At 39.5% G+C, this 72,089-nt stretch overlaps 1 pseudogene; it reads left to right on the top strand.

The window, feature by feature from the left end:
• Positions 1-23,258: 23,258 nt before the first annotated feature.
• Positions 23,259-50,428, top strand: LOC143410699 (transcription factor E2F3-like; annotated as a pseudogene).
• Positions 50,429-72,089: the final 21,661 nt, after the last annotated feature.

Below are 72,089 nucleotides of genomic sequence, written 5' to 3'. Positions count from 1 at the left end.
ACCAGAGTCAAGCTGCTAGGAAAAGGCACGATTCCAGTGCCCACGACTAGGGTGGCATGGAAGGCTGAGTCTCCACATTCTAGGACTTTATGTCACAGTACATTTACTCAGCTGCCAGGGCCGTCTCCTATTGTGGTGGAAACAAGAAATAGCGACCTTCCCCTACCTTCTCTCTCAGCTCCCAAATAGAAAACAGCACTCGAACACCCCCCAGAGATACATCAGTACAAGGAGATATCTGACCACAGAAGAGAAGAAGGAAGGAGTGCTGATTCTTATGGACCTGTGGCCATTATTACTTAAGGAGAGAGCTCAAGATGCCACTCTCTGCTGATGGACAGACAGAGGCATGAAGGCCACACCTTGAAACATGGGGCCTTCTCATAAATTCCGATTTTTACAAATAAAGAAGTTGAAGTGCAAGGAAACAAAACAACTTGCTCTAAATCCTATGGTGACTGAACTGAGCTAGATCCCCCCCGACATCTGAACTCCTGAGAGGCAGCTCAGTAAGGTAAACAGAGACCTTGGAGATACACATGCTACCACCAGATGCTGCTGCACCTCCTGCACAGCAGTATTTCCATCTTGTTCTGATTTCCACTCTCTCCCTGGGGTTCAGGGAAACATCACCCCTACCTCAACTTTCAGGAGTAAATCCCAAAATCCCAATGGGCATTAAGCCAGTGATAGTACCCCTTTTCTCCTTGTCTGAAAATAGCCTGCCCAAGCTCATGGACAAGGATGATTTGAAGGGGATGCCATCTGTGCAAACCACACAGGATCCTAATCTTGAAAGCTCTCCATCGCTTGTCTTGGTGCTCTGCTGTCTTCTAGAAATTCTTAATAATGAATGAACAAGAGATATCACATTATGATTTTGCACTGAGCGCTGCAAATTGCTTAGCTGGTCCTGAGCATGTGATACAATTCTGATGAATATGACATTGGGGAACTTTATTGCAAATTCTAAAAAATATTTTTGTTGGTGACAGAAAAAACATACAGAGAGAGAGAGAGAGAGAGAGAGAGAGAGAGAGAGCGAAAACACACACACACAAATGCTCCTCTTCTACCTGTGATGGCTGGAACACCCTTGAAGGGTGTTCCAAGACCCCTAGGAAGTTGGTCTTCCTTTTTTTGCACCCTTGAGGGTAGCTAATATTTCAAACTAAGTTTAAAAGAGCACGCAGACACTGAGAACAACATAGATTGCATATTTCCATCTCAATGATGCCAAGAACTACTGAATAAATGATCCTTGGAGTTTCTTGTCATATGATATAAAATAAATGCATTTATTTTTTTTCCATTTGTGATGGGGCTTTCCTTTAAAGATTTCATTGACAAGTAGTAACTAGATGACTTTCAGCAAGTTATTTGACTTCTGTGGATGCATCTTCTTAATTTTAAAATAAGGGCAGTGCCACTTCACAAGTTATGAGAAATAAATAGTTGTCATATAGCAGGGAATAATCCGATGATGATAGTGATGGTAGCTGTCATTGTTATTACTAGTCCAGGGCAACTGTTTACTATAACCTACAACCTCCCACCCATTCCCACCCCATTTTAGATGTATTCAATTCACCTCCCAATAGTTCCTTAAAACATTTATTCAGTGACAAAGAAAATTTAAGCAACTTAATACAATCCACGTGGGTCGCGTGAATGTCAGATTATGAGGGCTGTTGAGTGTGCATCTGTATATATGCTAATAAACCAGCTCATTGATCCTATGCCTGAACCAGCAGCCATCAAAAGTAAATTAGTAGTTGGGTGCAGTGGTGGATACCTGGAATCCCAGGAACTCAGGAGGCTGAGGCAGGAAGATCGAGGGTTCAAAGCCAGCCTCAGCAACTTAGCCAGGTGTAAGCAACTCAGTGGGACCCTCTCTAAATAAAAATACAAAAAACAGTTGAGGCTGTTCAGTGGTTAAGTGCTCCTGCAAAAAGGGGGTTGGGGATGTTCAGCGGTTAAGTGCTCTGAGTTCAATTCTTGGCACCAAAAAAAAAAAAAAAAGAAAGAAAGAAAGAAAGTGAGTTAGTACCTAAATCTTCACATGCCAACGCAGACATCTCTCAAAACCATAATACTAAATGAGATAAAAATATTGAAGTCTGTTCTGATTACATGCTGCATGTCACCCTTGACATGACTGTAAAATAATAACAGTAACTTCCAGAGACACAAACAAAGGTTTATTTAGGTAAGCCAGAGTCACTTTGAGGGAGAACACAAGCCATCCCCAGAGGGAGAGATGGCAAACCCTAGGTGATGGGCCTTCATTTTTAGAGAGAGATGATTGACAGGGGTGGAGCCAGGGTGGAGCTACACAATGTCACAGCAGCTTTCCCTGAACTTGCATGTGGCCCTCATGTTCCTTTTTACAGGTAAAGAAATGGATAGCTTTCACTTTGGGAAGATGAAGTAAGTATATTTTCCCCCTTTTCTTTATATTAAGTAAAACTAAAATCCCTGGATGTTATATATATATACAAAGAACACACAAAAAGTCTTTGAAAAGTGATAAGAAGACCAACTGCCTAGTTGTCTTGGAACTGGAAAAATGACACAGTGGCAAGTCCCCCTAGTCTTTCATATATCATCCAGATTAGGAACTCTATATAGACACCACGAAACAACAACAACAGCAAAATCCCTCATCAAAAGTCTGCCCGGTTTAGTCAAAGGACAAGGAAAGGGGCAGCCTCTCAAGAGAGAAAATATTTTGACATAATCCCCTCTACTCCAGCCAAACAACATGGAAAATATCATATCTCCCCGTCACCATCAACAAACAGTGGGAAGGGAACCTAGACTCTGCCGATCCTGTGAGACTTTATAAGGTACCTCAGTATTCCCACCATCTCCTTCCCCTGGGTTGTCAGAGAAAACCAGGTAAGGACCTGGGACTTCTATCCCCATTGAGTAGTAATGAGATCTCAGTGTCTGTGGAGACCACCTGGAGCTGGACCTGGACTTCCTTCTCCACCCAACAGTGATCTCCATCCTTCCCCATAAACGTGCACTCTGTGCCACTCTCCATGGCTGAAGGCAGCCCAAAAGCCCTCTAACTCCTTCCTGCTGATATTTGAGAGTGAGCACCTCACTATCCTTTATGAGCTTGTTAGAACATCATTACTCTAAGAAATATAAATCAAGATGAGATTACCAGATCCACATTCAAGTTTTTGAATCATACCCTAGCTGCCTTCTCCTTTGAGTCAGTCAAACTGGTACCCCCAACATTCCTCTTACATAAAAATTCCAGAGGTCTCCATCAACGTCAAGGCTAGAAGTACATCCGAGAGGAGCATCAAAGTGATAAATGGAGAGATCTGAGTTTGAAGGTTCCATTGTGAACCTTTGAATCTGCAGGTCACCTGAACTCTCTGATCTGCTGTTCATTATATTTTCTTTCTTTATGAATGGGTGGGGATGGGCAAACTAAAAAATCAGAAGCCTCTTCCTATTGGAATAGCCTATGCTTTCATTATCTGTAAATCAGATTACCCTTTATTATGAAGGCAAGGCTCATGTGCAGAAAAGATCCTAACCACGCCTGGTGGATAATTATGACAGGAATATTTTCTAATCTAACTCTAATTCTGTTTAGGAATTTGAATGGTTTTAGCTTTGTGCTTGCGGCTTATAATGTCACCAGAAACCTGTCACACAACCATAACCTTGTAACTCACTTACCTGTTGATGCTCAAAGATATACATATATAATTTTAACAGTGCCCAGTACACAGAGACTGCTATTATAACACTATTTCCACTTGGTCATAACTTCATGAAAAAAAATTCCCCTATTGGCTAAAATTTTCCAGGTCTAATCATATTCTTGAGGCAAACTTTTTCAATTAAACTCCACTTAAGCCAATTTTGAGCTCTTTGAGTGAAGGAAAAATATATGTGCCAGACTCTTAAAAATAACTGTCAAGGCAGGTTCCTTTTTATGAAAATGTTTATTTAACACACTGACATTCACACTTCACAAAGGGGCTGACCCGCCTTGCATCTTAAATTTTCCCAAGTGCCGGGCACAAGTGCATCTCTGCCTGCTCCTCCCCAAGAATTCTCCATTATCTCCTCTGCTGTGGAAAGTTACCAAGCCTGTAGGGTGGTAAGCTTGTGGAGCTACTTAGCATCTATGAGACAGATTTCAGTGAATACACATTAACTCTCCCCTTTACAATCACGGCAAAGTTTTCCATTTGGGGACTAATGAGAAGAAAGTCATTTGGATTATTGATCCAGTGTGAGTCACATAGAATGGGGGAAGAATGGGCAATTACCCACTATTTTGAATCACCTCCATTTATTGTTTCTAAACTTCATTCTGGAACTTACAGCCTTTGTTGATTATATTATTTCTGCAAAGGAAAACACACTTTGATTTCTCTCTCAAGCAACTGGAAAGGCAAGGCTTCTGGCTCTGGGGTCCTCTCTCAGACTCTCAGTTTTCCTTTTCTAGCAAATTCCCTCTATTCAATCTGTACATCTTCATCTGGTTGATTGGGAGCAGGAAGTCTGCCAGGACACACAGACACAGCCATCCTCTGTGGCACAGCCAGCCAAGGACAGGACAAGAATGGATTTTTTTTTTTTTTTTTTTTTTTTTTGCTGGATTCCTCATATCTGGGCCTCTGTGCTGGAGACTTGCTTCTTGATTCCAAAGAGGTTTCCTCAGCACAGAAAACATGTGCAAGAAACCTTGCAGAATGGAATCTCCTTTCTCCCAGCAAAAGCTTCCACAGGCTGCACGAGAAGCTCCAGCTAGGTAGAAATGGTCTTCCACAGGAGGTCAAAATACCTTGACCTGCTGACATCTTCTTTTTTGCCAAACCTCTGCTTCACCCCCTCCTTTGCAGGGAAGTCTTCTTGACCTTCTTTTGGGAGGGTTGGTTGGTCTCTATGCAGCAGTTATAGTGACCTTTTAGGCTGAGAATGTACCCCTGCCTCAGGACCTGTGCACATGCTCTTCTCATTGCCTGGCACACTCTAGCCACCCCTCTTCCTCTGCTGAACTCCTACTCATTACCCGGATTTTAGTTGACATTTCTTCAGAGAAGCCACACTCATCTTCCCAAATAGGTCAACCTCTGAGAACACTTGCTCTCATACCACCATATACTTCCCTTTCAGGTTACATACCACTGTCATAATCTCACATTTATTTGTGTGATTGGCCTTGGACGACTAATTCTGTCTGTACTAGTTCCATGAATGCCCAGACCCCGTCTTATGCCCAATGCCTGACATAGGGCTTATGTAGGGGCCCAGCACTTATTTCTTAGGTAAACATAATGTAGGAATGAATGCACTTTAGAAATTTGGAAGGGGAAATGAAAGTCACAGAGCCCGGGCCAGCTCTTGCCAAATGCCTTGGCATCAGAAGAATTTGCCTGGTCTGTTTTACGATGTTATTCTAACCTTAATATGTAAGGCCTGGGAAAAGAGCAAGTGGACAGGAGAGGAAATGGTGGAGAAGAGGACCTGGACAGAACCTTAGTCGAGGTCTATGTGAAATGCTATCTGAGCCAGAATCTTGTAACCTAGAAATGGACCTTGGAGATCCTTCCCGGATTTTACAGAGGAAGAAAATGAGGCCCAAGATTCCATGGGAGTTATTGACAGACTCACCCCTCCCTTCATGACTCCTCCTCCCGGCCTGGCCTGCTGCTCCCTACAAGGAGACAGATGAAAAACCAAACAGAAAGCAGAAATAAACAGGAGGTGAAGCCTGTACTGAGAAGACCACAAGAGAGGAGCGTCTGGCTTCACTAGGAAGTCCCTAAGGGCACTGTGGCCACTTTTTTTTTTTTGGTAATTCCCCATAAACTCTTTTGTTCACTAGCCTGTAAAGATAAAGGAGGGGAGATAGAAGAACCTACCCCAAATACCAGTCATTCTGTTAATATAGCCATGTGGCTTAGGGTATGGGTCCTGTGACCAGACTCCTGATGGCATCCTACCAATGCCATTTGTAAGTTGTCTGGCCAATTTGCTTAACTTCCCTGCCTTGGTTTTCTTATCTATAATATGGGAGTAGCTGAAGTCATCTCAGGGTTATCATGAGGACGAACTGGTAATGTGATTTACAAAGTACCTGTGCATAACCCATAGGAGATGCTGGGTAGAAAATGACATTATTCAACATGCATGTATTGAGTGCTTACTGTATACCCATATGGGACTAGGCTAGATCTTGGGAGGTGGTTACTATATAACAGGAGAAGGCAGACAAATTTAAGAAATAGAAGAAGTATATGTAAGTGATGTAAAGAGACCTGAAGGACTGGGATTACAGCTTAGTGGCAGATGCTTGCCTTGCTTGAACGAGGGCCTGGGTGCTATCCCCAGCACTGTCCCCCAACCCCCTACACACATGCAAAAGAAAACATCACCAAGAAACTGGAATGGAAGTGGGGGGGCTTTGATACTTTTAGACAGGTTCAATCAGGGCATGTCCTCTTTGAGGACAGGACATATGAACTGAAGGACCCAGCCAGATTGAGAGTTGAGAAAAATGTATGTTCCAACCCGGGACAAACTAGAAACAGAAAGTACAAGGAGCTGAGTGGGACTGTTCTTATTCTCCATGCAGTGAAAATTCTGTGGATGTTTACAAGCAGCCAGGAGATAAGATCTGAGTGATTTTTTTAAAAAGATCTCTCTGGCTATGGTTTGAAGAATGGGTTACCCTTCCAAAAAAAAAAAAAAGTAATTGGCATTTTGAGGGGATCTTACTTTATTACAACAGTTCATGAAGCCAGGGGACAATCCAATGTCACTTTCATAGAAGCTTTCTATTTTTAACATAAATGCAAAGGAAAGAACACTAGATGGGTATCTTAGAGAACACATCAGTTCCAACTGAAGCACTCAAAGTCACCTGCTCTCTTTGGGCTTTGGTTGGTTTACCTGGGGGGGTGGGGAATAGGGAATTGGACTCCATGTCCTTTCCAGAATTAATGGCCCATCAAATATTGGCCAGGGTGAGACAAACTTTTTCACACTAATCAGGGTGATAATCATTCGTGCATTTGCATTTCCTGCTCTTTGGTTTCCCAGATGCTCAACTTAACTCCCTGCAATTCAGCCCCATTGCTTTGATAGCCTGTCAGCTCCGGAGCTTCTTGCGTAAACTCTTCTAAGTTGGCAAGGAATCTTGGAGAAAAGAAGCATTCTTTGTGTGTAAGAATCAACCCTCTGCATAAACCTTGTCTGGAGGCCACATGTCTTGAAAGGGAGTCCTTTTCTTCCAAGAGCCCCCCCACCCCTCACCCCCAAGTTACAAGTCGTTCCAGTTTTCATTCATTTTTGGGTGGCTGCCTTACATGACTGAACAACAGGGGAACCCCCACAAGGGGATTTTACATGTGTAAAGCAGTGGTAATCAACCTTATCAACTTGCTCTGTGACACATGTGCGGCTTTGATTTTAAACCAAGGCAAAAAATGCATAGATACAAAATGATGAGCAATGATACAGGAATAAGGCAAGATGCTGACCTACAAGAACTGCAGGTTTGGAGCAAGGATCTCAGCTCTGCCACTCACCAGCTGTGTGTCCTGGTGCAATTCATTCTGCCAGACTCAGTCTCCTCATCTGCCAAAAGCGGGGTTTGAATCATCATCATCTCCATGGTCTCTTCCAGCTTGGAGATTCCATGAGCAGTTGTGGAGCCGTATGGTTATCTATGGGTAGAGGACAAAGGATGACTTCCCTTGGCCTAGTTATTGGACTGGTACTTCTTCCTCATCCCATCACAGGGAAAAGTCAAGCAAGGAGCTAAGGAGCAGGGGACCAGGGATTGTGGAGACTCTAACGAAGGATTTCACCTTTCCCTGAAGGTTTCCCCAGGGTCTTTGAATTGGAGCCAGGACAGGTGGCAGCCACAGGGTAATGACGATTAGTAAAGCATGATGAGGTGGAACCTGCAGGGTGAGGTATTGACATTGGCCTCCTTTAGAGTAGGAGAATGAACAGATGGAGTCTTACACTTCCACACATGTTTTTTTTTAACTTAACCTTGAATGTGCAGAGAGGCAGAAGCCTAAACTCTCATAATTAGAAATATCATTTGTTATTGATTCTCTTCTTTAAAAAAAAAAAAAAAAGTAAATCCAAACAAAGATTAATCTCGGAGCATTTCTCTGCGTTGAAAATCTTCATAGTCTCAAAATATTCAACTAGATCTGGAAAATAAGATTCAGAGAGGAGACTTTTCTTTTAGGGTTTTTAAAAATGAAAATGACCAATATTTGTTGAATGCAAAAACATTTCTTCTCGGAAATTCATAATGAATTGATCATTATGATTTCAGTTATTCTTTTGCCAGCAGTTCTCAGTGCCCTGGAAATGTTCCAAGCAGAAGGAGATGATAGCTCCCTAGGGTTATCATAGGACCTAAACCATTGAATACCTGTTCCTTTTTCAATTCTATTTTTTTCATTCACTTATTCAACAAATACCAGTTGAATATGAATTATGTAATATGCTCTCTGCTGTGCACTAGGGAAAAATAGGGGATTGGACTTGATAAATAAGATATCAGAGAAGTCTGCAGCTTTCTCCTATATTTTATTTAAGTTTGAGTTCCTTTCCTGTTTTCTAAATTCTTCTATAATGTTCCCCTTCATCTATAAACACATACAATATCCCTCTACTCATCCTGGTAAATGTTCTAGTCCATTCTGCCATTTTCCTCCACACATCTACACACACCCTCACCAGAACACACACATAGATGGGGTTCACCTCCCTGTCTCTTCATTTTCTCATGTCCACCTAGGCTCCCCATAACTCTTATTCCATTCACTTCTTTAAGTCCCACCCAAGAGATCAAAACAAATACTCATTTTCTGGGAAATGCAGGAGTCCAACCTGAGGCCTCTTTTCCCTAATTGTACATACCCTAGACCACACATCTAATCAATAATTTTTCTCGTGCTCATTTCTCTTTATGTGTCCTGAATTGATCATCACATATCCGTTCTATATACAGTCCAAAGAAAGGCAAATCATATTTTATGTCTTCAGTAATCCCACAATATTTGCTCAATGCTAGTCTCCAGGGAAGTTTTTCAGTACTTGCTTGGTTAAACATTTTATCAATAATCAAGATAAGCTAACATGGTGATGGCAGAGCTTCAACCACATGGCAGATGTTTAGAACATACATTAATGAATACAACATGCTTTAATCTGATACATTTCTTTGAGCCTTACACCAAACTTTCCCTTAACTCTACAACTCCTAAAATCATACAACATCAAAGGTCATAATATACTTTAAAATGACATGCCTAAAATAACTAAATACAGCTTACTACCTTTCTAAGTTCAATTATTATATGTAATTTAATTTTAGGTATTAATTTAAAGTCTCCTCTATTGCTCTGTACTGTCATATTCATCTTAAATCAAGTGGCCATATATATGTATCTACCTGGATCTGCCCTTATACTATCAGATAATAATTATTTTGCTTTCATAATCCATCTTTTTTTTTTAATGAGAGAGAGAGAGGGGGAGAGAGAGAGAGAGAATTTTTTAATATTTATTTTTTAGTTCTCAGCGGACACAACATCTTTGTTTGTATGTGGTGCTGAGGATCGAACCTGGGCCGCACACATGCCAGGCGAGCGCGCTACAGCTTGAGCCACATCCCCAGCCCTTATAATCCATCTTGATACCTAATAGCACACAATTCCTACAAGGTTTTTCATTAAAGATGTCTTGATTATTTTCAGCCTTATGCATTTCTTAATTAATTTAGAGATCGAGTTTTCAATTTCTACCACAAAAAACTGCTGGGGTTTCAGTTAGGACTGCACAAAATGTACAGATAAAATTAACTGACATTTTTAATCATATTCAGTCTTATCTTATGTGATATATCACATTATGAAAAATATAATAACCAAATTGGGAGGGATAAAATATGATCCTGACCCTCACACCACACACAAAATCAACTCCAGGTAAATTGAAGTCTAAATGTGAAATATAAACCAAGAAACTACTATAAAATAACATAAAAGTACATTTTCGAGGTCACAGTTTAGGGAAGGACTTCTCAAAAGGGACAAAAAGGTAATTATAAAAGAAATAATAACTTGGTCTTCACTGAAATTGAAATTAAACATACGGAAAAGACATAATGTATGTTGATTCTTACATACAAAGATGCATGCTACACAATGAGAAAGACACTGTAGATAGCAAAAGAGTTGTACCCAAAAGATATAAAAAACTCTTACAAGACAACAAGAAAATAAAGAAAGCCCAAAGGAAAAATGGGATATAAACTTGAAGAGGAATTTCACAAAGAAAATTCAAATAGCCCACACATATAAGTAAAGGTACTCAATGCAATTTTGCATTAAAACTACAGTGAGATACCATGTCACAATCAGCAAAAAGACTAATATTGTCAAGTTCCGGCAATAAAATGAAGCAAGCAAAAACTTCTATACATAGCTGTACCAAAGACACATGCACCAAAATATATACATGAGAATAACAGCAATCAAGAATAGTCAAAATAAAAATTACCCTAATCCATTCAATTTCAACGCTGATCTAAATGAATAAATTATAGTGTGCTCATTCATTATGAAACTACGCAACAGTGAAAATAAACAGTCCATTTCTACATGCAAGAATATTGATGAACTTCAAAATAATGCGAAGTCAAAGAATCCAGTCAAAACTAAATGTGTCCCGAGTGATTCCACTTCTATAAGGTTCAAAAGCAGACTGAATTAATCGATAGTGGAGAAGAGAAAATAGACAGTGATTGGGGAGAGGATGCCAGGACTTACACAGTGCTGATAATCGTATTCTGAGTGGGGATCACACATGTGTGCTCACTTTGTGGTAATGAATGCATCATGCTGCACAATTGTAAGTGCACTTTTCTGTATGCATATTATGTTTAAATAAAGGTATTCTAAAATCAGAGGAGAAAATTCACCAGTATTTCTAAAGTAGAGTATAAAATATGGACTCAAAATTAATTGGTGAAGGAATTAGAAATACACCACTCAGCATATTGACTATTTAATCTAGAAGCATTTGAAAAACATCAAGTACAAAAATATCTCTCTGACTTCCAAGCCATTTCTTAAAAGTAGAAGATGAAATATCCCTGTGAAAAAATGTTCTCCCTGTAACTAGGGAAAAAAATGGCATTCTTATCATTAAGGACTAGACAGTTGAGGTCAAAGAAATTCTGTACAAACAAATCTTATTAAGCTAATCTTTACCTACGCGGTCACTTCCCTGGCCAATTATGCCCTCCCCAGCCCCTCTTGCCTTATCACTTTTCACAACTTACTATTCTTTTTTTTTTAAATTTTTTAGTTGTTGACAGAAATGTATTTTATTTTTTTATTTATATGTGGTGCTGAGGATTGAACCCAGTGACTCACACATGTTAGGCAAGTGCTCTACCAGTGAGCCACAACCCCAGCCCCACAACTTACTGTTCTTTATCTCATTCTGTATGTAAGCAACTAACTGCTTCTTTGCATGTTAATTCCCATTTGAAGACTCCAGTGCCATGAACAATTTTTATTAAATAAATTTGCATGCTTTTCTCTTGTTCATCTGTTTTCTGTCAATTGTCTTCTCAGTTTCATCCAGGACCCTAAGAGGATAGAAATAAAGTTTTGCTGCCCCTGATCTATTAGTCAGTTTGCTGCTACTATAACAAATATCTGAGATAATTAACTTGTAAAGAGGAACAGTTTGTTTTTTGCTCATGGTTTTAGGGTTTTTAGTCCATGATTAATTGGCCCCTTTGCTTTGGGGTCTGTGGTTAGGTAGCACTTCATAGAGTAGGAGCACTTGATGGAGCAAAGACACATTTTGGCCTGGATGTAAAAGAGAGGAAAAGGGAGGGGTGGGGTTCCATGTTCCCTTCAAGGGCACACTCTCCCAATGACAGAAGACCTCCTATTTGGTTTCCCACTTTTTAGAGTCTCCACCACCTCCCCATAGCTGGAGAAGGAGCCTTTATTCAACACATGGGCCTTTGAGAGAGATTCCAGATCTAAACTATAGCATCACTTAATTTTCAGAAAATCTGAAGCAATATGGAAAAGATGTGTAGCACCTAGGGCTAGATTGGTCTCCCTTCTAATTAATGCCCCATTGGTTCTCAACTTTTGGTTACTTAATGTAACCTGTCTTTTCCATCCATTGGCTGTTCTGGATCTATTAACACCCAGGCAGTGAGCTGAGGACATACCACTTGGCTGTTTTACCCAAGTTCACCTTGACTTCTGCAGTTTTCCTATTCTGGCTAAAGATCACTCAAGGTCACCACCACATGGTCTCAGGAGTGCCAATTTTCAGAAAGGAAATTCCTTTCACATCCTATTTTCCCTCTCAACCTGCAAAATGATTACTTTCCTGGTTAGAAACAGGAAAGGGTTCTTGAAAACCCTGGGCTGCTGTTATTCATCCATGTAACTGCTTTGACTTTTCACCTTTCTACCTCTCAAAAACTGTAGTTTTTCTCTTCCCAGACACAACAGGAAGAAGGAAACATTTTTTTTTTCAGATTTTCCCTAAAATCTGCTACTACTTCAATTCTTCAATTCAGTAGACTATAGCAGAAGTTTCAGATGAGGTAGTTATACCTTTAAGTCAAAGTTCCTAACTTTTATTTCATAATATGGAAAGAATAATTTTCCCTTCTATCTTTAGAAAAAAAATATAATACATGTATTATATATATATACATATATAATATTATACATATTATATATTATATTACATATATAATACACATATATTTTATATGTAATACACACATATACATAAAGTACATATATATTTCATTTTGAAATTACAGATATAAAATTTAAAGATTCAATAGTTCTCAGTTATCTCCTTTAGCAATGGAAACTGTGGAATTTCTAACAAAGCTCTTTTTATTATTCTTTTCATAAAAATTTCAAATACAAATTAGAACTTTGTAAAAGCAATTTACCAAGTTTTAATGGATCTACTAAACAGTTAGATACACATTGGCTTCTATATCAAAAAAACACAATTATCTAACAATCCTTTATAAATGTGATCACTAATTCTAAAAAGTCATTATCTTAAAATAATTAACTAATAAACTATATATATAGTTTTCTTAGTAAAGTTTCTAAGCAAGATTCAGTATGTTTTCACTTTATATAGGTACCCAATTCTGGTGAATGTGTTTTGTTTTTGTTTTGTTGTTTTTTATAACTATTTTAAAATCAGTTTTAAGTCCACAAGCAAAGTCCACTGATGGAAGGTACAGAGATATCCTATATGCTCCCTACCGCTGGGCATGGATAATGTCTCCTATTATTAGTACCCTTATCAGAGTGGTACATTTGTTATAATTGATGAATTTACTCTGACTTGAATACCATCCCTCAAAGCTCGTGGTTTACATTAGAGTTCACTCCTGATGTTATATATTCTATGGAACAGGACAAATGAATGACATGGATCTACTATTACAGTATCCTACAGACCATTTACTTCTTTTTTTATAGGGCCCAAGTCATATTTTATAAATCAAAATTTACATACCAAATTCATTAATGGCACTTATATCACAGACCAACCTCTTCTTCAATGCTTGGACTTTTCTGTTGCATTCATTAGTTTATCCATCCATAAAACAGTACCACACTCTTTTAATTACTGTAATATAAAACAAATCTTTATATCTGCAGATGCCTCTTTCTTCCTATACTCACCCCTACCCTACTGGTGGAACCCAACCTTACCTGGTTCTTCTCTCTTTGTAGGAGTAGGATTGATAACCAGTACCTTCTTATTGAATGGGGCCATATGAATGATTTTGACTTGTAAGCACAGTGATGTGTGTGATTTTCAGGCCAGAGTATTTAAAAATCAATTTCATACCTTCTAGATATCTCTTTTATGTGTCACAATGCCTGAGATGGAGGCTGCTACTTCAACTTGACTCTCATTGTAAGGAAACAAAAAGAAGTCAACCAGGAGAGGACACACAGCATTAGAAATAAAGCTGTATTATCTTAAGGCACTGAGATGCAAGGCCAGGAAGTGGTATTCTTACTGTATTTCAGTCCAGTTTATTCTCACTAAACATACTCCAAAATCAGTGATATTTTCAAAAACTGCCTGCAATTTCTTTTCTCATTCCAGTATTGTTTGCAAATGCATTAAATCTGAAGATTTATGTTGGAAAAAGTGATATCTTTACAATTAACCTTCCTGTCCAAAGGTATAGTGTGACTCTTCACTTACTTGTGTCTTCATTATTTGGAAAAATTTTGTCTATATTTCATGAAAATATACAGAGACTAAGAGCTAGGCAAGTATTGCTATTTCCTAATTATTCACATTTCCCCCCACTTTTTTGTGAGATTTTAATTATTTTGCAATTTGCCATCCTGGTGAGTTTATTAAATAAGTTCTAAATTGCTTTGAATTGAGGTTCTTAAGTTTCCTAGTTCAAAAATGAATATTGTTACAAAATGCTATTTTTTCTATGCCTTACTAATACCTATTTCCATTTCGTATCTTGTGTTGGATTGTAATTCCGGAATAAAACTGACAGTGTCTATGAATGTGTTTTTTTTTCTCTTGTTCTATATAAGAGATTGGCAAGCTAATTCTGCAAAGATCCATGTAGTAAATAAATTTGGGAGGGGGGGAGGGGGTAACTCTTATATAGAAAATTTGTTATTTTTTTGGTTTTGTTTTTTGAAAATTTTCCCCACATTTTTAATTGAAATATAATTAAAAGGAATAGTTGCATTGTTCTGCAGTATTTCCCCTTCCCCAGATAGTGGTTACTTTTAGATATGTAAGCTATACCATCTCTGTCACAACTTTTCAACTCTGCCATTGTAGTATGAAAGCAGAAACGATGATTTATTTAAAAAAAAAAAAAGTGAGCATAGCTGGATTTGGTCCATAGACCATGATTTACTGACATATTTAATGATAGGACTTTTATAATGTTTCACTGCTACTATAATTTTGGTTATTGGTTTCTTTGGTTATTGGTTTCTTTGTTACTTTATTCTACAATACTAAAGGTCTTTTCAATTTTTTCTCTTTCTTTCTCTTTCCCTTTTTCTTTCTTTCTTTCTTTCTTTTTTTTTGTTTTTAAGAAAATTGCTTTTTGACATCTACCAAGATCATCACATTAAAAAAAAAAATCTTTCATATTTTAATTGTATAAATATATTTTAAATATCTCTAGAATGTTCTACAGTGTTCTATACTTCTGTAATATTGAACCAATCTTACATCCCTATTATGAATTTTACTTAGTAAAAGTGAAATATTTTCCGTTTATTCTTGAACCTTATTAAATACATATTATCTGAATACCGACAACCGTCAGCCTCTCTTCTAGAAGGAATGCAGTAGTCAATTAAACAGACAAGAGTCCCTGTTCTCATGGAGAATCTAGGGGGAAGGCACAGATAATAGCAAAGACACTTATTTTGTTAGGAGAAGGATAATAAAGCAGAGATACAGAGTGACAGGGTACCATAGTAGAAATATGGGGTTCAGGAATGACCTCTTCAATCAAGTGAAGTTTGAGCAGAGACTTTAAGGAAGTGAGGGCATGTGTGAGTCAGCTAAATAAGAAAAGTATCTGGATAGGGAGTAGGTAGGGTGTTGCAGGAGCACAACCCAGGAACCCCACATGGGCCACTTGCAGAGGAGTAGGCTAAACAATGTTGTGGGGAAAAGCAGCATTTAATCTGACACTTAAAGAAATGCTAAATAAATGTAATGATGACTCTCATGTGCAAACTGGACTAGGCCACAGAGTGCCCAGACAGTGTTCAAACATTCCCCTAAGTCTATCTTTAAGGGTGTTTCTGGATAAGATTAACACTGAAATCAGAAGTACTACAGATTTTCCTCCTTAATGTGTGCGTAGGCCTCATCCTGTCAATCAAATAAAAAATCTGAATGGAACAAAAACTGGTGAGTAAAAGGAAGCTACTCTCCAGACACATACTGAAACATGGCGTCTTTCTAGGTCTTAAGTCTGACAGCCTTCAAATTGGAGCTTACACCATCTGCTCTCCTGTTGCTCAGACTTTCAGGCTCAAACCAGAACTACATCATTGGCTCTCCTGGGTCTCCACCAGCTGCAGATCCCAGGACTTGTCAGCTCCAGGATCATGTGAGTCAATTTTTTTATTACAAATATAGATATCAATAAAGATAGGAACATTCATCCTCTTGGTTGCTCTGAACAATCCCTAATACAATAAATAAGAAAGAAAAAATGTATTCCATAACAATATGACTCATGGTTCCAAAATTAGAGGGAAAAGACAGTTTCAAGCAAATGAAAGAAACTCAGTTTGATTGAGACATGGAACATGAGAAGAGGTGAGGGTCAGGGCTGACTGGATGGAAAGGATCTGGATTTTTGCATGGTTCTGAAAACCCTGCTGGATATACACCATATCCTGCAGGTATAGAAAGCCATTGTAAGTTTTCTGTAGCAGAGTAAAATGACTAGTGAGGCCACCAGGTTTAATAGACCCAGGGGTCATCATTCCAAACCTAACTACTAGTAGAACACATGGGCTGGCACCAGAGGAAATGGGCAATGTTGGGACATTGAACTGGATTTTGTCATAAATTGGGTTACAGAGAAAATTTACATGAATTTTATGCAGAAATTGTTCAGGCTACATTCTTTGGTCAAAGCAAATCAAATTAAAATGTAATAAAAGAGTAGCTAAAAAATATAACCACAAAGGGAAAAATTGTAAATACTCTTTTAAGCTTATACTTGAAAATGGCATTTAGAAACTACTTAGAAATTAAAAACAAATTTCAGATTTATGCAGGATATTTTCTTATTCTGTTTTGTGTTTCTACAACAAAAGACCTGAGACTGGGTACAGAAGAGAGGTATATTTTCTGATGTTTCTAGGGGCTGGAAAGTCTAAACAACATGGTGCTGGTGATTGACGGAAACTTCCTGGCTGTATTACAGTATGGCAGACAAGCAGAAAAGGGAATGGCTGCCTGCAGAAAGGAGCAAGCACCTGGGGTGGCCTTGTTTCATAGCAATCCACTCTTGCAAGGACTAACCTAGTCTTGTGAGAATTACTATTCATCCCATCCCAGGGTGGTTCCCCCCATGATCTACTCATGTGTCCCAAGGTTCTACCATTTAAAATTTCCACCAGCTCAATAATGTTACATCAAAAAATTATGCTTCAACTTGAGCTTCATCAAGGACAAACCACACTGAGACCATCCTTCCCCTGACAAGGTCTTTTCAACTTATATTACTATCTCTATCCTCCGGCTGGAATACAAGTTTCCTGAGAGCAGGGACATTGTTTGTCCCCTAATGAATCCCCTACTTCTTGAGGCGTGCCTGTACTAGGGCTCCATGTGGCAGTCTCTCTGACTAAATTTTATTAATTTTACAATGTTTCACTGGACTTTTAAAATAATGAATATTTTTTGAGATATAAAACATACATATGTAATTATTAAACAAAATATAATTATTAAATTAAATCTAATGTTAAATTATTTATTTCACTATATCATCCTTTTGCATCTAATTGATCAATTGGATTCTGAAAGTCTCACTTTATTAAAGGATAATATGAAGATTATATCAACTTCAAATTTTCCAGATAATTGTGCTTTCTATGTCTCAATACTGAATCTTTGGGGGACATAAAATTTCAGGACTCTTAATTTTTCTTGTTTATAATTTCTCATTTATACCACATAATCCTTTATCCCTTATAACACATTTAGTCTTTAATTCCATTTTGAGTGATACTAATATTAAACTAAGTGTTTATTTTTGTTTCATTTTCCTGGAGATGCATTTGCCATCCCATTATTTTTAACTTCTGTGTCATTCGGTTTTAGGTGTCTCTCCTGTGAACAGTATATAACTGAAATTTGCCTTTTCACCCAATCTGAGGACTCTATCCTCTCATCCATAGTTTCAAATTTCTAGAAACATTCTTAATAGGGCCACAAGTAAATCTGGTCATATTTTCACCTCTGTATTATATATTTCTTATTTTGTGAATGTCTTAGTCTACTACGGCTGCTATAACAAAATGACATAGATTGAGTGGCTTAACCAATAGATATTTATGTCTCACAGTTCTGGAGGCCAAAATTCCCAGATGAGGGTGGCCTTCAGCATGCTTGGTTCTGGTGATGGCCTTCTTTCTGGGCTCCAGAAGGCTGCCTTCTCATTGTGTTCTCACATGGCAGAAAGACGAAGATCTGGTGACTCTTCCTCTTCTTATAACAGCCCTAATTCCATGATGAGGGCCTCCTCTAAACATAATTAGTTTCCAAAGATTCTATCTCCAAATACCATCACATTGAGAGTTAAAAGCATCAACACATGAATTTGGAGGTGGGGAGGTGACACATTCAGTCCCTATATGTCTTTGTACCAGGGCCATGTTTCTAAATCATCTTGTGCCTTCTACCCAGTCTCTCTGTTTTTCTCCTTTATGGATGCCAAAATATCTGGCTTTCAGAGAAAGAGCCATGCAGCTAACAGCCTGTGTCAGGAGGATAGGGTCTGTCTCAGCAGCTTCTTCCTGTTGACTTGTTGGGGCACCTCCCAGTACCAATGCTCCCTAGATGGTGTAGATCCTGACATTTGCCCAGATCCAGGGACCCAGCATCTTCTCTTCATGGCCTCTAATTCCTGCTGCCCACCCTCACACCACATACCCCGTTCAGGGGCTTATCCCAAGCCACCACTTACACCAACTCCCCGTGACAGTAATAGAGCCGACCTGCAGGCTTGTGAGAGCTGAATCTGTGCATCCCTTCCCCATTCCCCTTCAGTAACTTGAAATAGGCCATGGGGGTAGCACTATACCACATATCAAGTGCTCTAAATCAGGGCTTTATTTTTCCAGGCAACCAGTTTACCAGTTCACCATTGCCAGCACCTGCATTTTCTAAAAAAAGACAAATTATAGCCATATTCTCTGTCACCTTCTCTGTGTGGTCTCGGAAATTCTTTAAACTTTGTAGCACTTCAGCGGAACCCTTTCCTCATTTCTGGTGCCAAGTCTGTATTTTCCTCATCTTTCCATCCTCTTGCTAAATTAATTGGGTTTCTGAATGTGGGTTGGGGATATACAATGAGATCATGTTATCATCTTTTTCAAAAGTCCTTCTGGTAAGTCTTGATTCCATTATCCATGCAAAACATGGACAGGATAAACCAGGTCCTTGTTTGTTCCCTTAATTATCTCCACTCAGCCAAATAGCACTTGCTCTGCCACTAATGATTCTAATCCAAACTGGGAATTGATGTTGACAAAACACAAGCTGTTTCATTTTTGCAAAGGCTGATCAAATCTACAAAAAAAAAAAAAAGACTTTGCTAGATATTCATAATCAAAGCCCCAATTATTGGAGAAAGTTCTAATTGATAGGCAGGGGAGTAGAAAAGCAAAACCATTGGAAAAGTAAGAGGGTATTTGCAAAATCGTGAAAGTATAACTATAGTCCTATCACAGAGATAAGATCTGAGCCAAGTTCTCAGTTTGTCCCTCATGAAAATAAGACAAAATGATCACTTAACATACATGCCCTGTGGAAGCTCTCTATGGTTCATTGTTAAAATAACACCTCGTTCAGGGTAGCTCGCCAAGGGAGCTGTGTGTGTGTTTTAGAGCTTAGAAAAGAATCCAGTTGGCATCTGAAGCAAAACTGGGGAGATTATGGCGATTTTGTAAATCAAGAAGAATTTATAGTGGGAAATAGGGAGCCATTGAAGAGCTTAAAGCAGGAAAACAATGCCATAAAAGTTGTAATCAAGCAAGATTAGTCTGGCAGTATTAGGGCAAGATCTATCTTAAGTGCCTTACGTGGAAACAGAGATAGAATTAGCAATGAGTTAAAAAACCAGAAGAAGAAGAAAAAAAATCCTATCTCTTCTACTTTTAGTAGGTAGTTAAGGTAGCACATAGACTGGGAAGTCCTCAAGGAGTCTTGCAAAGCTTTCTCAGTTCATTAAGTTAAATTACCTATTTGCTCTCATTCGATATTCATGAGTGTTAAAACAAGTCCTGCAGCCCAGGGAGTCTCCAAGCAGCCCAGGGACCTCTTGAACATTTCTTTTCCTACCGTTCCATGGTTGCAGTAAATGAGCACTATCAACCAACAGCCCAGATACCAGTTTGAACCTCCTGTTGTCCCCCTTTTCTGGAACAATGGAAATCTCTTTCATTCTTATGGGAATAAAAGAATAGGAGCTCATGTCTGCTAACTCTCATTCAAAAGTCATTAGACAGCAGTAAAAAAGGCAGCCAAGGAAACCAAGATGAGGAGGAGCTCATGCAGGCTTGACACATGAAGGAAATTTACTAAATGTAATGGTCAGAGTTCATCCGTGGGATAGATCGGATCTAAAAACTTCCAGCCAAATCGTGTTTGTCAAGCAGCAGGCGTTCTCACCCGGAACACCTGTCCTGCTTGTCTACATTATCTATGGCTTACCCAAGATCCAGCTCACATCTCCACTCATTGGTGAATCCTTCTGATCTCATATCCTCACAGCAATCTTTGACCTTTTCCACTGTAATAGTTGTTGCCTGCACCACAAAATAGCATCTAGCTTGTGTTTCTTGAATGTTTATGTTTTCCTGGGTGAATTCTTTGTCCGACCAGACTATCAGGTTCTTCCAAACAAGATCTGTGTTTTAGATGTCATTCACGCTCAGGAGCATATGAAAAACAGAAGAATGTTGAGTTTAAATTCATTCTCAATAACCCTTGATTCCAAAGTATGCCCATCATGGTGAAGGTCATTTCATGTCTCCCAAGCCCCAGACCCAACCATTGGTCACTCACTCTCAGCAGATGCTCAGCAATTGCTCCTTTCAGGAGCAGTCACATGAATTAAGTGACCACAACTTCCTTCCTCTCTACTTTACAATCCTTATCTTTCCTTCCCCGCTTTCTTAGAAGAAAGTTTGTTCCGGATTGGGAAATCAGACCGCTTCCTTTTGAAATTTCCTTCAAGAGTAACCCTGTCTTTTACCTCAACATCTTCAATCCATCCTTCTGCTTCAAACATCACAAGTTTCCCCTGAACCCACCATTTCCTAGTGTTAGTGCTCTCACTGTTTCCCAAAAAAATATTTCCCCCCAAATATATTTTTACAAATAGTATGACTCCTCTGTCCTCTCATAGAAGAACTTTGACTTTGGTTTAATCTTGGGTTTTTCTAATATCAATTATTTGAAGCTAAAGGAATAGGAGCTCATGTCTGCTAACTCTCATTCAAAAGTCATTAGACAGCAGTAAAAAGGCAGCCAAGGATACCAAGATGAGTTAGGGGCTCATGCAGGCTTAACACGTGAAGGAAATAGATCTGCCAAATGTCAGGGTCAGAGTTCATTCATTCTTTTAAGATTTCCAGTTCAAGCTCAGGAGTTCTATGATTCATGCCACTGGAGGGGACTTGCTGTTCAGACACAGAGAAAGAACTGATTGTCATTGTCACTGGAGCTTCTTCTCAAGGTACACTGTTCCCTGAGCAGAGAAAGTATAGAATAAATGTTTGAGTAGGCATTTGAAACTAGGGTTTCACGTTCTTGTAAGGTAGGTCAGTATTGTTAACGTTGAGATGAGTTATCTGCAGGTAAGCAATCGTGTAAGTTCAACAGTTAGGAAAAAAACAAGAAGAAAAAAGGACTGGTGACATAATGTTGGGAAATGACAATATGAAAGGGAAAAAATTGAGGAGGGTAGTGAAAGATGGAGAACAAAATAACATTGGGCTGGGGATGTGGCTCAAGTGGTAGCGCGCTTGCCTGACATGCGTGTGGCCTGGGTTCAATCCTCAGCACCACATACAAACAAAGATGTTGTGTCCGCCGATAACTAAAAAATAAATATTAAAAATTCTCTCTCTCTCCTCTCTCTCTCTCTCTCTCTCTCTCTCTCTCTCTCTCTCTCTTAAAAAAATAACACAAGGAAAAGGAGATGGAAAAAGAGTCGAGAATCAAGCATATAAAATGTTCCAGAAATATTTTTAAAAAAATGAGACTTATGAGAAAAAAATAAAAGTTTGGGTGCTTATGTTATGGGTTTTTGTTGTTGTTGTTGTTGTTGTTTAGTGCTAGGGATTGAATTCAGGGCCTTGGTCATGCCAAGTACACATGCTACCACTGAACTATATCCAGAAATGATGCTTCTTAAATCATAAAAAGATTATTATTCATTGTAAAAAAATTAAAAATTACAAATAATCAAAAGAAATAAAAACCAATAGTCTATAATCTCATCATTCAAAGGTTAAGTTAAATTACAAATAAAAAAGGAATACTTCACTCATACTTATCTTCTCTAACTTTATCCATTTACCTGCCAAATGCCATGATTTTATTCTCTTTTATTGCTGAGTAATATTCCATTGTGTATATATGCCACATTTTTTTATCCATTCATCTATTGAAGGGCATCTAGGTTGGTTCCACAGTTTAGCTATTGGGAATTGTGCTGCTATAAACATTGATGTGGCTGTGTCCCTGTAGTATGCTGTTTTTAAGTCTCAAATAACCAAATGACAAATGTTTTCTTTGATATAAGGAGGCTGATTCATAGGGGGATAGGGAGAGGAAACCTGGGAGGAGTAGACAAACTCTAGATAGGGCAGAGGGGTTGGAGGGGAAGGGAGGGGGCATGGAGTTATTAATGATGGTGGAACGTGATGATCATTACTATCCAAAGTACATGTATGAAGACACGAATTGGTGTGAACATACTATGCATACAACCAGAGATATGAAAAATTGTGCTCTATATGTGTAAAAATCATTATAATGCATTCTGCTGTCATATATAAAGAAAAATAAATAAAGTTATAAAAAAGGAATGCTTCTAAAATATGAGTATACCCCAAAAGTTACACAGGGCATACTTATAAGAATCATAATTAAAACCCTATCTGAAAGTCAAATTAAAGTGGACATCTTGCATTTATTTGGCAACCTCAGTTAGAGTTCTGGGACTCTAACTGAGGCAGAGTCTGAAGAAGCTTACAGAGCTGCTACCTACCCACAACACAAGGTCCTCACTTGGTTCCCCCAACCTCACCAGACACCTTGGTGCTGAAAGCAGACTGCCGCCATCTTGGCTCAACATTCTCGTCATATTAGGTGGAGGCAGTGCCCAGATTGGATCTCCAGGGCCCATGGCATTTTTGCAGAAATCACCAGCACTTCGACCACCCACACAGAAATCAGAGCCTCTGGGCTTGAGTAAGTCTCTGGACTCTGGACCCAAGCCCATAGTTTTAGCTCATGCATGGCTCACAAAGGACCTAGCAGAATCACCTATAGTACCTCTGCAGAACTCGAGATTGCGTTCTGCTCCCATGCAGGTCACTCAGTTGCTACCTACCCACAGCACAAGGCCATCGTCCAGCACCCCCCACTTCACCAGACACCTCAGTACTGGAAGCAGACCAACTCCACCTTGGAAAACCTTCCTCACCATTTTGTGGTGGGTGTGGCTATCAGATCAGATCGCCATCTGAGCAGGTACCTGATTTCCAATCCTCCTCCGCCCCCCCCACTGACGTTAACTCAGTACAGTGGCCACCCAACACAAGATCAGCTGTCAGTTGGACAGGAGTGCAGTGCAAACAGGATGCCACCCACCTGGTGTGAGCCTGGGGGTGAGAGGTCCTGCAGTTGGGGGCCTGATAAATAAGAGAGAAGAGACGACTAAAGTCTAGAGCATAATAGAGGGATTAGGATTTAGGAAATCTCCATGCAAGAGAGGGAGACGATACCAGGGGCTTGGGTCAGATGAGTGGTCACAAAAAAAGACCCACAAGGCGCTATTTCTCTGCTGGGACTGGTGGGCGGCACTCCCCACTTCCAGATGCTCCACACCAGGTCCAGTCTTCACACCCTGGTTACCTACACCCTCCTGAGGGCAGAGACACCTACTGGATGAGACAACCCCACCTACTGGATGAGAAGAAAAGAAACGGATCTTTAAGAGCATTATTTTTTCTCTCTCTGTCTCTCTTTTATCTTCTGTTCTACCCTTCTATCCTCTGGCTCTCACATCCCCAACAAATGTAAAACCAACAACTTTGCATGAAATAGGACTTTGAGGACTATGTCACCTGAATAATATAATTTAGAGGAATTGCATAAGCCCCCCTTTTTTTCTCTTATTTTTTTCTTTTTCCTCTCTCTTTTTTCTTTCTTTCCATTTTTTCTTTCTTCTTCCTTCACCCTCCAAATTATACTATTTTAACATCCTGTATTTTTCTAAAAACACATATGTGTATGTTTTATGTACTCTACTGTCTTCCCACGTAATTGTCTTCCCACATAATTATCTACCCCAAATTTTCTCCTATCTATTCTCCTGCTACTAACCCTCTTCACTAGATATCTCATTCACATTTCCTAACATATATTAACCCTATACCCTCACATCTTCTCCCTTCAACATTTCATTCTACGCCTGACCCCCAGTTCATTGTCCACCACCAGAAACTGTAAAGCTTTTTATGAAATTACTGATTATATTTTAAATAATAATTGAATCCAACATTTCTGGACATTAAGGCTAAACTGTAAATGTCTTAATAACAACAATATGTTCATAGGTGATGTATTGTTGATATTGGGATCTGTTAACATTATACTTCCCCACAAAGGAGAGATCTTGGAACCCTACAAAAGCACTACAAATCTATAGGGTAAAAACAATAACACACCAGATCCACAGAGCTGGAAAGGAAGACACATGAGCAACATGAAAAGACAAGGGAAGAATGTACCACAACAAATCAAGACAACACATCATTAGAAAAATTAACAACCATAGCAGAAAAAAATTACAGAGAAAGATTTCAGTATATACATAGTAAAATGTTTTGGGATGTCAAAGAAGACATAAGAGAACAATTACAGGCAGTGAAAGATCACTTCCATAATGAGCTACATAAACAAATCCAAGAAGCAAAAGAGCGCCTCAACAGGGAGATGGAGGTTCTACAAAAAAAACAAAAAAAAAAAAAAAAAAAACATACAGAAATCCTTGAAATGAAAGAAATAATAAACCAAATTAAAAATTCAAATGAAAGCATCACCATCAGAGTAGAACACTTAGAAGACATGAGACAATGAAGATCAAATAAATCATCTTGAAAAGAACATAGACCACACAGTGAAAAATGATAAGAAACCATGTGTAGAACATTCAAGAAATGTGGGTTAGCATAAAAAGACCAAATTTAAGAGTTATTGGGATAGAGAAAGGCATAGAGGTTCAAACCAAAGGAATGAACAATCTATTCAATGAGATAATATCAGAAAACTTTCCAAACAGGAAGAATGAATTGGAAATCAAAATTCAAGAAGCCTACAGGAAGCTGAATGTACAAAATCCCAACAGACCCACACCAAAGGCACATTATAATGAAAATGCCCAACATACAGAATAAGGAGAGAATTTTAAAAGCACAAGAGAAAGGAATCAGATTACATATAGGGGAAAACCAATTAGGATAGTGGCAGATTTTTCAACACAGACCCTGAAAGCTAAAAGATCCTGGAACAACATATACCAAGTCCTTAAAGATAATGGGTGCCAACCAAGAATCATGTATCCAGTAAAATTAAGCTTTAGATTTGAAGATGAAATAAAAACCTTCCATGATGAACAAAAGTTAAAAGAATTTATAGCTAGGAAACTGGCACTACAAAACATCCTTGGCAAAATATTTCATGAAGAGGAAATAAAAAACAGCAATGAATATCAGCAGAGGGAGGTAACACCTTAAAGGAAAAACTAATCAAAGGACAAAACTAATTCAAGTAAAATAACAAAAATAAACAAATATGGCTGAAATTACAAACCATATCTCAATAATAACCCTAAATGTTTATGGCTTAAACTCACCAATCAAAAGACATAGGCTAGCAGATTGGATTTAAAAAAAGACCCAACAATATGCTGCCTCTAGGAGACTCATCTGTTAGGAAAAGACATACACAAACTGAAGGTAAAAGGTTGGGAAAAATCATACCACTCACATGGACTGTGGAAGCAAACAGGGGTTTCAATACTCATCAAATAAAGTAGACTTCAAGCCAAGGTTAATCAGAAGGGAGAAAGATGGACATTACATACTGCTCAAGGGAACCATACACCAACAAGACATAACAATCATAAATATATAGGCCCCAAACAATGGTGCAGCTATGTTCATCAAACAAACTCTTCTCAAGTTCAAGAGTCAAACTGACCATAACACAATAAACTTGGGTGACTTTAAAACACCTCTCTCACCATTGGATAGATCTTCCAAACAAAAGTTGAATAAAGAAAATATAGAGCTCAATAACACAATCAATAACTTAGACTTAACTGACATATATAGAATATTTCAACCAGTATCAAGCGGATACACTTTCTTCTCAGCAACACATGGATCCTTCTCTAAAAGATACCATATACTATGCCACAAAGCAACTCAATAAAATTCTGGCAAATCAAATACAAAAACATATCAAAAAGATTGTGCACTATGATCAAGTTGGATTAATCCCAGGGATGCAAGTTTGGTTCAAAATACAGAAATCAATAAATGTAATTTATCACATCAATCGACATAAAGATAAGATATGATCATCTCAATAGATACAGAAAAGGCATTTGACAAAATACAGCATTCCTTTATGTTCAAAACACTAAAAAACCTAGGGACAACAGGAACATATCTCAACATAGTAAAGGCTATCTACGCTAAGCCTGAGGCCAACATCATTCTAAATGGAGAAAAATTGAAGGCATTCCTTCTAAAAACTGGAACAAGACAGGGATGCTCTCTTTCACCATTTCTATTCAACATAGTTCTAGAAACACTGGCCAGAGCAATTAGAGGAAAGAAATCAAAGGAATATGTATAGGAAAAAAAGAAATTAGCACTATTCGCTGATGATATGATTCTATACCTAGAAGACCAAAAAAACTCCACCAGAAAACTTCTAGAACTAGTAAATAAACTCAGCAAAGTAGCAGGATATAAAATCAACACCCATAAATCAAAGGCATTCCTGTATATCAGTGACAAATCCTATGGAAAGGAAATGAGGAAAACTACCCCATTTACAATATCCTCAAAAAAAAAATACTTTTGAATCAACTGGAAAGATCTATAGAATGAAAACTATAGATTCCTAAAGAGAGAAATCAAAGAAGACCTTAGAAAATGGAAAGATCTACCTTGCTCTTTGATAGGCAGAATTACTATTTTCAAAATGACCATACTATCAAAAGCACTATACAGATTTAATGCAATTCCAATCAAAATCCCAATGGCATTCCTCATAGAAATAGAAAATCAATCATGAAATTTATCTGGAAAAGTAAGAGACCCAGAATAGCTAAAACAATCATAAGCAGGAAGAGTGAAGCAGGTGGCATCACTATACCAGACCTTAAACTATACTACAGAGCAATAGTTTAAAAAAAAATCATGTATTGGCACCAAAATAGACTGGTAGACCAATGGTACAGAATAGAGGACACAGAGATTAACCCACAAAATTACAATTATCTTATATTAGACAAAGGTGCCAAAATATGCACTGGAGAAAAGATAGCCTCTTCAACAAACGGTGCTGGGAAAACTGAAAATCCATATGCAACAAAATGAAATTAAACCCCTATCTCTCATCATGCACAAAACTTAACTCAAAGTGGATCAGGTACCTAGGAATTAAATCAGAGGCTCTGTGTCTAGTAGAAGAAAAAGTAGCCTCTAATCTTTATCATGTGGGATTAGTCCCCAACTTCCTTAATAAGACTCCCATAGTGCAAGAATTTAAAACCAAGAATCAATAAATGGGACGGAATCAAACTAAAAAGTTTTTATCTCAGTAAAAGAAATAATCTGTAAGGTGAATAGAGAGCCCACATCCTGGGAGCAAGTCTTTACCCCTCACACATCAGATAGAGCACTAATCTCTAGGGTATATAAAGAACTCAAAAAGCTAAACACTGAAAAAAAAAACCCAAATCAACAAATGGGTCAAAGACCTGAACAGACACTTCTCAGAAGAGGATATATAATCAATCAACAAATATATGAAAAAAATGCTCATCATCTCTAGCAATCAGAGAAATGCAAATCAAAACTACTCAAAGATATCATCTCACTCCAGTCAGAATGGCAGCTATAATGAAGACAAACAACAGTAAGGGTCGGCGAGGATGTCGGGGAAAAGGTACACTCATACTTTGCTGGTGGGACTGCAAATTGGTGCAGCCAATATGGAAAGCAGTATGGAGATTCCTTGGAAATCTTGGAATGGAACCACCATTTGACCCAGCTATCCCTCTCCATGGACTATATCCAAAGGACTTAAAAACAGCATACTACAGGAACACAGCCACATCAATGTTTATATCAGCACAATTCACAATAGCTAAACTGTGGAGCCAACCTAGATGCCCTTCAGTGGATGAATGGATTTTTAAAAAATGTGGCATATGTACACAATGGAATTTTACTCAGCAATAAAAGCGAATCAAATCATGGCATTTGCAGGTAAATGGATGGCATGGGAGAAGATAATGCTAAGTGAAGTTAGCTAATCCCAAAAAGACAAATGCCAAATGTTTTATCTGATATAAGGAGGCTGACTCATGGTGGGGTAAGGAGGGGGAAACATGTGAGGAATAGATGAATTCTAGGTAGGAAAGAGGGGAGGGAGGGGGAGGAAAGGAAAGGGAGGAGGCAGGGGATTAGCAAGGATGGTGGAATGTGATGGACATCATTATCCAAAGTACATGTAGGAAGACACGAATTGGGTGTCAACCTACTTTATATATAAACAGATATGTGAAAAATTGGGGTCTGTACGTGTAATAAGAATTGTAATGCATTCATCACATCTATTCTTTTAGTTACTAAGCCATATTTGCAAATTCATTCAGTCACTCATACATTCAGTGAATGAAGGGTTTGATAAAGTAACAGCATCTAGCCTCAACGATATATGGGAATTGCCCAGGAAGCCTCAAAAGTTGCTAATGCTTGGGGCTGGCATTGGAAAAGTGCTTTCCTAGCACATGCAAGACACTGAGTTCAACAGTAAGCACCACATAAAAATAAATTAGTGAAATAAAGGTTTTGTGCCCAACTATAACTAAAAAATAAATATTTTTTAAAAATGCTAATGTTTGCAGCCAGGTTTGAGGTGCACCAGTAGAGCACTCGTCTAGCACGCAGGAGATCCTGGGTTCCTGGGTTCGATCCTCAGCACCACATAAAAAATAAAGGAGTGAAATAAAGGTATTGTGTCCAACTACAACTGAAAAATAAATATTTAAAAAATTTTTAAAAAATAAAAATGCTGATGCTTGTTTTCCACCTTCAGAGATTCTAATGTAATTGATCTGGGGTCCTATCAGGGAATTAAGAGTTAACATTTCCACAGGTGATTTATGATGTACAGACAGGGTTTAGCCACTGTCTAACAGAAAAAGAGTAGGGCTTAATTACTGATTGCATGAAGAAGGAGAGAGAAAAAAAAACAAGCTTTCAAAAACATTTATTTACTTCCTTTTGATACCATCTGAATTCAATATTTATATTATGAATGGCAGTAACAGAACTTTCTTAGTGTAGTCACCTCCTCATCAAACTCAACTCATCTTTTTACCGTTTGCAGGATATATGGAGAGATATTGATGTTTCTCAGCTTATAATAAGTTTATTTCCCAATAAACTCATCATAACTGAAAACATTTCAAGTCAAAAATGGATTTAATGCACCTAATCTACTGAACACCATAGCTTAGTAACACACTTACACTGTAAAGTGCCGTTGTTTACCATCATGATTGTGTGGCTGACTGAGAGCTGTGACTCACTGCCACTTCATAACATCATAAAAAAAGAATTATATAAGGCATAACGCTAGCTCAGAATATATTCAAATTCAAAATCTAGAGTATAGTTTCTACTGACTACATATTACTTTCACACCATAGTAGAGTGTGAAATATCATAAGTTAAACCATATTAAGTCAGGGACCATCTAGTCATACAGTCATGTAGACACTCCTGTTTTCCAACACAGTCTTCCGACTGTTTGCACACATCAATTAATAGAGCTTTCCATTACTCCTGAGACACTATTCCAACCTGAGTTTGCCTTTGCCTTTACTATTGCTTCCAACTTGGATCTCCTTCACTTCAATCATTCTCTATTCCACCAGTCCTTTATCTGTTTGATGGAGAACCAGCGATGACAGCAAGTACCTCTGGACCCCCAGTAGTAATTCCTCACTGTCTTAAACTCCAAAGCACCCGACTGTACTTCACAAAGTCTGTCTATGAAAAAGTTGTGAAAATACACACCATATGCTTCCAATTAGATTTTAAGCTCCCTGGGGGGAGAAGCTAAAAATTCCATCAATTCTATATAGTGGAAATAAAGGGGTTCAGTGTGAAGGCTCCAGAGTCATCTTGTCTGAGTTTATACTCAAACTCTGCCACTCACACACAGCGTGTGTGACTTATAGGCAGGCAATTGACCTTCTGAGCCTCAGTTTCTCTTCCTGTGAAAGCTAATAACAAGATCTTTCAAGATTTCTAGGAAAGCAAAATGGTAAATATATACAAAATGCTTAGCAAGATTGCTCCAAATGGCATCAGAAGTGATGGGGATCAGCATTTGAGGGACTAAAATATATCAAGAAAGACATTCAGAGATGAGGTTGACAGCATTTCTGTGTATAAACACTCTTGGATTTGGAAAATATTTATTATATTTTCTAATGTTACACCCTAGGACAATTCAAGTTATTACTGGGGTTTTCAATTATTCCAGACAGCTAGTCTTGCTTCCTGATAGTATGTAAATTTCCCAGCTTGGTGCCATCTCTCAGATTCTAAATTTCATTTTTGCCATGACGGCTTTTTTGAAAACTCGGATGCTCCAAGACCCCTGTGTGCTAAATGCTGTTTCTTTGTGGAATGCAACAGTTTTAATCAGGTGAAACAGTGATGGAGAGCATGTCAGATATGCATACAGGCCATGCTCATTTATGAAACATGAAATCCCGCTGTTCAGACGCCAATGAGCCAAGAGAACAACAAGCTATTTCTAGTGAGCTGATAACATTACAGTCTCCGGACCTAAAATGAGATCTATTTTAAATTTAATTCATTTTCTGAAGGATGAATAACAAGAGCCCCTTCTGTCTGCAACTGCATCTGAAGACCATATGTTGTGCAGACAGCTAAGTAAGCAAGGACGAGAACTTAGAGGGCAGGTTTCTTGGGGACTCCATGTCCCATGGCCACCATTTCTCTCAGTACAATGATCATGCTGTGTTTGAAGCCCACTTGAAGTACCAGAGACTTAACAGAGTGAATCTGTGTGGTGAGACTACAAACAAGTGCATCATCTGACCTTACGATGTATCTGCAATTTCTTTTCTTTCTTTTATCCTCATCCTCAATCTCCCTGTAGAATCCATTCATCAGCATTGAAGTGTGTCCATAACCCTCACAGCATTTTAAATTAAAAATTCCTCCTTGATACATACCTCATCCAACTGCCAGTGCACTTCCTACCTCATCTTCTGAACAACCTTGAAAAGCCTGTCTGCACTGTTTCTACTGGCTGTGTTACATGCACTCCTCAAACCATCTCAACATGGCTTCCGAATCCTCATTGTTTTAGTGCCGTGACCAAAAGACCTGCCAAGAGCAATTAGAGGAGGAAAAGTTTGTTTGGGGGCTCATGGTTTCAAAGGTCTCAGTCCATAGATGACTGACCGACTCCATTCCTTAGGGCTCAAGGTAAGGCTGAATATCATGGTAGAAGAATGTAGTGGAGGGAAGCAGGTCAAGACATCATCCCAGGAATCAGAGAGAGAGAGCCCTGCTCACCAAGGACAAAATATATACCCCAAATGCACACCCTCAAGGACCAACCTCCTCCAGGTATCCCCTACCTGCTTACAGTTACCACCCAGTTTATCCCTATCAATGTATTAATGCACTCATTAAGTTAAGGTTCCTATAACCCAATCATTTTACCTTCTTGTATTGTCTCACGCAGGAGCTTTTGGGGGACACATAATACCCTAACAATGACACTCCCCTCTAACTTTATCAGAACCACTCTTCTGAGGTCAATAGTGATTTCCAGGTAGCAAAATCCATTTCTGAGCTTCTGTGACACAACTTACCATTTTTTTCTTCTAAAAACATTGTGTTTTCAGATTTTATGATTCCTCATTTTCTAGGCTTTCCCCTGCTTACTTGACCTCTCCTTCTCCATATCCTGTTCAATGGATTTGCTTTCCTATATCAAGGCTGAACCTTGGGCCTTCTTTGATTTATAATCTTTCTTCCCAAGAAATATCAACAACATCCAAAAAGTTAATGATTAAGGACAGCTGACTAGTTCTTCACCACCAAGAGCTCCCCTCCCAGGAGCACATAGCCACGTGTCTGCTCTGCATCTTCTATCTGCATTCTCAAGACTACAGATGTCCCTTGACTTACCACAGGGTTCCATCACAATAAACCCATCATAAGTTGAAAATGCATAAAATAAAATAATTTTTAAAATGCACGTCATACACTTAATACTACCAAGCATACTAGCTTAGCCTCACTATCCAAAATATGCTCCCAACACTTACATTAAACTGTGGATAGAAAAGATAATCTAACACAGATCCTATTAGATAATTAAGTGTTGTATATCTCATTTAATTTATTAAATATGGGGCTGGGGTTGTGGCTCAGTGGTAGAACACTCGCCTAGCATGTGTGAGGCCCTGGGTTCAATCCTTAGCACCACATAAAAATAAATAAAATAAAGGTATTGTGTTGATCTTCAACTAAAAAATAAATATTAAAAAAATATTAAATATTATGCTGAAAGTGGAAAATGATATGCTTGCCTGGATATACTTTTTGCCCCATCATAAAATCAAAAAACCCTAAGCCAAAGTCAGAGATCATGTGCATTCTAAATTAACTGTCCCCTCCTTTATTTAAATGATCACTCCAGAAACCCAAGAAATACCTTTAACCTTTGCCTTGATTCTGGTCCACCCTAACATTTGCAGGTTCTCAAGCTCATATGCATACATGTAGCTTTTATGTGTATGTAAAGAAACAGTACCATGTTAGGTCTAGCTCAGTGTAATATGAGTGGTATATTATAGCAAAGTATTCTTTAGCTTATACACACAATACTGTAACGAACATACTAACTTTTGGAATTCCAGCAAAAGAGGAAATGCACAAGGTGGATGCTGAACACGTTGACAAATTGCACTTTGCTATGAGAATATATCTCATTCATATCATAGACTAGGCAAAGATTTGGATAAGGTGGTAAATTCTTCTTTTATTTCACTTATGCATTTCCTTTGCCCAATTCTTCCTCACACTGGAAAGCAGTATTAGCCATTGCAAGCATCAAAATTGACACAGCATTTAGGTACTTTCATTTGCAGGAGCTGGAATGAATTGATGGAGAGAAGCCCCTCCTTGGTGCCTGGGCAGCCTTAGTCCTAAAGAATGATGGTTAGGGTTATGGTCAAGAGATTTGCCTAGGCTGACAGAGACCTATTTGTTTCAGAACACCTTCATTTTTTTGTGAATATTTGTGGTAAGAGAAGACTTCTAAAGCAGGGTCGGCACATTTATCCTGTAAAAAAATCAAACAGTAACTATTCACTATTGTGAGTCAGACAGTGTCTATTACAACCTCTCAACTCTGCTGTTAAAAAGTAAAATAGCCCGAAATAAAAGATCTTCTCTGTGTTTCAATAAAAATTTATTTAAAAAAAAAACTCAGAACAGGGAACAAATTTAATCCCCAGGCTGAAATTTGCTAATTCTTCATCTTTTTAAAAGTACAAAAGCTCCTCACCTTGCAATAGGGCCATGTTCTGAAAAACCCATCAAAAGTTGAGTTGTAAGCCAAAAAATACATTTAATACCCTTAACCTATGAAATATCGTAGCTTAACCACGATGTGCACAGTAGAGTAGCAGTTTTTTTCCACTCTTGAAGACATGGCTGAAAGTGAGTTCCAGATGACTGCTGATGCCCAGCATTATGAGAGAGTATCATATTGTATATTACCTGCCCAGGAAAATGTCAAAATTTAAATTTTAATATATGTTTCCATTAAATGCATGACTCCCAGATTACCATAATGTCAAAAAAATCATAAATCAAACCATCATAAGTCAGGGACCATCAGAATGAGGGCAAAGTAGAGACACCTTTGCCCAAAGATAAGGGTGGTATTGCCCTCACCATCTATTTCTCATAAATAATCCTGTTCTGTTGTATACCTTATTCTATTATATATGTATACCTATCCTGTTTTGTACCTTAAAGCCTATTTCAAATCCACTTCTGAACTTTTTACCATCACCAACCTGGCCAAAACTGCATTTATTTTCCACATTTTGAAATAAACGTATAACTGACTTCTCATTTCATTATTGCTCATGTAATCTCTGCCCCCCTCCCCACCTTTGCAGCTAAGGAGATCTGATCACATTGCTTCCCTATGTTAAACTTTTATACATTCCCTGGTAACAAGTTGATGGTGGGTGACCTGTTGGCACCCAACCAGCCTCAACAAAAGCTTCCCCTCTCCTGATACCAATCCTCAAGCTCTCTTTCATGTCTTGCAATGCTCCTGTGTCCTTCCTTCATGAATGCCACCTCTTCTCCTCTCCTGACTGTGGCTCTTCTTCAGCCAGTAAATACTTGGGTCTTCCCCACTAAGAGAATTTCCTGGTCTTCCCTAACAAGTCTTGGCCTGACCCCATGCTCTCACCAAAGCCTGCATCATTTTAGTTTCTAATCACAGTGATAAGAACATAAGACAAAGAAAATCACTCAACTCATGACCAGGAAAGAGAAAGAGAGAGAGAGAGAGAGAGAGAGAGAGAGAGAGAGAGAGAGAGAGAGAGAGAGAGCACAAGAGCGCAAGGGACTGGGTCCCACAGTCACCTTTGAAGGCATACCTCCCACTGTCTTCTAAAGATCCACAGCGCCTCTCAGTATGTCACCCTCGGCACAATTCCTTTAACTCATGGACCTTTGGGGGACTCTTATCTAAACCATATCTCTACCTAAGGTTCTGGCTGCCTTCAAGAATAGGTTGGTTTTCTGGTTCAATTTCTTTGATTGTTGCTGTTGTTTTATGCACGGCTTGCCCTCTGCTTAGCTTAAGAACAGAAACAGAAAACAGTTCAAGCTCCTAGAGGTTTCTCCTTTAACCCCCCAAATCACATTCTTTGTTGTGGGTTGAGTTGTATTCATCCAAAGATAAGATATATTGAAGTCCTAATCCCCAGGACTCTGTACCTCGGAATGTGATACTGCGTGGAGATCCAGACTTTATGGAGGTAATTAAATTAAAATGGGGTCATTAGAGTGTGTCCTGATCCAATATGACAGCTGTCTTTATAAAAGAGGTAAATTTGGACACAGAGAGACACAAAGACACATATGGAGAGAAAATTATGTGTGGATGGGGGTTGAGAATGGAATACAAGGACTGTCTGAGGCCACCAGAGGCCAGGAGACATTCCAGAGCAGATTCACCTTCAGAGTCTTCAGAAGGAACCAATCTTGAAGTTATAGGCTGAATTGGGCACCCACCCCCCAAAATCCGTATGTTGAAGTCTTAATTCCTAGGACCTCAGGATGTGAGTGTTATGGTTGAAATATGAGGCATTCCCTAAAAGCTCACACGTGACATAATGCAAGACTTTTCAGAGGTGAAATGATTAGATTGAGATGTATAACTTAATCAGAGGATGAATCTACTGGTATGAATTCACTGGGGAGTAACTGTGGGCAGGTGGGGTGTACTTAGAGGAAGTAGATCCCTGGGAATGTGCTTTTGGGGTTTATTTTTTGTCAGCTTCCTGGCCATAATTCCCTGGGCTGCTTCCCTCGGCCACGCCTTCCACCATAATGTTCTGCCTTACCTTGAACTCAGAGCAATGGAATTGGTGACCGTGAACTGAAACTCTGGAACATGAGCCAAGATAAACTTTCCCTCCTATATACTGTTCTTGTCAGGTGTTTTTGTTGTGGTAACAAATAAAACACTGACTGAATTTGGAAATAAAGCCTTTAAAGAGGGAATTAAATTAAAATATGTTCACTATGGTAGGTCTTAATCGAATCATACTGGAGTCCTTACAAGGAAAGTAAGACACATGAGAGGCACTAAGTGTTCAGAATAAGTGTCCTGTGAAGACACAGGGAGAAGGCGGCCATCTGCAAGCCAAGGAGAGACACCAAACCTGCCAATACCTTAATCTCAGACTCCAATTTCCAGAATGTGAGAAATAAATTTCTCTGTTGTTTAAGGCCCCCAGACTGTGGTATTTTAGTATGATAACTTCAGGACACGAATACATTTTCCCTCAGCTCGATTTTTGCATATATTGCTTAATAATTGTATTAAACATGCATATTCCTGTAAACGATATGTAACACTGCTTTGCATGAAGCAAGAAAGGGGTTGCCCCATGTTGGAGTTTTATAATAGCAGAGACTGGAAATGTGTGTAGTCAACTAAGTAGAGAACAGTTCACTAATAAGTCTATAAAGAAGTCTAGGATGGGAGGTGGGTACTGCTTAATAATAGAGCACACATTTAGCATGTATGAGACCCTGCACTGAATCCCCAGCATAGAAGAAGAAGGAGGAGGAGGAGGAGGAGGAGGAGGAGGAGGAGGAGGAGGAGAAGGAGAAGGAGGAGAAGAAGAAAAAGTAGTGGGAGGAGATAGTTGAAAGGTAAGTGAAGCAAGATTCAGATGTGTGGGGAGTTTGAACTTGGTCCTGTAGCAAAAGGACTGTTGAAGTTTACCTGTAAGGTAGCATACCTACCTCTGGAAAGTGTCTGAGGAGAGGACAGTTACTGTATTTAGGGAATGACAAAAAGCCCATTTCTATAATAGGATGAGGTTGAACTACATCCTTTCTGAGACCTCATGCTCTGCATAAACAGGCCATCTTTAAAAGGCATGAGTGTATTAAGAGGAATGAAGGAAAGGCACAGTGGATAGTGTTGGAACATAAAAGTTCCAGACTTGAGCTCAACCCCTATCCATGCCATGTACTGTGTCATTTTCTCAGCCTCAGCTGAGAAACTGTAAAACAGGGAGGGTTACTATAAAGACACATGTTGTCTTTAGCAGCCTTAGGTGGAGTCTCTGTGCATTGCTGCTCTGTGATGAATATTCATCAATTTTATAGTCATTGAAAGGTCAGAAGCAGCAGTTTAGTGAAGATGATCTGACAAGACTTTTGATGAGACATCTAACACCAGCCATCTATATAGTGCTTTGATTCCAAAGTGCTTCCAATTTGACATCCGGTTTAATTTAGTGTTTAATACCATGAGTTAGGAATGCTTCTAGAACTTTAAGTTCATCAGAAATAGACAAACTTAACCAGACAGGGTGGTGCACGCCTGTAATCCCAGCAATGCCAGAGATTGTGGCACGAGGACTGTAAATTTGAGGCCAGCCTAAACAACTTAGTGAGACCTTGTCTCAAAATAAAAATAAAAAAGGCTGCGGATGTAGCTCAGTGGTAGAGTGTTCCTGGGTTCGATTTCCAGTACTGGAAAAAAAGAAAAAAGAAAAGAAAGAAATAGACTCATTGGTGAGGAAAGAATAGTGCACCATTAAAATTCTTCAAAGACCAAGCCATTTTGGATTGCTTTGTTCCTGAAGATCCTTCATAGCTGGCAAGGCAGACCATAAACCAAGTTGTCCAATACACTACATTTGTCATCCTGCTCCAGGAGAAAAATCCCCAGGAGGTGATGCGTAGTCCTGGCCCTTCCCATCACTGGACAAACTGCTTTTCCACATCTGGAAACACAGAAAGAATCAAGCCCTCAAAACTCACTAGAATGAGTTGCACAAATGAAAACTATTGTAGTCAGCTTTGTATGCTCAGAGCCACATCAGGGCTTAGCTAAGTACTTGTTTGAAACACAGTATGGCCCCCTAAGAACATGGGCTTTGGATCAGGTAGGCTCAAGGTTACATCTCAGAGCAAGTCACTACTAGCAAAGAGCCTTTCAGCAATGACCTCGTCTCTGTGTTCTTTACTTTCCTTCTTCAAGAACTGAGCCACCAAACTGGCAAAGCTGGTGAAGATTGGTAGGTGCTGAATCTCAAGTCTCAAGTCTCTGACTTTGGACAATTTGTCTTAAAATACTTTCTTCTGAGTACTGGTGTCAGATCCACGTGGAATTTGAAGGTTAACATGCAGATTCAGAGTTCTGAACAAAGCAACTGAATGAGGCATACAGAGATAAGCCTCTTTAGTCTGCATTTTTAACAGGCTTGGGGTGTGTGTGGATATTTGGAAGTGTTCAGTGCAGGGACTTAGGATCTATTTGAAAGGCAATCTAGCCCTACTAAACCATTTCACCTGGTGTTTGTGCTGCATGGGGAATTTGGGGTAAGAAGATTCTGCCTAGAGGAAATGACAATAGCGCTGTTGGGTGCTTGCAACACAATGAACACTGTTCCAAAACTCAGTGCCTCTGGCTTCTCTGTGCCTGGAAGCCTCTATGACCACCTTCCACAGCTCCCTGAGAGTCAGACAGGCATCAGGAAGTCAGAGACTTTTTGCTCCTGGCCTGCAGCAGACTGTCACTTAAATACAACTGTGCAGGCTACCTGCATTGGTAATATTCTCTCCTCATTTCCAAAAATCTCAGCCAGCCAAGGTGTCTATGCAAAGCACAGACAGCCCTAAATCCCTTGTTCACAAGCATAAAAGCAAGCATCATTCTTAAAATTTCCTTGAAGTGACAAAATTTCCTTGTGACATTTTTTTAACGACAGTAATGAGTACAGGGAGAAAAAAATCTAACTTTGATAGGAGGATAAGATTTTAATCCTGCCCTTTTGAATAACAGCCACTTTAAAAGTTTTTGTTGCATAACAGTGAAGTTAATTTCAATGTTATTTCTCTTCCCTCTTGAAATAGCTAATAAACTATTTCTGAAGCTTCCAAGAAGGCTATTAGAGGATTTTCCAATATCTCTGCAAAAGGGTGAACTACTCTGGAAGCAGGTAGATTGTGACTTCCATCTATCTAGATGTACACACCGCTAAGCATGAGTATCTATATAGGATCACTTGCTCAGACTTCAGAGTAAATGGATCATATTTTAGTAACTCCCAAATCTGATGTCGCAAGATCACAAAAGTTTTCCTATTCATTTGCAAAAGGTGGGAGCCAGTGGCATTTGGTGGTTGTCCAGGATGGGGGATGTTTGCTGGTAATTCTGGCAAGGTGACCCAATTTTTTAAAAAACAGTATATTTCAAGAACTTAAAGGAGATATGTTAGTGACTGTTGGAAGCAGTGTTCAAGGAAGGTTAGCAGGCTCAGTGTGAGTTTGAATCAGAGGGGCCAGATGAAGGCAGGCAGGCAGGGCTGAGGCTGTGAAAATGTTCTTACCCCCTATACAATGTCTTAAGGTCTCCCCCATTCTCAAAAACTAAGGATGATACCCCCTTACAACACTTGTAAACAAGTGATGCCAAAGCCTTACTTGATTTCTAGCAGGGGGTACAGGTAAGGGTCAAGAGGGTAGGAGAAATTAAAGACCTTCAAGATAACTAGTCCCCTGTTGCAAAAAAATGTAAACTGAAGATGAAAAATATATTTACACTTGTTACTAAAACAGAGGGACCTGTCCTAAGAAATTTCAAAAGTGTTTGCCACTATGAAGATATTATTGATGCCCTTCACATTTAGAACATTGTCTACACCAAGTGTCTCAACAGTCATACCTGCCCCTTGAATGGAGTAAAAATTATATGATTGTATTCTGGCCTCCATTTCACACAGCAATAATTCCCAAGCGGACTGTATAGGTAAGCATGACCATCTTATTCCCTTTGCCAGTGGAATTAGCTTAGAAATGTGGAAGTGAATCAACTCTGGCCAATAAGATTGAAAAGCAAGTCTTTGGGGAACCCTCTGGGAATGATTTCCTCCATCAAAATAGAGAATAGAGAAAAACAAAGAAGTCTCTGTCTGTCCTAGACACTGTCCCGTGTAGTTGGAATTGCTGTAGCCACTCTGAGATCATAAGGGGGATACCACAACACCAAAGCAATGAAAATGGAAAAGTTGTCCAGCTGCAGAGTCAGACAACCTTAGAGCTACCCTATCTCAAGTCTCGTTAAGTTACATAATAAAATTTCCCTATTGCTTGAAGCAAATTTAATTTGAGGTATTATTTCTTGCAGCTTAAAGTATACCAACTAATGCAAACTCAAACATTCACAGGTGGATGGTTGTGCTATTCATTGAGTTTGTTCTCCTTGAAACAACACACATGCAACAGCCAACACCAAGTGGGAGCTACATAAAAGGACAGAATAACATCTCTGCATAAGAACCTCTTTACCCAATCTTACCAAATTGAATAAAAACTAGGCACAGTGATGGACATTTCATACCAAAGATTTCTTTTTCTTTTTCTTTTTTTGTACCAGGAATTGAACTCAGGGACACTTGACCACTAAGCTACATCCCCAGCCCTATTTTATTTATAGACAAGGTCTCACTGAGTTACTAAGCATCTCACCGTTGCTGAGGCTCGCTTTGAACTCTCAATCCTCCTGCCTCAGTCTCCCAAGCTACTGGGATTACAGGTGTGCACCACTGCACTTGGCCCAAAGATTTCTTTTATCATTTATTAATAATTTTGATTATTATGCTATCATTTTGATGGCAATAAATTGCCTAAGAAATGCTGAGAACTCTTCTAATTAATCATGGAGTGTGATACCTTTCACTTGAATGCTTTTTGTGAAATACACTCACCAACGTTCAGGTGAATGATTTTCCCAGCTTTCTAGTCCAAGAAAATTAACACAGAGACCACACAGCTAGTAAATAGCAGACACAGAAGCAGAATCTCCATCATGTCCAGGACTCTTCTCACTCACACTTACGCCACTGTAATACTGCCATTAATGGTATATAACTGTTTTTAAAAGTGGAGTAAAAATTATATACTTCCTTTGGTCTAAACCTTATTACTTAGAGCAGGAACTGAAAAATCTCAGGCTCCACCTTGGAACTGTTTAATTTGAAGCTGCATTTGAACAAGACTCCTGAGATTCCAGTGCACATTAAAGGGTGAGAAAGATGCAGCCCTCCAAAAGAAATGAAGATGGTAGGAATTGCTTAATGTGAATCAAAGTGAACTCTAGAAAGACCATGGAAGTGACACCAAGTGTCTGCTGGAAGCCACCATAGGCTGTCTGGGCAGTGTTTCTACTAATTTAGTGGTGAGTCTTCTGGCAAGGGTCAATCCAGCATTTGCATTCCAAATAACAGCAGATCATCTCGGTTTAAACACTAGTACTTCGGCTGAGAAGCACACTTCTGGCTATAAACACAAAATAAATCAAAAGAAAATTAAATTCAACACCTGAACCCAACAACCTGAATCCTGGAGCCAGGCCAGCCAAGCCCAGTTTCAGGCAGTCAACCCCTGGTGGACAAGCAGAGCAGCTTGGGGAACATGCAAGTCAGGCTGTCTGATCTGGTCTAAGCCACTGAGTTTGGAGTGAGAAGCTGACTGATAGACCAGCTGAACCTTATTCTGCCAGAACTGCTCGCTGCACACGGACCTCATAACAATAGGGTAAAAAATGTACATATCGATTATTTTTTTATGTGTGTGGTATTGGAGATTGAACCCAGGGTTACTCTACCACTTTACTACATCAGCCCTTTTTATTTTTTATTTTGATACAGGGGCTTGCTAAATTATCCACGGTGGGCTCTAACTTGCAATTTTCCTGCTTCAGCCTCTTGCATTATTAGGATGACAGGCAGGTGTCATGGTTCCTGTTAAGAATTATAAAAATGGCAAAGGTGGGGCTGGGGATGTGGCTCAAGTGGTAGTGCACTCGCCTGGCATGCGTGCGGCCCGGGTTCGATCCTCAGCACCACATACAAAGATGTTGTGTCTACTGAAAACTAAAAAATAAATATAAAAAAAATGGCAAAAGGACAATATTTTAATAAATAAAAAGATTATTCTCCTATGAACCTCAAGAGAGGTAACTGAATAATTACTAGGAAAATAATTTTTAATTTATTAATAATATTGATTTTTATATTATATAATAGCATTTATATATATTAACCATAAATGATTAGAAATGAGAGGAAAGGTTAATATACTATATTCACAAGAGCAACAAATATGGACTACTTGGGAATTTCAAGATTAGTACAAAATGCAAGTGAGGTTAATTAGCCAAATGTAGTGGCAGGCTGGGCCCTTGATGGTAATACTCACTATGTCACTTCTCAAATTGTCCTGTAATATATAACTCCAATAAAAATGGCAAAGGATTTTGGATAAATTGATAATACTGGAGTTCTTGCCAAAAAATATGAAAATATACATGAATAAAATCCAAGGAAGGAAATCACCTGAAACGTATTAAAGTATGTATTTTTAATACATTAATGTATTGTATATAATTCCATATCTTTTATCTTACAATGTACTACTATGTTACATTATATAAATAAATATGTTAATATATTTTATATAAAATGTAAGCTACAAAAATTTAAACTGTAGGATGATGACAAATAGATCAATAGAGCAGAATAATCGGACAGACTTCACGTGAAGCTCAGTTTCCTCATCTAAAATACAGGAAGTGATTACAGGACCTACTTGAATGAGCTGTTATGAGGATTTAAAGAAGCATACAAGTGCTCATCATGGTGCCTAAGTAACAAAGCTCACCAAGAAAAAACCCTTGAGGACTATAGTTCTCCAAGGCACCGTCTGATATGGAAGGAAGAGCCAAAACCCACTTCGTGGAAGTGCTCTGGCACAGATGGTACGTAAAAATTCAGAGAACAGAGGAGTCCAAGTTCACTAGGAAGGCTGAGGTCCTCCCCAACTGTCTTCTCTCACTGTCTCCAGGCTCAAAAAATGGGCCACAGGGAAAAAAATGGATGAAAATAAATAGAAACTTGAACATATAGTTCAAAAGGGAGGTTGGGTAAGAAACATGAATAAGCTAAACTAGGACACGTCATGTTGATTTTGAGTATAATTTCCAACAAGAGACATAATAAAAGAGATAGAAGGAATACATGATCCACAGTGATAAAAAGAACATTAAAAAAGTAGGCAAAGAAACCACTCTAGAGAAAAACATAACCCAAAGAATCCAAATGCACTAAACTATAGAATATAAATTCAATAAAAGTGTAATTGAGAGTCAAGATAAAACAAAGAAATAAATAAAAATAGAGAGTAAGAAACAATAAACCGAGGGTCAGAGCAATGTTATTTGGGATCAAATTTGATTTTTTTAGAAAGAGCAAAAAATATAATACATAATATTAAATATTAAGATAATGGCATGGAATGAGAATGTGAGGTATTCTCAATGAATGGAAGTGATGAGGAAATTGAATTACAGAGTGGTTAATATTGAATTATTAATATTAACTAGATCAATATGATTAATATAGTTCTCCTATAATGAAGAACTCAGGCATTGGGAAACAAAAGCATTTGGAGAAAATGAAAAAAACCAGAATCTGAAGATTAGACACATATAGCTGTATGAGGAATAAGTGACAGAAAATTATTGGCATCAAAATATAAACTTATTAAATCGTTTAAGGATAAAAATGGAATCTTCAAACCTACTAACAAGAAATAATTGGGAGCAGAAGGAAAAAATAAGGCTAGTTTCAGAGTTATTACAGCTACATTCCACATGCCAAATGACTAAGGAGCAATACCTATGAAGTAATGAGGGAAATAAAGCGTGAACCAAGAATATCTACTTAAGTTCATTATCAAGTCTAAAGTAAAGAACTCCATAATCTACTGTTCTTAAGCCACTGCAGAGTGGAAAAAACAAATTTCCCTGGTCATCTCTCTGGTTTCTAAAATCTTTCTTCCTGAAAATGAAAGAAATGTATTAGGATCTAAAGTTTCGTGTTGTGAAACTTGCTTCAGATTTACTTCATCTCCTCTTTCTTCAGTTGGATGAAAGTTGATATGTTTTATTAAAATATAAAAACTTTAGGAGAATTTTATGCCACCTAAGATTTGGCAGGATTATTACTTGAACAGGAATTTTTAATTAGCAAATGCAAAGCAAATTCAACACAGAACACACACACACACACACACACACACACACACACACACACACACACATACACACACACACACACAAATGTTGTATAAAACTAAGAGCTAGAAACTCACTAGATTGCACATGCTCCAGTCTATAATTAGATATTTTGTTTGTCAAGATAAATGAGAGTACAATTATTCCCCTGACATATCTGAAGGGCACTGGTTCTAAGACCACGTAACACCTCCCCCCAAAAGATACCAAAATATGTGCATGCTCAAGTCCTCTATATAAAATGGTACAGTACCAGCATACAGCCTATCTACATCCTTCCATATACTTTAAATCACCTCTAGATTACTTGCAGTACCTAATGCATTGCAAACCTTACGTAAATAGTTGTCACACTCTATCACATAGGGAATAATGACAAGAAAAAAATGTCTGTACATATTCAGTACATTTTTTTGGAATATTTTTGACCCATGGTTTGTTGAATCCAGATGCAGAAACCACACAGAGAGAGGTCTGGCTGGTGTATCTTATAGTAGGTGTGTATCTTCTCTCTACTTTTCCTTGAGTTAATGGCTTGCAACCAGGATTGTGTATTAGAATCACGAGTAGAGATTTTGGTTTTGCTAGGGATGGGTTCTTTCCAGTGATATTTTATCCAGTGTCCAGAAATTTATTTCTCCCATACCTGCACACAACTGCTAGTTCTTGCAGGGTCTTAAATGTTCTTAATTTGTAGGTGGCCAGGAGAAGGCAACACAGAAATATATGGCCCTGTTTTCTTTTCTTCCTTTAAAAAAGGGGGGAATAATAGGGTAACAAATGAGAATGGCTATGCTGTATCTTCACTAAATGATTTCAGTTCTTTGGAAATGCACCTAAATTATTCCTTGGCATCCTTTGGATGGGAGGAGATATCTTTGGGAGCGTGAAAGCGCAGGGCCACCCCTTTGTAGGGAGATGCAGAATTTTTTCCAAAGGAAATGTTTTTCATCATCTTTAAAAAGAGATCAATCCTGGGATAAGAAAGGAAGACTTCCTTAAAGGTGACTTCCTTCTCTCTTTGGAGAATTAATATTGGAACTTCTTAGCAGGGAAGGAGAAAATAGAAAATCAACCCAGATTCGGGCCACCTGGATTTGGATCCCATTTGCCGGGTGGATGCCCTGGAGTGAGTCACTGAATCTTCCAGGGCTTCAATTTCTTCTTCTGTCAAATGGGGATCATAATAGCACATTTCATAGCTTTTTTTTTTTTTTTTTTGGTACAGAGGCTCAGAATAATACTCATAAAATTCTTAGAATTGTGTCATCATAGGCACCCAATGTAAGCTGATGATTTCATTACATGAAGCAAGAGGAGAATTTTCCTCTGAATTTTCTCCTTAGAATTTTTCTTAAAATTCTCCTTCGATGTGGCCTGGATGAATCTAGAGAATTACTTTAGGTCATGCCTTTTGGTAAAGCCACCAGTGGAGTTCCAGTCCTGCTTTCTACTTGGCATCATTAGGAGGGAATTACCAGGGGGTGGCAGTGGGCCGCCTGGTTAATTCACAGCTATGACCTCACAGTTCTCAGCAGCAGCAGACTTCTCAGTGTGACAGCACTAGGCTGTGTCCAGCATCCCATCTGAAACAGCCAGGGTGCCCTTTCAGGGGGCTTGGTTTCCTGTTATCAAGGCAGTGAGGGCTCCTCTTCTCCAAAGGAGGATTTTTTTAAATATTTTTTTTAGGTGGACACAATATCTTTATTTTATTTTTATGTGATGTTGAGGATGGAAACCAGCACCCCGCGTATGCCAGGTGAGCGTGCTACCGCTTGAGCCACATCCCCAGCCCTCCAAAGGAAGATTTTAAAAGGAAACCTCAACAAAGCCATGAGGCCTCAATATTTGAATTATTCCAATACCTGTATCTTGAGACAACAGGTGTTCCAGCTGGGGTACCAGTGACTAACAGCAGGTACATAACACCTGGTCTGTGCCAGGGCCTGGGATCCACCCTCCCCAGCCCACCCATCCTGCATCACAGCTGTGGAGGTATGAATCGCTGACAGACCAGATGCCAGGAGCACTTCCCTGCCTTAGATTCATCCCCGAGGACAATCACAGCAGTAGGACAAATAACACCGTGCAGAGGCGGGGTGATCATTCATTCCTGGAGCTTGGGCATCCCCTCCAGCCAGCGCTAAAATGATAAAACAACAACAGAAAGAGCCTCCTCCTGTCGGTCAAGCCCCGGTAACCTTTGCCACTGTCTCCTGCTTCCTTTTCCTGTTAGGTAAAGAAAGGAAGTAGGTCACACCTTCTGAGTTTGTACCTGGAAGCAGCAAGGGAACTGAAAGAAATCCCTGGGACCAGTTCCCTTAGGATCATGATGGGAAGCTCAGGAGGTCTGAGGACCTGTTTCAAGACAGGAGCAAGTCGGGTCCAGCATGGGGCGGCCCTGAGGTGAGGTGTCCAGCATATGGGAGGGCGGGGGCCCTGCAGGCCTCCACAATCCTGTGCTTCCCCAGCCCCAGTTCACCTGGTCTTTAGTGCAGAGGAAACAGGAAAAGCCAGCCTTGCTGAGCAGTGGGAGAGAGAATTCTACCACTTAATCTCCTGGTGATTTAGGGTTCACAAGTGTCCCAGCATTTCATGAAAACCTTTTGTTTGCTTATTCTATATCTTTAAACTATTTTAATACAATAATTTAAAGAATAAATCACACAAACAACCAAATGGTCTATATAACAAATTTTAACACAATTTAACAAATGTTTTGAAGATCGGCAAAACCTGAATCTGTTGTTCAGTTCACTTGCTTTGCTGCAGACCTCAGAACAGAACAGGGGTCTCAGAGTAGGACCACAGAGACCCAGAAGTATCATGGGCACTGAAGGCCATTGAATCTAGGAAGCATATTTTTGCCTGAGGATATGTGGGCCCAACATTGCAGATCTTTGTTCTTTCAGATGGAGTTCTATGCTGTATCATTATGCAGTTATGAAAAATAACCACTAAGGATCCAACCTGTGACCAGCTTCATTACCACCTGCTCAATGAACTGTGAATACTAATCACAAAGAAAAAAGAAAATCAAATGAAAGTGGAGTCACATAGTTTTCCAAGATTGGCACTTAGTGAAATGAATAAAAAACCAGAACTTTGCATTCAAAGAAAGAATATCAGTATGACCACCTCTAGGAAAAAACTCTCTTTTTTTAATTAAAAAATATTATGGCCAACATGGTGTATTCATCTGTAATCCCAGTGACTCTGGAGGCTGGTGTACAAGGATCTCAATCAAGTTCAAAGTCAGCCTGGGCACCTTGGTAACACCCTGTCTCAAAATAAAAAATAATAATAATAATTTAAATGGCCTAGGGTTGTAGGCTTCTGGCAAAGTGCTTGCCTAGCATGTGAAACAGCCTGGGTTCAATTCCCAGTATCACAAAAAATCTTTTTCTGGGACTCCAAGGAGTTTGTTGAAACACACAAACAACAAATTGAGACTGGAATCTGCTGCAGCCCCTTTTCCCTTTGCTACTATGGGCAGGGTAAAATATACATTTCTTTTGTTGTTTACAACATCAACCAATAAAGATTCATTGGAGGAACCCCATATATTGAAGATTCGTAAGAAGAGGCATATATATTCTTCCAAGTCACACAGTGGTTTGAATTTTTTCCATGTGTCTGTTTGTCATATTTCATGATGGCTGTGTTCGAGGCAATTAGACAGAAGATTTCCTTAACGCTCACTATGTTAGCTTATGTTACATATCAAAATATTCAAAAAATTAGTGGCCTTAAAGACCAAACTGTTATAGTTGTGAAAGTTCCTCCAAAAACAACACTTGAAGTGCCTGATTCAATAGAGGTAAGGAGCCGGCATCTGATCCCTCTACAGAGGGATCTCTGTGGGGCCTGGTGCTCAAGAACCAGTGACTCTGGTTGGCGTCTGCCCTTGCTGAGCACTTGACGGTTCCTTCCCGTTTATTTTGCTTAACCCTAAATTTAAAAACATTTTTAACAGTTCACTGTTTGTTCAATATCCAAAAAGTCTATTTTCAACCTACTGGGACATTTAACTAGAGCTGTCAGGTGCCTTGTCCCTTCCTGCTTTCTTGTTCACAGTTGACTCTCTACTGGTTCTGATCAGTTAGAACCACTTGGGAAATTCAACATCGATTCCCCTGTGTGTGGGCCCCCACCATGAACAGAGATACCCGTGTTTTCAAGTATCTCCATAACCTAGCACATTTTAAGATTTTTAAAAAAATTATTCATAGTTTTAAAGAACTTAAACATGACTTTGGGGAAATGAAAAGACTTAAGAAAGTAGGGAGTATACTTTTCTGATTGCTTTTGGATATTCTTTGATAATATAGACCTAAACTATAACCTATAAGACAGAGATTGCACAGAAGATAGAAAGAGACTGTGGTCTAAGTGCCAGATGGTGCCTGGCTGTGGATTTGTGAGCCGTGCACCCTCTGTGTTGGCTGTTGGCTCCTGAACTCTGCCGCTGGTACATGAAAACAGTCACAAACGACTAGAACCATCTTGATTAAGTTCCAGTAAAATCTTATTTGCATGGCCAGTCAGGGGTTGGAATTCGGCCTTCAGGCTGTAGCCCTCTGGCCCTGCTCTAGCAGTTGGCAATTGTCCCTGGAGCTGAAGACCCAAAAGGAAGAATGAATGTTACCCTCACAGTCCACTTATAGATGAAAATGGCTAAGGTTTTCATTTTTAAAGGAGCTTCTGGGTTGAACTTCTCCCACTTCTGTTCCCAGAGCCTACAAATACATTTGGCAAGTACCCAAGGACCCATTGAGGTTTACTTGTGTCCAGAAGAGACTGAAACCCACAGTCCAATGAAAGCAAACAACCAAGACCACAATGGGAATATCCCTAAACCCACTTAAAAAGGTAAACACCCCTTTTGTCTTTTGGAAACAATGTTAAGAATGAAGGTAACTAGAAGGATCCTGTGTCAGAACTTCTCCTGATACTAAGGGAGTAGTTTAAGTCAGGCTGTTTACAGTTTAAAATAATGATTTTGGGCACATGGCTCCTCCTCTGCTACCAGAGTCCCTTAGGCTTCTGTCATCAGCAGAAACCATTTCCTCAGTGCTTTGGGGGCTGCTGAAGTGAAGACTGAGGTCGTGCCACTCTTGGAGGAGGGCATCAGCTACACCTGGCCATGCACCTTTGAACCCTGTACAGAGACTGAGGGACGTGAAAATGTGTGGACAGAAGAGGCTTGGCTGTCGAGTTTTTGGATATGGGGGGAAAATAAACCTAACTTCTCCTTCCACCTCTGTGGCTAAGACAAAGTTTTTTACATTTTCTACCCTACCGTCTCCTAATATAGCAGCAAAAATAGGAGTGATTTCAGTGAATTGGTCTGATTTAATACTGAGCATATACACTGCACCCGAGCTGGTAAAACAAAAGACCACCCTTTTCACCACTGAGATTCCAAATGGATGTGTCTTATTCTATGCAATATTTCTAATAAGCTGATGGTTCAAAAAAGAAGTTAAAATTAGTGAATTCCTACTAGGGAGCCGACTTTTAACTCTGTATGTTTCGTTTTTCTCAAAACAATGAGTAGGTACTGGAGAGAAGTCTTTGAACTCATTAGCCTCCAGTCTTTGAAGCTGCTGGGTTCTTGTTTTCTGACAGTGGGTGTTTGAAAGGATGATTTAGGCTAGGACATACTCTTCCATGCCTGTTAGCATAAAAGGTGATCTGTACCAGAAAGCCATCTTGGGGCGAGCAGACCAACGGTGACCTACTCATTCTTCTAGAAAAAATGAATTTGATTTCTCTCCTAACTCTTTGTTTACACCAATTGTTTCCCTTTCAGACTTAGCTTCAAATAACTCAGGACATAGCGACTGCTCGGTTTCTATGGCGAACCTCTCTCCCTTGGCCTCCCCTGCCAACCTCTTACAGCAGACTGAGGACCAAATCCCTTCCAACCTGGAAGGACCCTTTGTGAACTTGCTGCCCCCCACTGCTCCAGGAGGACTACCTGCTGAGCCTGGGCAAGAAAGAAGGCATCAGCGATCTCTTTGATGCTTATGATTTAGAAAAGCTCCCACTAGTGGAAGACTTCATGTGTAGTTGATTATGTTTTTTTTTTAAGAGCGAGAGAGAGAGAGAGAGAGAGAGAGAATTTTTAATATTTATTTTTTAGTTTTCAGCAGACACAACATCTTTGTTTGTATGTGGTGCTGAGATCAAACCTGGGCTGCACGCATGCCAGGCGAGCGTGCTACCGCTTGAGCCACATCCCCAACCCGTTGATTATGATTTGTATGAACTCTCCTGATAAACCGATATTTTTTTATCATGGAACCAGAGCATCTGTCATGCAGTGTTGACTCTTCCTACCTTCTTCCTCTAAGAGAGTATCATGAAGTAAACTACAAACTTGGTTTTAAGTCTGTTCTGTTGTGTGCATACAAGGCTGTAAATATCCCTCTAAGCATTACCTTTGTTGCATCTCACAAATTTTGATAAGTTGCATTTTCATTTTCATTTAATATCTTTAAATTCATCAAGAAGTTGTCTTTGACTCCTATTATTTAGAAGTATGTTGTTGTTGTGCCGCAGTCTGGTTGGGCACAAAATCACGAGCCACTCACAGCCTTGTAGATTCAAACAGCAATTCTTTATTCCCGAACTCACACTGGCACTCAACAAACATGTTCTGGGCAAAATCCACACACTCCACCGGGCTCTGAATCCCAAATACTCTCTGAATCCCGCGAGAACACAACGGGAACTCTAGGAGTGGGAACTCTAGGAGCGGGCGTGCCTGAGACAGCAGGATACGCCCTATTCCCATCAGGGTACACCTTAAACCTGGAACTGCCCTAAACCCAAGGAGCGGGATACTCCCTAATCCCAGCAGGATACACCCTAAACCTGGATTCGCCCTGGTCCTTGAGCAAGGTCACCTTACACGCAATGTCACTGCGAATGACCTGGGTCCAATATGGAGAGTCCTTCCTCTAAGCAACATTGGGTAGGCTGACAAAGAAATTGCCATGTGTCATTCCTACTTGGCAATGGCTCTCAGCATTGTTGTTGTTTAACTTCCAAGCATTCGGGGATTTTTAAGCTAGCTTACTGTCAAGTGATTTCCACTTTTATTCTGTCGTGGTCTGAGAGCAGACATCATGTGATTTCTTCTCTTTTAAAAATTTAAGGTATGTTTTATGGCCCAGAATATGGTGTTTCTTGGTAATGTTTCATGTGATCTTGAGAAGAATGTGCACTCTGCTGTTTTGGTTGATGTAGTTTATGGATGTCAATTGTATCCAGTTGATTGATGGTTCCAGTGAGTTCCACTGTGCCCTTAGTGAGATATATATATATATAAATATTTGTTTGCTGTTGCCCATTTCTGATAGTGACAAAATCTCTCACAATACTGGATTCATTCATTTCTCTGATATTTTTCCTTGCTCTGAAGTTTGTTCTGTTGGAAATTAATATATTTACTCTTGCTTCTTTTTTGATAAATGTTAGCATAGTAAATTTTCTCCAACTATTTACTTTAATATATTTGTGTCTTCATCTTTAAAGGGGTCTTTGTAGATGGCATACAGTTGAGTCTTGTTTTTATCCTGTTTGTCACTGATTTTAAAAGATTGTCAATCTCTTAACACTTTAAATGATCATTGATATTCAAAGTGATTATTAATATAGTTGATATAATCATGTGGTTAGTTCCTTGATAGCTTATGTGGCTTCTGTAGAGAAATTAAATGTGATTTCTATCTTTCCTTCTGTATGGGTAAAGTATTTCTCCCCTTGGATTCTTTCAGGATGCCTCCTTTGACTTTGGTTTTCTGTCATTTGAATATGAATTTAAATGAATTAATAGTCATTCAGTGAATGACTATGAACTCATTGTTGCGGAACATCTCCGGTGTTTCTACTACTGTTCCTTTACCTCTCTTTCTGCACTGGTATCCCAGTGTATGTTGTTCATTTTGTTTGCAGCCCTCCATTTCTTGCATATTCTGTGGTTTTCCAGGGGGATAGCCTCAGTCCCACTAAGCGCAGACTTAGTGTCTTCATTAAGCCATGCCTAGTGTACTGAGGAGCATCAAAAGCATCCTTTATATAGTAGCTTTGCTCTTGGAATTTTATGTCCAAATTAAACAAAAAAATATATCAACATGGAAATTTAAACTGATTCCCAGGGAGGCTAACATTATGATTTAGATAGGTGATAACTTCAAAACAACCACAATAACCACAACCACAACCAGGATAATGAATGCAGATTCTTATCTGAAAACTTGGGACAGGTGACAGGTAGACCAAGGATCAAAAAAAGAAACAGAACCCTCCAACACACAGCCTGATATCTAGATGAGCTTGCTGGACTCCACAATTCCCTTCACTAGTTGGGACCCATGCTTGTTTCTGGAGCCCAGCACAGAATCTGATATGTAATGGTATCAATAAACTAAGAAGTTTCACTACCTATTTCAATTTCAAATGGAAAGAAATCTGTTATTTACCCACTTACTTGGACAGTACTATGTTGTACTACAAAATAAGAAAAAAAAAAAGTTATCATAACCACCTGTAGTGTCAGCCATGACAGAAAACCAGATGTGTATACTAGTCAGAAAAAGAGCAAGGGCTTGAGGTTAAAACTTGAGAAGAAAAAACCTTTGAGAAGGGTATATAAACAAGTTAACTGAATTAGATCTTGCTCTTTATAGAGGCTGGGATTTTTTTCCCCCTTTCCCTAAACTCCCCTCTTTCCTTTGCCATTTTGAATTGAAAAAAAAAAATCAAGAACAACATTTAATAATCTCCCTCCTATTATAGTAAACACAAATGCCAGAGGCCCCTAGAGGTTCTAAGAATACTTGTTTCACATCCAGAAGTAGGTCAATTTCTCTAGAAAATGCATGTGTCTTCCAAGTACAAGTAAAACACACTTTGGGACACCCATTTCCAGCATCGACAGAGGCTCCCTTCACCAGTCCTCAGGCTGAGCCAAGCCTGGGGTCAGAAGTAGAAGGTTCCCAGCATACTGCCTGACACCCAGGACTCAAATTGTAGCTCTTATTTTTTAGATAATAGCTGAAGAATTAAATTAAGATACTTTAAACTCAGTTTAGATCTTCCAACTTCAATAAATAAATGAAGCTATTATTTTCTCAAGGAAAACTGAAAGGAAAAGAATAATACCCAATTTAAGAGTGGCAGTCCTGGGCTGGGGATATGGTACAGTGAGAGTGTACTTGCCTAGCATTTTTGAGACTCTGGTTTTGAGCTTTGGTACTTCAAAAACAAAGAGTGGGAGTCCTTAAAAAAATTCAAGTTGCAGTTATCAGAATAGTTACAAATTATAATTATTTATAGAATAAAATAATTGAATAATTCCTGAAAACTGGCCCTTCCTTAAAAGTATTACACATGTCCCTTGCTGCGCTGCCACAAGGACTTATTTATTTTTTAATATTTTTTAGGTGTAGATGGACACAACACAATGCCTTTATTTTTATGTGGTGCTGAGAATCAACCTGGGTCCTGCCCATGCTAGGCGAGCGCTCTACTGCTGAACCACAATCCCAGCCCCAGGATTTATTTTTAAAACATTTTTCTCTTCCCCTCCTCCTCCTCCTCCCTAATCTCAGGGGAAACAGGATTATCTTTCTTCCCCATCCTAGGCAGAATTATCAGTCCTTGGGCACACACCCACCACAGGAATGAAGTAAATCAAATTTAGGAATGGTTCCAAAAGATCTAAGAAAAGACTGTCTCCCAAATTAACAAGTAATTACAACTCCAGACAGAGAACTGGAATGTAGCCTTTGAATCATCTTTTTAAAAGGACCTCTTTTCCCCTGATGGGCAGAATCACAGCCTCTGGGACAGGAATCCCCTGTGTTTCCCTTTTGCTAGCAAAGCAATAAAACCCTTTCCTTAAAAAAAAATAAAAATAAATAAAAACCTACATGTCAATGACTTAGAGATTCCACTCAGGCACAGCCCCAAGGGAACAGGGGACCGTGATGTTCATACCAGCACTCCTAACAATCCAAGGCAGAAATAAGTCCAAAGCCTTCAGTGATGAATGGATACACAAATGTAAAAGAGCTGCGAGATTTACTCATCAAGAGAAACAAGGTTCTGACAGTACTACAAAGACAAGCACAAGACATCACCGCATGGCAAGAAGCTAGACACAAGGCCTTGTGCTCTGCAAGTCCATTTACACCAACAGCCCATCAGAGACAAATCCAGAGACAGAAAGGAGACTGCCATGGACAAGGGGAGGGGAATGTGGAGACTGAATGCTAGTGGGAACAAGGTGTCTTTTTAGTGATGAAAATGTTCTAAAATTAACATAGTAATAGTGGCAAAACTAAATATACTGAAAACCACTGAACTGTACACTTTAAAATGGATGAATTCTTTTTCAATAAAACTAATTTTTAGAAAGTGTTCTACAATGTAAGTGTATTTACATATGTATCCCATACAATAAGTTTTAATGATTAGAGACAGTTTCATATCTATAATTAATGTTAATTTTTTAAGGATTCTAAAATATTTAAAATTTAAAGGTACACTATAGCATCACATAACCTAGTTTGATAATCACTGAAATCTTCATTAAATTGGCAAATTTAAAGTCCTAAAATCAGTAGCAATCTGCTCTGAGTTAGCTTTAATTTCCATTTTGTATCTGCATGGAACCAAACCCTCTAAGTAAGTACATCATGACAGCAGGAGCTACGTCTTTCATACCCTCATAATCTTTGTGGTTTGCAGCACAATCCCTTGTACATATCTTGGACTAAATAATGAGTAAAATGATTTATTAATTATTTATTTATTATGTTGGGGCCATAATGGTCAAACTTTCACTGTTCCTTTTGATCAGGTCAACAGCTGCCTGTGAAGGCCACATGGGAAATACTTCAGGCTTTGTGGGCTAAACTGTTTCTGATGCAACTACTCAACTCTGGCCCAGAAGAAGAAGGCATTTAAATGAACCAATACCTGCGTAAGCCAGCACTGTCTCTGGAACTTTCTACAGTTACAGACACATTCCAGTATGCCACTACTGAATATCTGAAATGTGGCTAGGAACTGAATCTTTGTAAATTATTGCTGTCCTTCAATATCCAGGACCTCCTCCATACCAAAATCCAGATTCTCAAGTCTCATATAAAATGGTGCAGCATTTGCACATAACCTAATGCACACCCTCTCATACCCTTGAAAGTCATCTCTAATGATTTAAAACACCCAGTGCAATATGAACAACTGCTATACTACACTGTTTGGGGAATGACGACAGGAAAAAAATTATGCACATATTCACAACAGAGATCAAAATTTCCCAAATATTTTAAATGGCTGGTTTGTGGAATCCATGGACATGGAGCTAGTAAATGTGGAGAAGCAACCTATTTTAAATGTGAACATCTACATGTAATTGGTGGCTACTATACTGAATAGCAATGCATGAGATTACTAGTCAAATCTTACCTCTGCTCAAAAATTAAAGCAAAAAACAAAGTTGGTGACTGTATTATAGGATGAACTGGGAAGAGTAAACATGAAGTAAGATTTCTAATGATTCAAAAATCAAAATAGTAAATAATCAAAATTCTTAACAAACAAATCTCAGCTCAAGCAGGAGGATACGTGTAGAGTTCCATGTATCTTGTCTTGGCCATGCTTTGTCTGGTGTACACTTGCTGGATTCCAGCTCTGAGGTCATCCGAGATCTGGTCAAGGCCAATCTGCTTCAATCCATGGGGATTCTGACTCCCGTTTGATGACATTGTGAGCAATGTTCTGAAGTCGTCCAGGGCAGCGATCCTTATTCAAGACACAGCTATTTCTCCATTAGTTGAAAATATACAGTATCATTCCAAATTCATTCACGGCAGCTCAGAAAGGATGGCCTTTAAGTGTGAAGAATGAAATCTCATTGCAGGCAAACCTGAAGAAGAAATAAAGGGAATTAAGTTTTTCTAACATCCCTGAGCAGGTAACATGGTGACACACGCTGACAAAAAGACTGAATCTGGGCATCAGGAGGCACTGCTCTTGCCCTGAGGAAATGTGAAACATTCATTACACAGTCCATGTGTAGAAACATGTTTACTTGACATTTCATCCATAATCCCTTCACTCATGAGAAAAGTTGGGTAAAACTTTGCACAAGTAGAAACTGTTGCCTTTCTTTACTTCTAAATTTATCAATATTTAAAATATCATAACTTGACCTATATAGCAATTAGGAAAACAAACTTGAAGAAAAAAGGTCAAAGGACATGCTCAAGAAATTCCCAGAAACACAAATAGCAAATAAATAGGAAAACTCATTCAATCTCAATAACTATGAGTTTTAGTAATTTTTTTGCTTAGCATTTGACAAGAAGGTGAATGTTGGTGAAGGAGAAGATGAGAGGATATGGGCACTTTCTTGTAGAAGAGAATTTGGCAAGAACTATCAAAATTTACAATGTGTCCTAGACTTGAAGCTCACCTCCTCACCTTCTAGGTAGATATGGGCAAGCTGCTTATATTCTCTAAGCTTCAGCTGTCTACATGACAAATCACTTTCCTCAAACGGCTGTTGTAATACCTAAAAAAAGATAACATATGTAAAATATTTATACACAGAAAATGTTTAACAAGTGGTAATGGCTATTATTTCCAAGCACATGAAGCTATTGTGAAACACAATCTATGTTTCAGATCTTGGATCCATAAAGGCCCTTGGTAGTCAATATATATTTTTTAAATTTTTATTATTAGGTACCAGGGATTGAACCCAGGGGTGTTTTAACCAGCCCTTTTTAATATTTTATTTAAATACAGGATCTTACTGAGTCGCTTAGGACCTCACGAAGTTGCTGGGGCTGACTTTGAACTCACAATCCTCCTGGCTCAGCCTCTCAAATGCCTGGGATTACAAGTGTGTGCCACCATACCTGGCATCAATATTGTATAACGCTTCTCAATACTGTATAATTTAATGCTTCTTAATGCTGGATAAGTTAAGGCTTCTTGATACTATGTAAGTTAACACTTCTTAATGCACAGCATATTTCAGGCATACTTGTAAGGGTTGTCTGTGTATACCACATCAAAATGTGAAGGTTTTGAATACATATTTTTGGTTTAAATCAAGAAACACTTCTGAATTATTGTAATGATCATTGGAGAGCTCAAGGGATCTAAGACAACAAGGGCAACAAGGTTGCCAGAGCCTGTGGATCCAGGTCTGAGTTGCCATCTGGAGTTCAGTACATCCCATGTCTCTCCACATCACTGGGCTCTGAGTAGCCCAAAGCACATTTAAGGACCTCAGGGGTTGTGCCTATGGATAAGTTTGAACTACCAATACCTGAATCATCTCTAATACTTATAATCTAAGCTTGTAGGAGTTAACATTTTCTGAAACCACACCACTGAGTTCAAATAGATATGTTCAAATGTGAACTGAGAACATATCTAGCAGAAGGACTCCTTGAGTACAAAGAACTAACAACTCAGCAATCGCTCTGCAAATATTTCTAATGTGGATCTTGAATCGGTCCTTCTTTCCTCTGCCTGGGGAGGATCATAGTGACATCCCACGTAATAACGCTTAGCACATCTGGACTGGCACTTGCCACCTGACCATGGATGGACCTCTCTCTTCCCCAACCCTGTTCTAATTTCCCACTTTGACTGCCCAAACTAGAATTAACAGTACAGTTAATTCTACCTTGGATAAGCTTTCTCACATGCATCTAGATGTTCTTTGACTTTTTCTTTTCTAATTTCCACCAACAACTGAGGAAAATGTTCTCTGCCTCTAGCTCCATTCTCCACCATCACTGCCCACCTGTGTAGTGGCAACACCACTGTATCTAAGCATCAGAAATTTGGGAAGGATGCTGATTGCCTCATCTTTCATATTCAAGCTATTGATGTTAGCTGCCAAGGCTGACTTGCTCAATGTCATTTCCTCTTACAGTGATCTCCATGATCCCTTACCTGGGCCACTGTTTATTTTAATAGTCTAAACAGAGTATGGTAACTGTGTCCATTTGTATGCTCTCATCCCTTTCTGACCTACCTATCAGTCTAAAATTGTTGTCATCCTAATTCTGAATAAGCTGTCATCCTAAGAGCAATGGGGACACCAGAGAGTCAGAACAGGAAAATACTAATGCAGCACAACCAGACCCTTCTTTCTGCCCACTTGCATCTTACAAAGCTCCCCTTTTTTCCCCCAGAGTCGACACACAGAATCCTCTCCTTCCTGGGCTGGCTTGAAATGTGCCTCCCCATCTCCAAGCCACCCTGGTTTAGACCTTTCACAGGGAGCCATTGAGTGACATGACTGACTGCGTCAGGTCACTCAAGAGTTAAAGAGCAACAAGGTATTCACCAATGGCACACAGACATGCACTGTTTTTGCTGTACTGGGAGCCAGAGTCTAGAATCCTCAGCATAGGTACATGGTCAGAATATTCCTGAAGGCCACCTGGGGCAAGTGGTAATGGTAGACACATCTTACATAAGTGGCAATGAAGACAGTGTCACTGACAGCAGCACAGAATCCTCAGACTCAGAAGATTAAATATTGTTAAGTGCATACTTCACCGCATGGTAAATTTTCTCAACTTTAATATTTTGACTAAACATATGTATTAATGTTATTAATGAAACTAATGTATTAACTTTTTTCCACACTGAAAAAATGTTTGCTTTAACTGTCACAAAGAAATGATGTGCATAGATTCGGACTATTTAATTATAATCTACAGGGGCTGAGGATGTGGCTCAAGTGGTAGCGCGCTCGCCTGGCATGTGTGAAGCCCGGGTTCGATCCTCAGCACCACATACAAACAAAGATGTTGTGTCCACCGATAACAAAAAAATAAATATTAAAAAATAATAATAATAATTATAATCTATATTCTCAACACCCTAATCTTGCACCAAAGACAGGTAAAAAATTATTTTTAAGTACTACTAGGGTGAGGAAAAAGAATCTTCATTAATGGTTGCCCCTTTTGCAAAAAAAAAAAAGGCATAAAATGTGACAATTATGTGGTGAAATATGATACTCAGGTGAGATTGACTGGGGAGTCAGAGAAGAGGTCAGGGGACCTTCCTTTCTTAACACTTGTCCAAAGTGGTGGCCCATGCTTGTTTCCTCACTGTGACACACTGCTTCATGGGTGTGAAGATCCAGGACATACTTTTTCTTTTGCCTACCAGGTTATATTGAAAACCCAGTAGAGAGCCCAGCACAAAGCTCAAAGTTTTGCACATATAAAAGAATAAATTAAAGAACTAAATAGTTGTAAATTTTTAAAAGATCTACAAATATGAAAATCCAATACCATAGAGCATCTAAATTTGCTCAAAATCCCTTGAGAATCTCTACAACAATCTCTATCTAGTTTCTTTTAAACTTCTGCCTTCAAACATTCGATTTTAGACTAAAATTTACTTCCCAGCTGAGCATGGTGGCACACACCTGTAATCCCAGCAACTCAGGAGGCTGAGGCAGGAAGATTGCACATTTGAGGCCAGCAACTTAGTGAGACCATAAGCAATTTAACAAGACTGTTTTTATTTTTAAGAGAGAGAGAGAGAGAGAGAATGAGAATTTTTTTTAATATTTATTTTTTGGTTTTGCGGCAGACACAATATCTTTGTTTGTATGTGGTGCTGAGGATCGAACCTGGGCCGCACACATGCCAGGTGAGCGCACTACCGCTTGAGCCACATCCCCAGACCCAAGACTATTTTTAAGAAGGGCTTGGGAGGGTCCCTGGAGAGTGTCTCAGTGGCAGAGTGCTTACCTTGCACATGTGAGGCACTGGGTTTAATCCTCAGTACCACATAAAAAAATAAATAAAAATAAAAAAGATATTGTGTCCATCTATAACTAAAAAATAATTTTAAAAAAGATATTAAAAAAAAAGGCTGGGGATGTGGCTTTGTGGTAAGGCACCCCTAGGTTATGTGTCTGGTACCACCCAAAGAAAAAGTGTTTTTGAAAATAAACACAAACACTAAAATATCAAAACAGTAAAAAGGAAAAGGTCAGTATACCACATGTCCTTTCGAAAGTTAAAATACACCAAACAAAAACAGCCAGTGTGGATTCTCCTATTAGCACCACTGCTCTCCTGTCCTGCATATGCAATATGTCTGACGTGTGTTCTTCATGTGTTGTTCTTTATATTATACTTCTGATCCCTTGAGTCATATGCATCCTCTTCATGTTCAATGTTAGATTTATTTTATTATACACTCCTACATCCAGTTCTACATGTGATAACTGAGCTACACATTCAGCTTACATTCAGAGTAAGGTGAGAACTTGGCAAAAACTTCTAGTCCTGATGTTATATATTTATTATTCTCCATCTATCCATTCCCTTTTTCTGGTTGAAACTACTGAGTATTCAAAATCTACACGCTGATGTTCTGAGGTTTTCAAACATTCACAAGTCCTTACCTATACCTCATACCTACATACATAAAACATTTTTAGCTAATACAGCAAAGGAACCTAATAGTAAGTCTAAATGAAAATGTCAAATGTAAGCACCACAAAAATGTCTGAAAAGAGAAAAGTGGCTGATCAGCAGCAGCAGATCTGCTGATCTCAGGCTGTGCTTCTAGGGCAGATGTTGAGACCCAGCTAGGGTGCAAGATGCTTCTTAGGGATGCACACCTGTGAGAGGAAGAGCAGGAGCTCACCGGGCAGAGGGAAGAGGACTATGGTGTCGGCCCGCCAAAGCTGTTGTCAGTTCTTCACCTGGTGCCGCAGGCCAGCCTTCTAACTGAATGAACTGACTGCAAAACTCCATGGAGCAATGAAGAACACAGGTGCCCACAAAAGGCTAGTCTGGCCAGGCGTGATGGCACATGCCTGTAATCCCAGTGGCTCAAAGCCATCCTCAGGAAAAGGAAGGGGCTAAGCAACTCAGTGAGACCCTGTCTCTAAATAAAATATAACATAGGGCTGTGGATGTGGCTCAGTGGTTGAGTGCCCCTGAGTTCAATCCCCAGTACCCCCGCCCCGCAAAAAAGCTGGCTTATCTGGCACAATGTTGAATTTCCAGAAGTGTACCACTTTAGGTACCCTCTACCTCATATCCAGGCCATCAAAAACCATCAATAATCTTAAGCAGACTTCATAAAAGTCAAGTCAAAGGCCAAATGGTTTTAGGTAAAAGGTTAAGATCTTTACCTAATTACACCATGTAGCCAGAAAGCTTAGGAGGTCCGCCTAACCTACAGATAATGACAAAAACAAAAAACAAAACACACTTAGCCCATCAGGCTGTTTTGAAAGTACGCTTGGCATTAGTGTTCACCAAACTATGGTATGAAGGTCCCCAAGTTTCAGGACACATCTTCAGATCCTCTACTGCATGACTTTGGAGCAAGGCCCCAGCAGCTGGCAGACAGGAGGTCACCAACAAGGGAAACAAATGCCAGTTCAAGTGGCCACGGGTCCCTCACCACTCACAAGCCCCCTTCAACTCCACAAAGACCGTTTTCCTGATAGGTGATCAAGGACAGGACACCCAATTGTACCTTCACACACTCTGGCCACTGGTTACTCAAAGCTGTGCAGATTGCCACAGCATATGCTGTTGTCCTCCTTCAGTCATTTCATCTTAGGACAATGAGAATGGGATGGAACACAACAGTCAAAATAAGCAGGTCTAACAGAAGAAGGGGGACTGGATATTTAAGAACTCATCTATCAGAAAAACCTCATTCCAAAAGGAGATAAGTCAACTGATTCATTAAACAAGCTTTCTAACAATTTGAACTGTGAACTAACTAGCCCATTTCAAGATTCATGTTGTATAAGATTCCTTCACTGAGCAAAATTATCTACTAACTCAACAACTAAAGGACCTCCAAGAATCCTGAAAATGTATTTCCTCTTTGATACTAGAAATTCAAAGTTTTACCCATGCATACTGAAAGGCCTTTTAAAAAGTACACTTACAAGACCTTCCACAAAACACTAATTGGAAAGTCAACTGAACTGAACATCAAGGGAATCTGGGAAGTAGCAGCTTCAGTCAAGTGAAATACTTTGTTGCTACAACACTTCAGAGGCCTTAATGACTGAGCATGTCTTATGAACTGCCCAGAAAAAAATATTTTTAGTATACAACATTTTCACTCAAACTCACTTGGCCATAGCATTTATTTTCCAGAATGTATCTTGGATTGTTTCTCAAGAAAACTCTAGAACTGTAAGGAATTCCCCCAACTCCAAACAGTGTTATTTGTGTTGACCACCCCCCGCCCAGCTCTCTAGGTACCACATACTGTTCTGCAAACTTTTTCACTTAAAAATGAGCTACACCTCACTTTACTTAATATAATACAGAGAGCTATATAATATTTTATACTCATTGAACTAGTAGTCTTCTACTAAAAAGCTTTCAAGTCTTTTAAACAATTTTAAATAATACTGCAAAACACGCCTTGCAAGTATTTTTTTTTTGCCTACTTTAGGAATGCAGATAAAGACCTACCTGTATCTACATGACAACTATCAGGTGAATTATGACGCCACCTATTGGGACAGGAACAAAGACAGCAGACTTGAAAGTTACCTGGACAACTGGCCACAGGGGACTACAGCACAGAAGAGAAGACTGGACTGGCTCTGGGTTTATTTCTAAAAGATGCTGCTTGATTCTGGGAACCACCAAAAATCACAGAAATCACAGCTAATGGATGGTCTTAAACAGTTCTGAGTAACATTTAAGAACCGACTGGGGGACTGGGATGTAGCTCTCTGGTAGAGTACTTGCCTCACATGCACAGGGCCATAGGTTCAATCCCCAGCACTAGGGTGACAAGGAACCCAGAGAGTTTGTAACTGTGAACTAGAAGTCAGGAGATGAAAAGGCAGTGGTTTGGTGGCTGGGCCTAATGAGGCCACATAAAACTGCCATTATCTTTTCCTATGACCTTGAGCAGATTCCTTTACGTCTCTTCACCTGCCTATGGACTTGCAGTAAGGCTGTTAAATGAGGCGACAGTGCTTGGCAGATGCTATTACTGTCATTGTCATTATATCTGAATGTACCTTCTCAGTTGAGTTTTGTGTAAGTTGGTGGTGACCTTAACAAGGCAAGAGTTCCAAACTAGAATGGGCTAGGTCAGCATGCCTGTCATCTCAGGCGTGGAGGATCTCTGCAGGCTAAGGCAAGAGGATCACAAGGTCAGTCTGGGCAACCCAGAGAGATCTTATCTTAAACTAAAAATGACTGGCGGTGTAGCTCTGTGGCACAGCATCCTGGGTTCAATCCAAGAAGGAAGGAAGGGGTGAGGGAAAGGAAGAAATTGGAACAGGATGGGAGGGCTAGAAAAGCAGACTAGGAACACTGAGAAGGATGAACAAACAGAAAGGCCATGTGATCTGCCCCCAGACCCCAACAATTCTCTCTCTGCCTTTAGAGAAAATGGCACAGGATGGAACAGGAGGCATGGCTGGCAGGCAGACATGCAGATCACTGCTCTGCAGGGCAACATCTGGGTGAGAAACTCAGGCAGGGCCATGTCTATGAATGACAGGAACAAAAAGAACCTCAAGGAAAGGAGGCAGGACACCCTGGCAGGCTTCCCATGTGAAGGGCTGCCTATGACAATAGGTGTTAAGAGTGAGGGAGGCTCTGGACAGGGCCAGAGGGTCCACTGAACTTCTAGATCTGGCAATTAGTGGTGGCCACTACACAGAGGAGAAACAGGCAAGCCACAGAGCTTCCAAAGAGCCACTTCTGAATTCTCTGTGGTATGAACGAACAGGTGTGAATCATGAGGCCCAGGGATGCTGGAGGACAATGGAACAGGTGTACCCTGAAATACCTGTGAAAAGTCTTCGTCCTTAGTAAGGGCTGGGAGGAAGGTGACAAGAGGCCACGGGTTGTTTCCTACTGGTGACTAGGACTCCAGAGTGCTCCTAGTCACAAGTGGAGAGAAAAGTGAGGGAATGGGGCACAGGCCTTGGCCAGAGGACATCCCAGGCAGCTGGGACACACCAGTTCAGACGATGGAAAGATGACCTGAGGCTCGCAACCAAATACGAGAGAGACAGGACCACTGGTTTCAGGAGGCTGGCCTCCACCTTGCAGGATCTGGCCCCAGAGGGCCAGTGTCTCTTCACCATATCTGACCCAAACAAGTTGCATTGTCTCCTCATGTATCACTCCCCTGGCAAGTCCTAGAGCTCCAAGAAGAATGCTACGGTCCCGAGCGATCAATGAGTATGAATAAATCTCTACTTGCTGCATCACAGATGTAACTGTGTCCCTCCTTAAATTCTTCAAAACCCAGACACCATTTTTGCCCATAAATGTGAAATATTTGCACCCATTTCTATAAATTAAGACCAAACACATGTCTCAGATACTACTGCCAAAGCCAATGTTGAAGAGTGTTAAACTGAGATGATTCAAATCAGAGTTGTGACAGGAACACAAGAAATAAGCTCTTTCAAGAAAAGATGACAACTACTCTGGTACAAATTGGTAGCTTTTGAAAAAATCTACAAGTATAAAAGCAGCAAGACAAAATGTTTTGGTATATCATTAAAAAGTCTATATTTGAGTTAATAAAAATAGTTAAAATTCACTATTAAATATAAAATAAGACTCAATTCAGCTTATCTAGCTCAGCGACACTTTAAAAAATGATCCTAGACACTACTCAATAAAGTAATTTTTAATTTCCTAACACCTGGTGGGAGCATGCACAACACTCAGGTGTGAGATGTGAAACGTGCAGTGAGCACCTCAGACCTAAAGAACCCCCATTTCTCCTCATCAGGAACATACAGGCACAGCACCTGTGCACTGCTTAGAGAAGGAAAAGAACACTCTAGAAACAGCCCTCCATGCTCCCTGGCAGGAGACTCACACGGAAGCCATGATAGGACAAAGCCATGATGGGACAATCACACAACACCATACACAAACGAGTGGACTGCAGCTACTGCTTGGCAGACGCATCTCTCAGAATCCACGTGAAAAAGTCACAGAAGGCCCATGACATATGGCACCATTTCCACACATAAGATTAATTTTTTAAAAGCATTTTTACAAAAGAAAAGCAGGTTGGAGCTCCCCCTGCCATTAACTACTGGCCACCATGGTTTCACTGCACTTATGTTTTAGAAAGAAAATAAACAAAACCAAACCCCTACTGTTGATGGTACATGCTTCTGTGGGTAAAATGACACGATGACTGGTATTTACTTCTAAATGCTACAGGAAAAGAACTATGAGATGCAAGGGGCACTGTGATTTCTACACTCCATAATTAAAAGCTAACAAAAACTCAGCCGAACCACACAACATATAATGCGATGAGAGAAAGAAAAGCAAAATGAGCCAGGGGACAAGTAGCCATGAAAGACCTGGGGTAGGAACAGCTCGGGAAAGCCTTCGGAGCCTTCACAGCTGGGGTCCCAGGGACTGGCTGTGGGCCTGTCACAATCCACTTGCTTCTCAGCTCCTTGTGCAGCACCTTATGTTTTATTACCATCTCTTTGACATATCCAAAAGGAAACTATTAGCGGCTGAAGGGTTCCTGGGTGTGAGAAGAGTGGGGGACACCGCAGTGGAGGCCATTCACACTGCCTGGAGGAAAGGAAAGGAACGCCTGGAGGTGCAAACCTGACCCAGTTCCCGTCAGCATTTTAGGAACAGGCTTCTTAAAAATCTGAGTAAGAAAAATGGCAACTAGCAGCAGGTGCTGCTGTGACACCTCCGACCTGCGTGGTCACCGCATGCCTTGGCCAGTTCCTCTTCCCTCCTTTCCCCCATGTCTTTCAAAGGCCACAAACTCCCATGTTCCAAACTCTTGAAAAGAAGCCTCAGTTACTCCAACCCGAGCCCCAGGAGTGAAGCCAGGGCGGCCCTCCCCTCCGAGCCCCCACAACCCACCCACCCTCCCTCCCCAGGCCTTCTGCAAAGCTGCTCATTACAGGCTTAGCCTGTGGGTTGGTCTCTCCACCCTCCTGGAGGAGCAGCAGAAGCTGCCACCTGTCCTCAACCTCTTAAACCCATTCACTTCTCTTTATTACTCACAACTGCTGGGGTCTGGACATTCTCTCTCCTGGAGTCACTAACTAAGGGGTCTAAAATGCTTTGTCACCAGTCTCTCCCCTCCAGTCCACACTGCTGCCCAAGGAACTTTCTTCCACAAACAGGCACTCGTTTTGAATGAGGGCCAGTGACCTTCTATACTCTGCTTATGTACCCCACACTCACAGCCACCTCCTCCAGGTTGGAGCCACAAACAGAATCATGCCATGGCCATTTATCAACTACGCAAGGGAGAACTCCTGCTCATGGGGGCTCCTCCACACTGTGCCACCAGAAGCTCTATGCACTAACTCACCAATCCTCAGACAGCTACACTCTCTACATGACACTACCGACATCTCACAGATGAGGGCACTCAGTCTCAGAGATGTGAAATCGTTTGTCCAAACCCACTCTGCCACTCATCGATGGCAAGGATTTCAACCCTGGAACTACACTCTAAAACCCAGTTCTTTCCACCCCTTGCTCAGTGCTGCTGCCATAGGAAGGTGAGTGTTGCTCATTCCATTTCCCTAAGGACACTGAGAGCTACCCTTCAATTTCAAATTACAAGCTGACTTCCAAGGGAACCATGCAAAAAGACAGTGAGTTTCCTAAAATAACTGGGTAATAAGTCCAAACTGCTACTAAAGAGCAGGACAGGGAGAACCATCAAACTCACAAACTTGACTTTTATTTACACTAAATTCCAAAACTACTTTAAACTTTCATTTCGATTTTCACTAGTTTACATCTGATTATTAATTATTTTTAATTTTGGTCAATTTTCTTTAATCCAGAAGGAACTTTAGCTTAGATGACAAGACAAGAACTAATATCTTATAAAGACAGAATAACAGTTTATGCATTCAATAATTAGAGTTCTACTTATACAACAGCCAAGAAAGGCATTTACTAGTTTAGGTAAGACTCAATGACTTGATTACTGAAATTCAAGGTTCATACCTCAACATTGTAAAAACTATCTATGCTAAGCCCAAGGCCAACATCATTCTAAATGGAGAAAAATTGAAAGCATTCCCTCTAAAAACTGGAACAAAACAGGGATGCCCTCTTTCACCACTTCTATTCAACATAGTCCTTAAAATTCTAGCCAGAACAATCAGACAGACAAAAGAAATTAAGAACTCAAACTGCCACTAATCTGCCAATGACATGATTCTATATTTAGAAGATTAAAAATAATTCCACCAGAAAACTTCTAGAACAAATAAATTCAGCCAAGTAGCAGGATATAAAAACCAATACCCCTAAATCAAATACATTTCTATATAAAAGTGATGAATCCACTGAAAGAGAAATTAGGAAAACTACCCAATTCAAAATAGCCTCAAAAAAAAAGCAAACCTTGGGAGTGACTAACAAAAGAGGTGAAAGACCTCTACAATGAAAACTACAGAACACTAAAGAAGAAAACTGAAGAAGACCTTAGAAGATGGAAAGATCCCCCATGCTCTTGGATAGGATAAGAGTTAATATCGTCAAAATGACCATACTACCAAAACTCTTATACAGATTTAATGCAATTCCTATTGAAATCACAATGACATTCTTCATAGAACTAGAAAAAGCAATCATGAAATTCATTTGGAAAAATAAGAAATCAAGAATAGCTAAAGCAATCCTTAGCAAGAAGAGCTGAAGCAGGAGACATCACAACACCAGACCTTAAACTATACTACAGAGAAACAGTAACAAAACAGCATGGCACTGGCACCAAAACAGACATGTAGACCAATGGTAAAGAACAGAAGACACAGAGACCAAACAACAAAAATACAGCTATCTCATACTAGACAAAGGCAACAAAAACATACAGCGGAGAAAGGATAGCCTCTTCAACAAATGGTGCCGGTAAAACTGGAAATCCATACATAGCAAAAGGAAATTAAACCTCTCTCTCTCATCATGCACAAAACTTAACTCAAAGTAGATCAAGGACCTAGGAATTAAACCAGAGACCCTGCACCTAATAGAAGAAAAAGTAGGTCCAAATCTTCATCATGTCAGATTAGGCCCTGACTTCTTTAACAAGACTCTTAAAGCTCAAGAAATAAAATCAAGAATCAATAAATGGAGGGCTGGGGTTGTGGCTCAGAGGTAGAGTACTCACCTGTCATGCGTGAGGCACTGGATTCAATCCTCATCACCACATAAAAATAAAGATATCGTGTCCACTTATATCCAAAAAAATATATTAAAAAAAAGAATCAATAAATGGGATGAAGTCAAACTAAAAGCTTCTTCTCAGCAAAAGAAACAATCAATGAGGTGAAGAGAGAGTCTACAATATGGGAGCAAATTTTTACCACATGCACATCAGATAGAGCACTGCTCTCCAGTATACATAAAGAACTCAAAGAACTTAATACCAATAAATAAATAAATGAACTACCCAATCAATAAATGGGCTAAGGAACTGAACAGACACCTCTCAGAAGAAGATATACAAGTGATCAACAAATATATGAAAAAATGTTCAACACCTTTAGTAATTTGAGAAATGCAAATCAAAACTACTCTAAGATTTCATCTCACCCCAGTCATTATGGCAGTTATCAAGAATACAAGCAATAATAAGTGTTGGAGAGGATGAGGAGGAAAAGGCTGGGGCTCAGTGGTGGAAGGAAGGAAGAAAGGAAGGAACGAACGAACGAACTTTGAGTCCAAGGCTATAATCAGAGAAGCAATATAAATAATGCCCAAGTAAATTTTGCTTCTAGAACGAATTCAAAGTTGAGTTGTCAGTACCTGAAAATATCATATATGCCTACATTGCCTCATTTATCTTTATTTAAAGCTAGTAAACATCAGGGACATTAAAACAAATTTACCATGACTCAATTCTACTACTACTCCCCAAGCAACAAAACATACATGCACTCAAAGACTTGTACACGAATGTGTTCATAGTTTATTATTTATAATAGCCCAAAAGTAGATAACCCAATGATAAATGGATAAGTAGACCACAGCACAGCCACACAGCTGCAGACTACCTGACAATAAAGGATGGAGTACCAATGCAGCAGGGATGAACTGCCAAACATTGCTCCAGGTGAAGGCCACATGCAGAGGACCACGTGTCATACCTGATTTACTATGTGTTATGACCAGGATAGAAAGTAGATTAATGGTTGCCTGTGGGTCAGGGAGTGACAGCAAACAGGCACAGGAATCTTTTGGGGTAATGGAACTGTTCATACATTAGGTCGTGGTGATGGCAGCACAACTGTGACTTTCCTAAAAATTCTTGACTTCATACACTTAAAATGAGTGAATTTTGTGGTTATTAGAACCATGTCTTAATAAAACTGTTAAGAAAAAAGACCAAACTTAAAGCATGCTAGCTATGAACAAACTGTCCAGGTCTGCTCATCCACAGAAGCGAATGCACCTCTCTCTACAAGATGGCAGGGATCCGCAGACACATAGGTCTTAGCATAAGCACCAAATGAAGTATTCCACCAGAAGCAAGCCCATTTCTAACAGAAGAGCTTGTACTGTCCTACAACAATATATAAACAGCTGAAAATACATAAAGAAGACTTGCCTCAAGGTATGGGAAGAGGTACATGGTATACAGGGTTTACCTCCTAATTACACACAAAAATGGCAGCAACTAGTTCAGGGGGAAAGAACTCATTCTAGGCACAATGGTCAAGAAGGCTTTGGTGAAATCAATATTTTCCACAGCTTCGCAAAGAACAATTAGGATTTGAACATAAGAGGTACAGGAAGGGTGTTGTACAGGGAAGAGCAAGAGGCAGAAAAACAAATCACACGAGAGTATGTGGGGCTGATGCAAGCAGCTGGGTGGCAGGGCAGGCGGGGTGGGCAGGCAGGCACAGGTAGGCCAACTTGAGGCCTTTGTTCTGTGTGGTAACAGTTATGAAGGCTTCAGGAGGGAAGCCCTTCAACAGACGTGATTTTAGAAATAGCAGTCTGCGCTCTGTGGAGTTTGCATGAGAAAGGACACAGGTGTGGCATTAATGGGAGCATCACTCAACTTAGACCAGCACCATGCAAAAAGAAAAGCTAGCAGCAAAGACAACCCAAAGTAGAAATCACAGTCACAATCACTCAACTGACTGGATTTGGGTGGCTCAGGGAGAGAAGAATTAAGGATGACAAAGGCTGTGTCTCAAATCTGTATTTCCTAACCTCCAATAAACTATCTCTGTTTACACTGGCAATTCAAAACAACTTTCCTGGTGGAAAATGCTCAATGATATGAACCAGAGTTTGGCCATTTCTAATAACAAAATAGACACATTTACCCTCTGACCCAGCAATCCACTTCTAGGAATAAACCAGCCAGGGCTGGGGCTGTGGCTCAGTGGTAGAGCACTTGCCTAGCCTGTGTGAGGCACTGAGCTCGATTCTGAGCACCATATATAAATAAATACATAAAGGTCCACTGACAACTAAAAATAAATAAATGAATAAATAAACTGGCCAAAACCACAAGAATTGTAAATTTAAGTTTAGTCACGGCAAAAGACTGGAAATCGACCCAAAACTCCACAAATGGGACAAGAAGACTGAACTCTGGCAGGTTCACATAACGGTGTGAAAAGGAAGGAGGAGGATATCCAGGCATGGGCACAGGGACTTCCCAGCAGAGATGACTGAACAATGCTGCCTTTCCTGTAGCTGCTACAATTCCAAAGAGCATGGGGAGGGGAGTGAACACAAGCACAGAGAGATCTGCTTTTCTTTTCAAAAAAAACTGGGAGGACAAGCTGATGAAGATGGCTCCCCACTGAGGAGGACCCAGGATAGGACCAAGGTGGAGGTGACACTTCAGTGGGGCCCATAGAGAACTCAGGGGCCTGTAAATAAAGACAGAGAAGAAATAACATCTTTATTTTCACTACCCCTGACTGAAATCTGACAATCCCATCACTTAGCAGGCTGATAACAAACCACAGTGGTTTCCGCAGGGCTCTTTTTCAACAAGAGATTTTCCATTGTCCCATGACAGTAACTGCCAGAATCATTTACAGTCATCAATACTTTGAAATTACAGTAGTGACAGAACTCACTCACTAGACCTTAAATACACAGCAAATAGGTTAAAAGTGGAATTCTTCATCTTTCATGATGAAAAAAGTAAAAAAAAGTCACAGTGCAAAAGCTATAAAAACATCTTGGGACTTATTTGCCTACAGGATCTCAACCAATCTCTCAACCAATCACATCCTCTGCTTTAGGGAATCACTTGGCAACACTATAAGGGTAAATAAATATAAACTCACATATACAAAATTCAATGTGGATCATTCAGATATTCCTAACTGTGTTTACTTGAAAATCTTTATATCACTAAACTGAGCACTCAATTTAAAAACCCTCATTGCTGGCAAAATCCCAAGGGTAACGGGAATTTGAGAGGAACTTTACATAAGAAAGTTGGCATTATTAAGAGAAACGGCTAAGTTATGTGAAGAGAATGAATGTAGAGGAGGTGAAGAGCATGATCTTAAGACATGTTGAATGTGAAGTGATTATAAAAACACCAAAATGAAAATGCCCAAGCAGGCAGTTTAGAAAACAAAACTGTAGCTCAAAGGAAATCACCTCTGATTAAATAAATTTAGTAACAGGGGGGAAAAAAGGTAAAATTAT

Source organism: Callospermophilus lateralis, chromosome 11 (genome assembly GCF_048772815.1).
Source record: "Callospermophilus lateralis isolate mCalLat2 chromosome 11, mCalLat2.hap1, whole genome shotgun sequence".
NCBI lineage: Eukaryota > Metazoa > Chordata > Mammalia > Rodentia > Sciuridae > Callospermophilus > Callospermophilus lateralis.
This window is presented reverse-complemented; position numbering and strand designations above follow the sequence as displayed.